The sequence below is a fragment of the Akebia trifoliata genome, chromosome 6, assembly GCF_017979445.1.
Source record: "Akebia trifoliata isolate Shusen 1 chromosome 6, ASM1797944v1, whole genome shotgun sequence".
Taxonomy (NCBI): Eukaryota; Viridiplantae; Streptophyta; class Magnoliopsida; order Ranunculales; family Lardizabalaceae; genus Akebia; species Akebia trifoliata.
Genome location: NC_141380.1, coordinates 7020879 through 7092967, shown reverse-complemented (window position 1 = coordinate 7092967; position 72089 = coordinate 7020879). Strand labels below are relative to the sequence as shown.

The following is a 72089-nucleotide window of genomic DNA, read 5'->3' as shown; positions in this document are numbered from 1 at the left end:
ACAACTATACAAGTTATGTCTTGCTACAACAAATATCTAAACCTTTAAAAACAAAGAGCAATAGAAATGGGCTTTTACTATTTAAAATTTTACGTATTTTTATTAAATTGAGGTTATCAATCGAAAGCTTGGATGAGAGTTAAAGTCAGTAATTACAGAATTGATTCACCTCTTAATCATGGTATATTAGATTCAAATATTTGTACAATGGAATCTTAATGCCATTTTAATTATTACTTTGTGATAAAGAAAACTATGTGTTTATTGGGTTCGTTTAATGTTCTACATATAGATTCCCACAACTACAAAGAAATACCTAGGAAAAATGTTGGTATCTCTAGGAAAAAAAATTTCAACCATATCTTGGAAAATTTTATTTTGAGGATAGAGGACTATGTGTAGTTCAAACTATAAGTATTAAATATAGTGCTCCCATTACAGACAACTATTAACAAAAATAGCGCCAAAAAGTAAAAATCTAATAGGAAAAGAGGAACACGGACCAAATCGGCATATAAAATGATGACTTGACTCACTCAATAGGGGAGTTGGCCCCTTTAGAACTGATTTATTTCATTAAATTGCTTAAACTTCTAGAGGCTAATTACAAATTTATATAATAATAAAGAAAAAGAAAATAAACTCCGAATAAGAAACAAGCTAATTCATAGTAAGATAGAATTCTTAATGGGAAAGAACCCTTATGAATAAAAAATAAAAACTACCTAAATGAGTAAAATAATTACGAAAGTATTCTATTCTAACCAAGAAGAACACACTGGACAGGCAAGAGTGAGTCCTTAATCGGCTCTAATCAATACTGAGAACTGAAAGCAATTCGATGTCCTCCACCTCAAACCAATTTCATCATTCTTATTGGGATTCCTCCGGTCGATGAAATATTCGCCCCAACCATTTGCAATGAAATAACCATTACTCATCTTTTTGAAGATTAAGTTGTAGCGATTATCGGTATCGATATCTTCTATGATGATCGATGTTTTCTCTCCATTAGCGAACTGCTTCCCTGCATTCAAATGGGGTAACATAAAGTAATGGACATGCTCCAAATCCAAATGGAGATATCATCGTTTCAACCAGTATCTTGTGGCTTGGCATAAAGTATATAAACCTAAGATAGTAGGTGCTCTAGGCATTAAAACACTTTCTGAGGTTCATAGAACGGGTTTAATGAAGACATGCTGGAGATTGATGAATGAGAAAGGGCTATGCAAAAAAAAATATGTGAAGGATGGTAATTGGTGGAACCCTTCAAAAATGAGAGGTTCGAAGCTTTGGAGAACTTTCCGGTGTTTTATTAAACCAACAATTAGGCTGACAAAGAACTTGATTGGAGATGGAGCAGAAACTTCTCTATTCTTACATAATTGGAGAGGGTCAAGTCCACTAATAAATCTCTATCCGAATGAAAACAAAAACATTATGTTGAAGGAGGTTTGGGATCAAGAGGGTTGGAATGTTTCAAAACTTAGAGCCTTGGTCATGAATAATTCAGCAGTGGAGGAGATTCTGGCATCAAATGTTCAGCAAGGAAATCATGATAGATCAATTTGGATGACCTCAAATTCAGGATTGTTTTCTTCTCAATCGGCATGAAAATCTTTGAGAGCTAGGGGAAATGTCTCTCTAATTTGCAAAGCAATTTGGAATGCAAAGGTGCCGACTAAGATGAAAACTCTAGTGTGGAAAATCTATCATAAAACGTGCCCGGTGGATAGTGTTTGGAAAAAATGGGGTATACCTATGGCTTCAAGATGTTCTTGTTGTAAAGGTAATGAAGAAACTATTGAGCACATTTTTTTCCAATGTTCGTTTACGATAGAGGTGTGGAACTACTTCAGCTGTCATTTGCTTGAGGAGACAACCAGAGTTATGACGCCTGGGTCTTTACTTAAATGGGGTTTTTCAAAAAAATCCCAATTTGGAAGTGTCAGTGGTATGGTTTCGTGGGTAATCTGTTGGAACATATGGCTAACTAGAAACAGATGTATCTTTGAAGACTTGAAACCTTCAGTTCAAGTAGTCATTAATAATTGTCTGAAATGGGTAAAAGAATTGGAGGAACATTTATTTAGCTTCCATCTTTAGATGAAGCTCTCCGAAAATTATCAGATATTGGAATTCATCGTAAGTAGATCCCTCGATGTTGTCTACTTAAAATCTGCTGGAAGAGACCGTCCCATGGTTGGTTTAAGTTAAACACTGATGGTTCAGCAATCTATAATCCAAGTTTATCAAGTGGTGGTGCTATTTTACGTGATGAACATGGTGATTAGGTCGAAGCAAGTCATTGGAACTTCGGAATGGCAACAAACAATAAGGCAGAAGTCCGTGCGTTAGTAGTTGCACTGGAGAGTTTTGATCTACAAGGTAAGAATATCATCGTTGAAATGGATTCAGCTATCATAGTCAAAGGTCTTGCACATCATGCGGTCTCGTGGAAATTGGATGAATGGGTATTTAAGGCAAGATCCTTGATTTCAAAAATAGATGCTCGAGTGTGCCATGTTAGGAGAGAAGTTAATGCAATGGCAGATGCACTTGCTACTGCTGCTATCCAAAACCTTCAGTTGTTGACATTCAAAAGAGTTTGCGATTTGCCTTTAAATGTAAAAATTGCTTATATGGGAGATAAGTTAGATCTTCCGCAATTTAGATATGTAACTCGTTAAGGTTCTATCTTTGTATATTTGTTTATAATCTAATACAATTTCTTCTTGCTTCCTTAGCAAAAAAAAAAATTTGATGGATATTCCATAGATTAAGAAAATCCAAGGTGGCACCAACATTATTATGGATTCCTCTGATCTTCATCGGCTCTCTACGGACTCCTTGCTCATTATCTTCTTTTTCATCTTTGGTAGGCATGAAGTGATAATAATCAGTCCACTCCATTGATTGAATAGATTGAAGGATCGAAGAGTAGAAGAATAAGAGTATTTGTTTAGTATAATATAATAATATAAATTAAAAAAAGAGGATAGTCCAGTTGGAAATCATAGGAGATTCACCAAGTTTTTTTTTTGAAGTTTGAAAAGCAATTGGATGGCTAGAGGTCTCACACCAATGGCTTTTGAAAATATTTGGAAATAATAGGGGATTCACACTAAAAAAATTTGAAAGTTTGAAAAGCAGTTGGATGCCTAGAGATCTCATACAAACGGTTTTTGAAAATATTTGAAAACCAAAGGGGATTCACACCAAAATTTTCAATAATTGACAGGTAGTTGGATGTCATAGAGGTCTCACACCAACAGTTTTGAAAATATTTGGAAACCATAGGGGATACACACTAAAATTTTCGAAAGTTTGAAAAGTGGTTGGATGCCTAAAGGTCTCACACCAACAAGTTTTAAAAATATTTGGAAACCATAGGTGATTCACACTAAAATTTTCAAAAAGTTGGACATCATAGAGGACTCATACCAATGAGTTTGGATTTAGAAAATAAATGGAAACCATAGAGGATTCATACCAAAATTTTTGAAAATTTTGAAAAACAGTTGGATGCCTAGAGGTCTTGATTTGATTTTCAATACGGTCTAAGTTGACTTGAATGCGCAAAAGGTATGTAATAAGTGTAGGGCGGTATTGGTGGTAAAATGATTGACTATAAAAGTGAGGAGACACACATTAACATAGGGAGACTGGCCCATTTTAAGACTTTGAGAGTCAACCTATAAAGGCAAATATATTTAGTCAAAATGCCATATTTCCTTCTCTTGCTCAATAAGATCAATTACACTTTATTTTTTCTAAACTGGACTTTTATATTGTTTAAGCAATGATTTAGTTTTTTCTTTTTTTTACTTTAAAATTTATTTCCTTATATAATATAAAATAACATATAAGAAAAAGATAATTTTTTGTCAATTTTTTTTTTTTTTTTATTGATAAGCTAGGGTAGACGGGGCCCCTCCCAAAACCATTACTATTGAGTGTAAATACACATTCAATCTTCCTCTACAATTCTCACAAGTTCTTGAGGAGCAGTAGTCGTGTCTTCCATAACATAAAAACCATCCGAAAAGGACCCTAACTTTGCAAGAAAATCAGTTGCCCTGATTGTTTCTCTCCACCGAAATTCAAAAGAGCATTCCTCAAACCATTGGCTTTGCTATGTAATTTCTGGTCATTTTTATTATTGCATGTGTTAGAAAGTTGGTATTTAGAAATTTAGATGTCTACGTAAATAAATATATATTTATTTATATTGCAAACCAATGTTTCCTATAGATGTAATATATAAATTCAAATCTTTATTATACATAAAAAGAAAAATTAAAATCCTAACGTCAATATCAATTAATTCCAGTAATATGTGTTGTAATAGAAGGTTTATAAGAATTGTTATAACATAGAGATTGAAAATCTATTTACAGTTTTTTTTTTTAATTACGAATTTCAATGCTTTATTCTAGAATGTAGAATATATTTATTTATTACTATCATAATGAGAGAAGGCAGAGTAGAAGTGATCAAGCACCAAAATTTGGATTTCAAAAATTCCGCTAACATTTAAACTTAATATAATCAGGGTTATTTTGGAAAAAAATAAAGAAAATTGCAATTGCACAATCCTAATATGACGTTGGTTAATTTCAAAATTACAAAAATATCCTATCTTAATACGTAATTTTCAAAACCCCCTTTAATTAATATTTTAATTTATAAATAAGCCCTTCAAACAGGGGCGGATTTACAGTGGGGGCAGTGGGGGCAATTGCCCCCACAAGAATTTCTAAACTTAATAGGGAGGTATTAATAATTTGAATTTTTTTTTTAACATTCTACTGCTTTGCCCCCACAGAAGTTTTGAAATTTTTTTTATTTGTAATTTGCCCCCACAAAAACTTTTAACATTCTACTGCTTTGCCCCATAGAAAATCAAAAAAAATTTCTATTTGTAATTTACCCCCACGAAAACAAAATCCTGGCTCCGCCCCTGCCTTCAAATATATGTCCCTTCGCACATGCCACCTTCTAGTTTAATTAAAAATTTTAATTATGAATTTTAGTGTTTCCATCTATTGTTCGATACAATTTAGTGATACTTTGATGTATTTATGAGTTTTGTTTCTTGCTATCGAAGGATTGAAACTTTGTGTGGGATAAACTACCATTTCGTGAGCTAAATATGACTAAATTTCGATTCCAAATCACTATTCATTTTAATTCCAAAAATGTGAAAGTGCGAGATCACAAGTTTTTCAAGTGACTATCTCACAGATTTAAAGTGATAATCTCGCTGATATTTTTTTCCAAAATAATAATCTTGTTGATTTATATAATAACGATCTAGTTAAAAGTAGCAAACCTATTGTAGATGTATGATTTTCAATTTCGAAGATGGCCTCTACAAGGATTTGGAGTCGCTACCATTCCTTTTTGTAAAGGGGTGTGAATGGTCATCCGAAAAATATTTTTAAAGAAAAATGTTGTTTTGGAATCTTAGTGACTTTAATTAGAACATTGATCCACCTAGGATCTAGGTACGTGGTTTGATTAGAGAGAGGGGAAAGTGTTAGGCACATCTCTCTCACCATCAAATGATAGTAACCTCGAAAGACGTGGTCGTTTTAGATAAATAAAAGAAAATAGAAAAATCCAGTTAAACAACGATTCTGTGCCCCTCGAATAAGGGGGCTTTTAATATCGGCTTAAACTAGGAGGGTCATCTCATTGAGAGAAGAGACCCTATCATATTTTGCCTTAGAAAATAAGTTTTGGAAAAGTGTCGACTTTGTGATCATGGGTCCATTCTCATAAAATGAAAATGACCCAACTTCCTTCAGCCTCAAAATGAATTTGGTGGTTTGTGCAACTAGTCATTAGTGATAGAGATGAGTTTCTTTTAAAGGTGGTTATAACCCCTATACTTTAGACCAAACAAAAATTCGATCTACTAGAGGTAGGGAAGGATGAACACTACATCTTGAGGGCTTTCTAAAAATAAAATTAAAGAAGTGAAAGAGAAGTAAAAGACGGAGATGGAGAGGAGAGAAAGGGGATTTTCACATGATTGTCCTTACTCTACCTTGTCTTTTGAGTCTTTCTTCTTTGAATTTTCTTACTCTTGATCTTCTAATGTATCTTCTTATTTGTGTATTTGAACTTGAGGATGATGGTGAAGGTATTTAGTGTAGGGATTATGAGTTGTGAGTTAAAAGAGTTTGAGAGTTGCAAGAGATGAGAAAGATTGGGAGTTGAGAAAGATGACTTGAGAGAGGTGTTCAAGCCTTGATTTCTTGGGGATTTTAGTATTGAGAAGGAGAAAATTTTATAAGATTTTAGAAGTAACTTTTAAGGATAAAATTAGATGAAATGGTGAAAATAGGTAAAATAGTGTGAGGTTTGTGAGAAGGGGTGTGTGTAAATTGAGGGTAGTGGAAGCGTATTTGTGAAAGAAAGTGTAAATGGGTTGTTTATGATCCAAATGGTTTGGATCTTTCCAACCATTTAGCAGGTTGAGTGTTAAGTGATTGTAAACTCAGTGCTAGATGAATGGATATTGATTAGAAGAATGGGAGTATAAGGGGGTGGTTGTAGATTGAATGTTAAATGAGTTGAAATGAGTAGATTTTGATTAGAAGAATGGGGTATGAGAGGGTGGTTGTAAATTTTTTGGGAAGGTAGAGGATGTGGTGACGTGTGTCCTCTTGTAATGATCTTTGGTGATTGATTGTGATTATTAGATTTGAATTGAGGCTTGAGCTTAGTATTATGGTTAGGTTTTGAGTTTTAATGGGCTTGGTGGTGAGTTGTGTACGTATAAGATTAGGTTTTAAGTTTATGGTTCATGTAAGAGGGGGTTCCTAAGCCATTTATTTGAAAAATAGATTAATTTTTGAGGATTTGGGCTTGGGGACCCATTCTAATTTTGACTTTTTGGGTACTTAGCATGGAAGGCCCATCCAAATTCGGGTGCCTACATGAGAGATTATCACTTTTATATTAGTGAGGTGTCTAAATAGTTTTAATTTTAGAAACCATGAAGAAATATAAAAAAACTTCATCATTTTATCGAGGTTATTTTGGAATGGAAGGATTTAGGAAATTGTGGTGGTAAAGAAGGAAGGAAAGCAAGCAGAAGCAATCACTGTATTTTGAAGTTCCAATTTCAAGTCACAAAGGAAGAAATTATAGTATTTTGTAGTTTGTGGGTTTGAGGATTTGACGATTTGCAAACTCACAAATAATTACCAAAGTTTGAAGTAACAAAGAATGTAGGATATTTCTAGATTAATACATTGAGCCAAGAAAGCAAAAAAAATCAAAAAAAAAATTATATAAAAAAAAAGAAGATATAACATCGATTTTTAGAAATAAAAAAAAATGACGTTATATAGGGGTGGTATTTTCGATATTTTTTATTTTGATTATAATGTCAATTTTTAGTAAAACCAACATTATATGGGGGTGGCATTTTTTATATTTAGGATTTTCATTGTAACGTCTGATTTTAGTAAAACTAACGTTATATTGAATGGCATTTTTGAAATTTTGGACATTCTATATAACATTTATTTGTATAAAACTGACGTTATATAAGTTTACAACGGTGATTTAAATAAAATTGACGTTATATAGCTTTTTAAAATTAAGACTTTTGCACCTCATTCTATCACTTTCTATCTGTTATCCTAAGCTCTCTCAAGTTCTCCTGCATCTCCTAAGATTTCGATATCTCTCATTCTCCCTTTATATTCTCCCTCTCAATCTCTCTTGTGCTCTTGGCCATTTAGGTCTCTTTCTCTTTTTGTATGTATGCCTCTTATAACATTTATCTAGTTTCAAGGCTTATATATCGAGTGACCGAAACTAAGTAAGTTTTCCTCTCTCCCTATTTATTGTTTCCTTGTTCATTTGTGTTTTTTGTTTGTTTCATGTATTTGTATTAAATCAAGGAAATGAATAGATAATTGATGATAACAGAAGCCCTAATTAGTTAAGCTTGCAGCTCTCTCTCTCTCTCTCTCATTTGTTCCAAGACCTAGCTTATAACTTTCATTTATTTTTGTTTCAAGGCTTATATATCAAGTGATCGAAGAAGGTAGGTAAGCTTCCCTCTTCCCCTATTTGTTGTTTCTTTGTTCATTTTTGTTTTTCGTTTGTTTCATGTATTTGTAATAAATCAAGAATTTAATGTTCTATAAAGTGGTTTGGGGAAAAGTATTGCTTGTTTGGATCTGGGATAGACTTAAAAACTTCATTGTTCTTGTTAAATTGTTCTTTAAATTCTCCAATTTTATATAAGATTAATGTATGTAGTTCCCTAGATAAACAGATAATACAAGTTTTTTTTTTTATCGGTAAGCTTAGGTTAAAGGGACCCTACCTTTTTTATTAAATTAACTCCAAGAATAATTACATATTACATTATCAATAATAATTCTCAAAAGATCACGAGTAATGGACTTAACGTCCTCAGCTACAAAATACTCCTCTACACTAGAACCAAGTTGAGCAAGAAAATCCGTCGCTCTATTAGTTTCCCTCCAGTAGAACTCAAGTAAACACGTGCTGAACTTTAGAATAAGTTGCTGAATTTTCGTCACCAATTCCTTGTATTTCCAAGCTACCTCTAATGATTAGTACACGTGTTTGAATTACCAATAATTCATAATACATATTTCAATTCAATAGTAATAAGAAGAAGACATAGTCAGGAAAACATTGATGAGGTCTAGAAAGAATACATCAAGAAAGTTAAGGAGGATTTCAGATATAAAGCCTCAGAACATCCTCTAGCCTAAGTAACTATGTTGCTAGAAGAGCTTTAGTAAGGCTGTTCAGACTTGGAGATTTGTCTTGCTATTCTACCATGCACCTTTTGCTCTTTCTTTTTTTTTTTTTTTTCTTTTTTTTGTCAAATTTTGTTGGCATGTTTTGATATGCGTTTTGCAATTGGTTGGAGCAATCCAAGATTTCACTACCTAGGTGGCTAGATCACACTCAGTTGCTTAAATTTTTCGCATAATGTGTTATAATGGTGTGGCATGGCTTCCTCCTTGACAAAAAGTGAGCTTTTGACATAAGAGCTCGAGCAATTAACGGGGTTGATTACATCATATCTGAATAAATGAATTTATTGATAACTTGGATGATTATTAAGTAAACTTTAATAGGATATTTATAGGGATCACGTCAACCATCATATAGAAAGTAAACAAAATATAAAGATTGTAACCAACCTAAATCCCTATATTAATTCAATTGAACTAGAGGCAATTATTCAAGTTCTTACTGCGGTACTTCAACATGGAGTTACAAGAGTGATGGTCAACTCGGATTCTCTATTTGTTTTTTTTTTTTTATTGATGAGTTGGAGTCAAAAGGGACCGCACCCTGAAAACACTACTAATGAGTGTAGTTACAAGTTAAATCTCCGTCTACAATTTTCAATAGCTCTTGAGAAACATTATACATATCTTCAATAATAATAATAAAAGTCTTTGAATAGGACCCCAATTTCGTTAAATAATTCGCAGCCCGATTTGTTTCTCTCCAAAAGAATTCAAAGGAACAAGATTCAAAGAATTGTACCTGTTCAGAAATCTCCAGCAATATTTCACAATATTTCCATGAAGGTTCAATTTCATGCTTGAGACATTTAATTGATTATAGAGAATCTGAAGAGATTAGAATGTGTTCCAAACACCTCAAACGTGCATATTTCAATGCCTCTAAAATTGCTTGAAGCTCAATCTTGATGATATCCTCTGCAAGTGTATTACTCCAGCCTGCAAATTGAATTTCACCAACGTTATTTCTTCCGTTAAATCCAAATCCCAAACCATGCAACGATCTATCCCCATCTGTATTATATGTTTGATAGATGGGTTTACAACTGAATAGCAGCATCTCCAATTTTTCAAAATCTGCACATTTACTTGCAGTGAATCAACTTCAATAACTATCCTTTCAAATCGATTCTTGATCACCTCTCCCATCTGTTTCTACACGATATTCTTTGGAGTTATATGGTCTGCAAATACTCTTTGATTTCATTCCTTCCAGCATAGGTAAATCACGGCACAGAACGTTGAAAATAACATTTGCATCATATGTTTACTCTAAAAACGCAAACTCTTGATCACCTGAATTTCATCCGCTACTGACCCCTATCCTTCTCTAATAACTCTAAATTTCTTCAAGCACTAGTTCCAGATCCATCGACTATATGGGCATCAAAAAAAACAAATGGTCGTTTTTCTCTTTGATGGTTACAGTACAAAGAGCAGCGTGATACCCATTGGAATCCCCGTTTATTCAATTTTGCAATTATAGATAATTTCCCTTGCTTAGAAAGCTAAGAAATGAATGAATATCTTGGAATACATTTCTTACTCCAAATAATGTTCCTCCAACCCACTGCATCTTGCCCTTCAAGTAGCCTGTTTCCAACTCCATAATTCCATTCTTTACAATATTCGTGGCCACTGAAGTATAAAAAAAATCTAGTATTTCTGTTCCCTTCCCAAAGTCACTGAATTCTCGATTTTTGTCTATAAAAACTTCCTTCACTATCTAAATCAGAGCTATAGACCTTCATTGCCTCCACCTCTTGAACTTGAAGATTAGTATCCATCGACTGCCTCCCAATCTGATTCTGTATTTGAAACAAATTCTCCTTAGCTTTCTATTTCCAACTGTAAAAGAAACGAAAACAATTCTTGTTCCACTCTCTAATGGAGTTTTTTACCGTTCTAATTTTTCTTTTGAGCTTAAACATAGGAGTACCCATAATTTCTTGGTTCCAAGCATTGAAAACCACTTCTTTTAATCTTGGTTTACCTATCCGCAGTGAAAAGAATTTAAGCACCTTCAGTCCACCAGAAGAATTACTTGGAAATACCCATTTAAGTGGGGTGTGATCTGACACTCCACAAGGCAAATAATTCACAATCATTTGCTAAAATTTAACCAATCAGGCCAGATTGATTAACACCCTATCCAACCTACATAAGATTCATCAAGACCCTATCACACAGGAGATTAAAACTCTCCTGCTCTATGAATATAATGGACATCACACAGGTAAAAGACTTTTGGGATTCAATCTCTAATTCACCCTTAGATTTAGGGGTGCATATGGTTTCATTGGTTCGGATTTTGGCAAAATTGGAATCGAACCAAATATGATCGGTTCTACAAATTTGGAATTGAACCAATCCAATTACCCTATAGAACCGAACCAATCCAAACCAACCTTGGTTCGGCTTGGTTCGGATCGGATCTCGGTTCTCATACTTATTATTTTTAGTAGTAAAATTAAAATTGTTAAAACTTAAAACTAAACAAAATAAATATTAAACAAAGCATCACGCATAAAAAAAGTATCAACATACTTATTATTTCAACATAAAAAAAGCATCACGCATAACACAAAAATAACAAATCCTTAGTCCAATCTTACATCAATCTACCTATGCACCAAAAATTATTGGAATTTATTTAAAAAAAATGAAAATTTCATGGATATTTCAAGTGGGGGAGTGATCCGATAAAGAAATTCTTATAATTCAAAGATCCGTAATTAATAAAAAGGAGAAAAAAAATATTAGAATCATATTCAGATATGGGTGTGACACAAAACACTCATAAAATGAAATAGAAAGGAAGTTGAAATTCATTAGGAGGAAAATCGTTATTTTTTTTAAATCTATTGTTAAAGCATATAAAAATTAGTACAATATCTCTCTCTCTCTCTCTTCTCTCTCTCTCTCTCTCTCTCTCTCTCTCTATATATATATATATATATATATATATATATATATATATAGTTCGGATTAGTTTGATTCTCGGATTGGTTTGGTTCTATTATACCCCTAATCCGGAATCGAACTAAATCAATCGGATTTTTTTTTTTTACAATCCGCACCTGAACCAAACCATGCTCAATCCGAACCAATCCAATCCAAAAGGCTTCGGATTGGTTTGGTTCTCGGATTTACCCAATCTAGTGTGCACCCCTACTTAGATCAGTCTAGCTAACTTGATCGTCAGGTCTAGATATGAAAGAAAGTCCTAGGTTTGAGACTTTTTTTTAGGAATGAGAGAGAGAGGTCATCATTGAGATTTGAATTTGAGGGTGACGTAATCTTTTTACCAATCTCAAATATTTCAAAGAAGGTTTTGTTATTGTATTTTAACACAATCTCATTGGAGATCAAATTATGTGGTTATTGAGTTCATCAAAAATCTATTTGAGTACCTTAGATTGGGCTTGGAGTAGACACTAAAGCCCAACATCATCTTGGACAATGTCGAGAAATTTAAAACTCGACTAGCGGGTCGGGCTGTTGCTCAACCGACCCACCCAAGTTCCATGACCTGAAACTTGTCATATCGCCCATAAATAGGCCACCCTCTCCTTCCCCGCCACTTTCCCTCACTTCTAAGGTGTAACTACCAAACATCCCAATTTCGAGACAAAACTCTCTCTCTCTCACGATGTCAGGTGTGTGGGTATTCAACAAGAAAGGTGTAGCTCGCCTCATCACGAACCCAACCAAGGAATCGTTCGAGCACAAAGAGCCAACTCAGTCCGGTTCCGCAACAGCACCTGGTGCTCGTCGCCGAGTCTTAGTTTACTTACCAGCTAACCAGGTGATCACTTCTTACGAAGAACTCGAACAGAGACTCCACGAACTCGGCTGGGAACGTTACAACAACAACAACAACGATTCAAAACCCGAACTCATTCAGTTTCATCGCTCTCCTAATTCTCTACATCTCATCTCTCTCCCCAAAAACTTCATCAACTTCAAGTCTCCTCACATGTACGACATCGTCGTCAAGAACAGCTCCTACTTCGAGGTCCGTGACCACCCGGCGTAAGATAGCTTCCCATAATAGACCCTTTTACGTGTAACACTAAGATGTTTATGTGCTGATGCTAAATTACGCCTATGGATTTGTGTTAATGGTTGAGTTTACTTGAGTTGGTAATTGGTGCTTTAATATCACATCTGTTATTGTTTGTTGTTCTATAGCTTTACTTTGTTGTTGTAGTTTAATTGGGGCTTCTAGTTCGTGCAACTTTATGTATTATTTGACTTTGTTCCTCTATTTATGCTGGGTTTGGTTCTGTTGTTGATGTCGTTGTCCATGGAGGGAGATGTGGAAAGAGAAGAGTCATGGATATTTAACGTACACCCCAACAGTGCATGTTAGCACACTGACAGAGTTAACTTTTAATAAACCATCAGTAGTACAGTACGCACAACTTGGTTAGATGCTGACCACTTTGAACAGTCCAGATTAAATGATTGGGTTGCCCCGGTGGTCGGTGGTCCACATATATTGATTAGGAAGTTTTTTTTGTGTTTTTTTCCGCTTTTTTAACTAAAAAATCAATTTAGGATTTCACAAATTTTCATTTTAATCAATCACAAAACAAAACATGAGCCTTTCATTAATGTGAGTATTTTTGTAAATTAGAGATACCTTTGATGCATGCTACGTCCAGAATTGTGGATTGGATCAATTGCAAAATGTCTCGAAAAAAGTCACTCGAAAACTCACTCACTGACGTGGCATATGCATAGAATCATAGATCTTTTTCCCTATGGTTACATACACACATCCTCATTGGCGAGTGAATTTCGAGTGACTTTTTTCAAGTCATTTTATCATTAGTCTTCCTCGTAAATAATTAACATTTTTCTTACTTAATAAGATTTTAAGTCTTATTAAGGATTGTTTTAGTCAAATGAATTATCACATTGGCTATCCAATAACATAACCCTTTAGATTTCATGAAAAAATTTAGATCCAAAAAAAAAAAATCTTTTGGACTTGATCCAAAGTTATTCAAAGTTCATGGAATTTTGTCCTCTACAACACTGAAGCATCGTATCATAGTTTTGGATGTCAAAAATTGACCCCTAAGACTCTTAATAAGGGTGAAATCCTTACTAACTTAGTAAGGTTAGTTGGACTTTTTCTAAATCGAGATGCCTAAGTTATAAGGGTATCAATGGGTACCCATTTAACTAGATTCAAAACTAAAAACCTTAATTTCGGGTCCTTATTTTTAATACCCAATTAGTGTCAACTCTAAAAGCAATCGAACCGAATAAGAATCGAGACCGATAAGTTTTACTCGATGGGTACTCCCAAGTATCCCAGAACCGATTTGTTTTGCACACTTTTTGCATATTCAAAAGTGTAATGATTTTCTAAGTCAACTCTGACAAACTAACTCAAAAACTCACTAGCGTGGCATGTGCAAGAACCATAATTTTTTCCTTCATGATATACAACTGCACATCCCCATAAAGTATGCACAATTTGTGTATCCCGAGAGAAAAAATCTATAATTCTTGCACATGCCATGTCAGGGAGTTTTTGAGTTATTCTATCATGGTTAAGTTAGAAAATCAACACTCTTCAAAATGGTTGAAGGTTTTCATGTCTTTTAAACTCAATAGATATTACATTTAAAAAACATAATTAATTTCCTATAAGTTTATTAATAGTAAAGAATATGATTTTTAGTGTTTGAAAAATGTTACCTTGTAAGTTTATTAATAGTAAGGAAGGTGAACATTTGTAATTTTGCTATTAATGTTTTTATGGACAATGTGTTGTTTTCTTGAAAGGAAATTTTTTTTTTTTTTTTTTTTTTTTTTGTATTTTATAATAAAACACACCTGCTTATACACAAAATAGAATGCAATTATTACTCAAGATTTTTTTGTCTAATCTATTTATCAAGAATCAGAACCAATGGGTACTCAGTGATTTTTTGCGGTTGCAATTCCGATTCCACTCACTTTAAAATTGAAACCGACAAGAACCAATTCCGATTCCACTCTAAAAACGAAATCAACAAGAACTGAAATCAAAGTAAGGGAATGGGAACCAACTCATTGACACCCCTACTTCATTACACACTAGGTTGATTGATGAATCGAGATTATATTAAATCTTGGATTGACTTTTTTGTGAGTTAATAAATTATCTAATGTTTGGAGTCTTTAATATCCAATGTATGGCTCAAATGGAAAGAGAAATATTGATTTTCTAGGGATTTGGTGTGATCACATCTCAGCTGTTTGACCCGGAGGCATAGTTTTCCTCAGATAAATTGACTCAGTCAAGTGCACGGAAATTGTGGTAGAAATGGAATCAGCTAGAAGAAATTAAGGGTATTTATATAATTTTAGAAGTTTTCTTGTCAGATTTGAATCATAAGAGTTATTATACTTCACAGAATTCCTCACCGTGATGATGCATTGAATTGAAAAGGGTTCTGTCTCATCGCTCACGAGTTATTGAAACCTTGCAAGTGCAAGGTACATCACAAATCATTTCTAAATGGGACTTTACTCTCCGTAAACATGACGGTTTGGATTTGAGGAAAAATACATATTTCCTCAAGATCAGTTCTTAAGTTTTTTAGCGATTAGTGCATTCTTTCCTATGGATGCTTTTTTCTTGGGAATCCCTACCATCCCAATGGTCATGTTGAAGGAGATTGTGTCAACTGGCGGTGAGGCTAGCATTTTCCTCGGCAAAAGTTACAAAATCTTAAAATATAGAGCTGTGCTACACTGACATTCTACGACACTTTCTATAGTGTTGTTTGTGCAGAGAACCATCGATATTCTCCGAGTATACTACTCATAGCTCGAGGAGAAGCATCTATGGTTTGGTGCAAACCTTCACGTCAATACAGTGCTCGGGGCAGTGTTGTAGGAAGTTAATTTAGCTTTTTTCTAAAATATAGTTTTAGTTGCATTTAAAGTTTGCATCTAAATTCTTTAAAAATAATCTAGAAAATGATTTGCACCACAAAATTATTACCAACAATTTGTAAATGCTATCCAACATCAATCTCTCTCTCTCTCTCTCTCTCTCTCTCTCTCTCTCTCTCTCTCTCTCTCTCTCTCTATACATGTATATATATATATATATATGGGGGAGCGGTTCGGCAGTCCTAAAGTTTGCCAAGTTTGGTACCAAACATTTTTTGTAAATCACTTTTGATGGGGTCAGAAGTTTTGGAATAGGTTGATTTTTTGTGAGGATGGTCTCTATGGTGAAGAGATCATCCTCACCAAAAATCAGCCCATTCCAAAACCTCTAACCCATGTTTTGAAAAATGTTTTGCCAAAATGTTTGTTGCTAAACGGGACCCTATATATATATATATATATATATATATATTCCCGTTCAACACCAAACATTTTGGCCAACATTTTAACCAACCATTTTTGTCTTACATGGATTAGGGTGAGGATGATCTCTACGGTGAGGAAATCATCCTCACCAAAAATCAGTCCATTCCAAAACTTCTAGCCCCATGTTCATGTTTACAAAATCAGCCCATTTCGTCCATATTTTGTAAACCATTTTTTATGGGGTTAGAAGTTTTGGAATGGGCTAATTTTTGGTGATAATGATCTCCTCACCGTAGAGATCATCCTCACCAAACATCAGCTCATTCCAAAACTTCTAACCCATGTTTTGAAAAATGTTTGGTGCCAAACATTTCCATATATAGGTCTCATTCAACACCAAACATTTTAGCCAACCATTTTTGTCCTACATGGGTTAAGTTTTGGCATGGGTTGATTTTTGGTGAGGATGATCTCTACGGTGAGGAGATCATCCTCACCAAAAATCATCCCATTCCAAAACTTCTAGCCCCATGTTTACAACTTGAAAAATTGTGGATCGTCCATTTTTTGTAAACCATTTTGGATGGGGTTTGAAGTTTTGGAATTGGCTGATTTTTGATGATGATGATCTCCTCACAGTATAGATCATCCTCACCAAAAATCAGCCAATTCCAAAACTTTAAACCCATGTTTTGAAAAATGTTTGGTGCCAAACATTTCCATATATATATATATATATATATATATATATATATATATATATATATTATATATATATATATATATATATGATTATAAACATCAAACTTAATTAAATGATTATAATCATTTAATTATAATTTTGTAAGGGTGGGATGTAGAATCCCGTGTCCTTGTATTATTAGACAGTATAGATATATCATATAACCAATTAATCTCGGAAGGGGTTTTCCTTGTATATTATATAGGGCCAAATGGAAGGTCCGGATTCATAATATAACATCTCGGGTGCAATCCCTTATTGAGAAAAACATGTCAATGCCTATGAAAATTGAAAGTGGAATTATTAACAACCCATAAATGTGTATATGGTTATTATCCTAGTAACATGAAGATAACTCCAAATCTCGCACAATAAAGAAGTTAATTCCTGGTAAGAAACTTATAATTAAGGGTAAATTTAGATTGAAAATTTCGAATTCAACAGGAATCTTGATAGATATTTGTTAAGGGGGCTTAACAGAAAACAAAAGATATGCAATATCTGATACGTAAAGTGTTATTTTGTCAAATTGTAAATTGATTTTATCGTCAAAATGTATTCATACGAACCCCGAGAGAGCATCAACTAAAAATTATAGAATGGAGGGTTGAAGATTCTCAATAAACATAAACCTACAATTTAAAACAAAATTTGAAAATCATCTTAACTATTTTGGTAATTTAGACATATCCTTTGGCCATGTTTTTACTTAGAACCTAGTAGAAAATGACCTAATTTAAACAAAAATCTTTATTTCTTCTTTTAAAACCTCATCAATTTCAATATGTAGGGTAGATATTTTTATTCTCACCTTCAATATCCAATCTATAATTGCTTGAACATTCATACCTCAAAAACAAGATAGTGTAAATTGAAGAAAATGAATTTTTGACGAGAATAAGTAAAATATAAAATGAAAGAAATAAATCATATTTTACGTAAATAAGAAATCAATGCGATATTCTAGCATTTTAAAATCTACCAATCACATAAATGATTTTGATGGAGGTTCCAAGTGGTCACCGAAGGTTGGTGTAACTGGCTCTAAAATCTAAATACATGATGTGAGACCGTAAGGGTTGGGCTATAAAAATTCAGTAGTTTCTTTTTAATACTGATTTGATCCTAAATTAAAGTATATAATTGAATAAAAAGTCGTGGAGTGACTTCAAGATTGTACTTCATATCGCACATCTTGACATGAAAAAGCATTCATGATTCTTATACACTTTCACGTCAAAATGTGCAATGTGAGGTACAATCTTAAGCTCATAAACAACATGATTTTTCAAGGGACCTTTAAAGATATCATGTGACATTTTTTGAATAATTACTTGACATGAAAAAGCATTCATGATTCTTATACACTTTCACATCAAGATGTGTAATGTGAGGTACAATCTTGAGCTCATAAACAACATGATTTTTTAAGGGACCTTTAAAGATATCATGTGACATTTTTTGAATAATTATTATAACTAGTGAGAAGTTGAATAAGATACAATCTTACTTTCAATAGCATATGATACATGTAAAATAGAAGGGAAAAATAATTAAATGACTTCTTTCTAAATAGTCCCTAAGTTTTCAGTGGTTGTTTGGTAGGCCATTTAATAAACTTTTTCTTTCTAGATGATTCCTAGACCTCATCTCCCACATTTCTCACAATTAAATGTCCTAATTGTTCAAACTCATCGTTTTCATCCAAATTTTGGATTTTTGACATCTCAATCAAATTTCGAAAAAAAATCATTTCTGTTATAAAGGATTTAAGAAAGAATAAGTCATTTTCAAAAAAATTATTTTGAAGGAAAATCGAACAAGAATGATATTTTTGGGTTGAAATCACTTAAAAAAATTATTATCTCAAGTTTTTAGTCGATCTTTCTATGTATGTTAGTCGAAAAAATTCTAAAATTGAAAATGAATGGATTTTACCAGAGTTGAATTTGATAGTAAAAATTATGAACTCATCAACTGTACAAGAAATCATTAAAAAAGAAAAAAATGATTAAATGTTCTACCAAGTTAACACTCAAAACTTAGGGATTATTTAGAGAGAAACTCTTCCAGGAAGGTCCTTTAAGTAATTTTTTCAAAATTTAATAAAAGTACAAAATGATCTCGCCAACACCAAATCATTGTCACGAGGCTATATACAATGATGTTTTTGTCTTATTCACTCATATCCAATTAAAGAGAGGATATGGGCGTAGTTAGTGAGAACATTGAAGGGTAATTTGGACAATTTAAGACAATAAGGTACGATTCTGAAGATGGTCGTGATTAGACGTATGAGCGGTTCATGATATGTGTCAGAATGCAGTCTTCAGAAATTAACTGGTCAACCATTGACCTACTCACCCTACCCTACTTTGGCTACACTGCTTTGGGTTGTTATCTTTGTCCTTCTAACCTTAATTCGCCTCTGTGAAATGGCAAAAAAGCCCTCTATTTCAATAAAGAGACCGCCATGCCTCACATCGCACATGCATGGCTGTCGAACAGGAACTAACCCTTTATTGATTAGTGAAAAGACTCTTCTAACCTCAAACAAGATTAGATACTCGATTTCTGAATTCGGATTTGGAAGGAAAGATACGCTAGTGTCTTACACATCGGTAGTTAAAACCAATATATTTGGACTCGGGCGTCGTGTCGGCCAATCCATCGAATTCATGTAACATCTGATGTAATTAAATTAATAATTCCGATATACAAGATTTTTAACTCGTCCGAGTTAACTCGGTATTAGAGTTGAACGAGATCAATTCGTATTTTGAGACGATCGTGTATCGTGAGATAAACAAGTCATCTCATATGATATTTTTTAATATCTCAGGCGATACAAGTAAGACAGTGCAGAAAATAATTAACTCACAAGTTAAATGAGATGAATCGAATGAGATTTTTAAAATCTCGTCCGAGTTAACCGCGACAAACGAGTTAAAGCCTCAATCATCTATTCTTTCACCTCCAAATCGATTTTTTTTAATTTTATATATTTTTTTTGGGTTCATTTTTTAATGGGAATCATTCTTGAATTTTTTCAGATTTTTTTAAATGGTTAAAACCATTGTCTCAATGTCGAACGAGACGAGACGTATCGTCCGAATCAACTCGATATCAGAGTTGAACGAGACGAGACATGATATCGAGTTTAAAAATCATGCCGATATATGACTATCATGTGTAAATCATTTTTTTACAAAATTTAAAAAATGTCACATATTTTAATTTATGATTATTATTAAAAAAACAAAAATATAAAGCCATCTAAATTTTTAAAAAATTTATAAACAAAATATTAGACAAAAACAAAATTGTACAATTGAATTTAGAAAAGCTTCGTAATTTTTTTAAATTTTTTACAGATTTAATCTTTGGAGTACAATTCCAAGAATCACGTAATTGAAATATGAGGGTCAATGAGCAGTTATTGGAAAAAAATTTGTTACATTCATGTTCAATCAATGTCCTTAATTAGTACGACTAGGATGATTAACCTTTTTTCCATCGTCTCTTTCCATTCAGGGGCAGAGCCAGGATGTTCTTGTAGTGGGGGCAAACTATGGTTTGTTGTATAGTTGAAGAACTTGAATGGTGGGAAAATTATTTGTACTGGAAAATACAATTGGAAGGAGGTGAGGATGTGGGGCAAATGGGGAGAGAGGTGAGGGAGTGGGGATAAATAGGGCATGTAATTAGTTAAAAATATAGGGGTGTCTCAAAGTTCTGTGGGGGCAATTGCCCCCACCAGCTCCTTACTAACTCCGCCCCTATTTCCATTCCTATCAACTCTGATTCTCAAATTAATGGAACCAAAATCAAAGTCAAAATCTTCAACAACAACAAAAATCTTCTTACTAGTTCCAGGTTCTTATCGGTTTGGTTCCACTGGCCCAATTGTAATTGATTCCAATAAAAAGAGATCGAAAACTTGTGTTTTTGGTTTGGAGTCACATTAAATGGATACCCATTGTCTCTCCTTGATGATTCCCATTTTTTTCCCAAGCACCTTTCAAATGTTAATGTTGTTCCTTCAATCATTTTCAAACTAGGCAACGTAAAGATGACAATGGGATTGGCTCAGCCCAACCTAAAAGCTGACCCAAATGTAAGTGGGTTGGGTTTAGGGTTTTGCGTTTAGGGTTTAAGGTAAAACTTTGTTTAGAATAATGTGATAGAAAACAACGGGACTTGAAAGACACGATCAATGGTGGATTCTTACATCCACCATTTTCTCAAATCATCATAGGAAATAGATCGGAAAGAAAGGGATTCAAACCCTTGGTATGATAACTCGTACGACATATTAGCAATCCGCAACTTTAGTCCACTTTTCTTTTACGACCTAAAGAAAAAAATTTATTTTTTATTTAAAATTTTTTTGAATTAGAAAACATTTATTTTTAACTTTTATAATTTGCTAAAGGCCCATCATAATTCAGCCTGTTAATTAATGGATGGCTTGGATTAGAATTTGAGGCCCAACTGACCAGTAATTATTTTAGAGAAAATTACTTAATGGACCCTACTAGAGGGGTTTCTTTCTAAATAGTCTCTAAGTTTTGAGCAATGTCTTAATAGCTCATTTAGTAAATTTTTCTTTTCTTAATAGTCTTCAACCTCATCTCATGTTATAATGTTTTGAAATACCAAAACTGCACTTTTTCTCATCTTCTTCACATAGATTTTCCAACAATGATTACGATCATGTTCGACAACTTTTGATCATGAATGATAAAGGAAGAATGATATACTCTTAGGTTTGAACATTTAGATGCATTTTTTTCTATTTATTTCGACAATTTATAAGTAAAAATGAAACACAAAGTTGAGATTCTAAACTTTTTGACAATTACGTCATAATTTTAGGGACAATGATTGTAAAGGACTCTCTATTGAGAATATGTACCGAATTGTCCCCTGGTAAAGAATACGCACTATTTAAATCCAACTTAATAAAATATTAACCTATTAAGTATCTTTTGAAGGTATTTTTTTTTTTAAATACTTAAAATACCCTTTATCAACTTTAAAAATTGGTTTGATATAAAAATATACCGAGTCAAATAAAAAAACTTGACAAATTTATTTGGTTATTAATATTTATGTGAAAAATAAAAATAGATTTTTATTTATTAAAAACTATTAATTTATTTGATTATTAATATTTATAACATGAGATGAGGTTTAGTAACTGTTAAGAAAATTTTTTTACGACATAGACTATTAAGACACGGCCCAAAACTTAGGGATTATTTAGAAAGAAACCTCTCCACCAGAGATTTTTTAAGTAATTTTCCCATCATTTTATGGAATCCCCCCCGCGCGACGTTCTTTAAGATAAAAGTAAGAAAATAAACAAGGCAGAGATTGAAGATTTTCCCCATTATTACCCATAACAATTTTTGGTAGGTCCCAAAATTTGGGGCGTAACAGAAAACAGAAGTTGTCCATACTCCATACTAGCTCCCTGTTACAAATTTTTGGAACGGTAGAACTCTTGTTTCTCTAGTTAAGAACTGATATACCTTTTAAAATATCTCTAAGAGGTTAAATAAACCTTTTACAAGGATTACTAAAATATTCAAAGAAATTATTCCCAATGATTGCCCCCCTTAAACACTCTAACCAAAGTGCCAATGGGCGAATGCGTTTCCATTGAAAGTTGTGGTTGGGGTGCCCCAAAAAATTTGAGAAAATGAACATTCATGGAAGATATCAAGCTTCATTTATTAAAGATGATCAAATTGGTACACACATTACCCAAAGGGTTGGTGAGATGATCAAGATCTCTATCAGGAAACCACGGTCTTGAGTTTGAATTGTTGTGTATGTGAACACCTTTATAAAGTTTACTTAGTAATTTAATCAAACACCTATTGAGAACTTCACAAAATGCTTTATATGTTACATCTTTCAAGATTTTTTTTTATAATGATAATAAAGAAAAACCCAATTAGTAATAACAAATATAAAGAAGATAAACAATCACATAAAGAAAGAATAAGAACACAATACCTATAACACGAGATTTTACGTAGTTCACTTAAATATTACGTTCACAAAGGTATAAGTATTGGAATTTGATTTCACTATAAAGAAAATAAAACAAATCAATATAATAAGTTATCTCTATCATTTAGCTTCTAGATCTCAATTTTCCCAAACCTTTCCTTTCTAGATTTTCTTTTTTTCTCTACTCTCTCGTCTAGAAAAAACTTAGACTTTGGATGTGCTTGAATTGAGAGAAATAGAGTAGAAGTGAACAGAAAATAAATAAGTTTATTTCCATTTAAATAGAGGGAGAAGAGAAAATAATTGGAGAGAAGAGAAGAGAAAAAAATATGAAATTTTTTTTCTCTCTAAAAGTAGAGAGTAAATGAGAAAAATGAAGAGAAACCCTTTTAAAATATTTTATAATTCAACTGTGGCACTAGATCACTTTTAAGATATTTTAAATTCCAAAGTTCTCACCTATCAATCCAAATATGGTGAAAAGAAATTGAGTTTTTCTTCTCTTCTCTTCTTTCTATTTTTTTCATTCCAAACATAATTTTAAAATTACAATAAAAGAAAATAAAAATCCTTTTAGAATCACCACATAAGTGGGGCACTTAAATAAGTTGCACCCTCAACATAAATCCCTCTTTAGGGACCACCCTCAAGGATTTATTCAAGAACTTACACCGTATATGAACAGGTGACTTAGCCTTTATAATTAAGTGAAAATCAACTATTGTTGGTGGACGATTGTGTCAAATCAAGATCACTCTACTGAAAATAAGGCCTAAGTACAGATTCAACGTCAAATGGTTGACTTTGATTTGGTATAAATGTATCAAGAACAACAACCTATTTTATGAAGTTCCAATTTCTATCCAGTTCAATTCTTATTATACAAAAAATAAATAAATAAAGGTTGACCCTAAACCAATTCTAATTCGTGATGATGATGAAGTTGAAAAACAGAAAAAGAATGACCCATTCACCTCACTTACTGAAGGAAAACATTACACGTTTTCCAGATTTAATTAAATCTCTAGATTCATGACTTGAAAAAATCATTTTTTTAAAGTTAAGTGTGTTTGGTAACACTTACGAAATCTAAATAGAAGTGGTCTACCTTTAAAATTCAGACTTTAGAAGTTTTATTTCCATTTGTTTTGGTTCAAATTTCAGACTTTAGATTTAAAATTCAGAAGTTTTGAACTAACGATGAAAGGATGTTAGATGAAACTTCTGAAATTTGATTTTTTTTTTTTTATTTCTAAAATACCCTCCTCAAAATTCTGATTTCTATCACTTATCTTTTCTTTATACGAATCTTAAAACCCTTATTTTTAACTTTTCTACCTCTCCTTCTACAATCATATTATCAAGATCTCTCCCCTTTTCTCTCGTTTCGTGTTCGAAAACCCAATATTTTTACATGAACCCTAAAATCCTATATTTTTCAATTATAAAATGAATGATTATTTATTGTTTGAGTATTACCTTGTTGGAATATAATTTCTCAAGTATGAATTCAATTTGAAAACAATACTTTTAGGATGTTTGATTTGTTAGAAATCGAAATTAAATGTGTGGATAATTTCATTATGCATAACATATTATGTTTTTCAATTAATAATTTATTAAAATTACAAAAGGGTAATATTGTCAAAATGACCATTATGTTTTAAAATTCTATTTATAACCAGAAACTTTTAAAAATGATAAACAAACAACTTTTTCAAAATAAGATTTCAGATTTCAAATTTCAAATATCTCAAAACAGACTTCAAACTTCAAAAGTGTTACCAAACATACCCTAAGAACCCTTCTTTTTATTTTCCTTTTTTAAGAAAAAAGAAATACGTGCACTCTTTGGGATGGGACCAGATCCTAGTGTCGAATGCCCTAACCCCACGGAAGTTTCCCAATGTGTGGCAGAATAAATCAAGAGACCACCCACTTTTGTCGTAATTTTTAACTAGTTTAAGATTTTCAAATATAAAGTGATTTTAATTTTTTTATTTATAAAGTAGGTTACTCTTAACTTTTATCTATTTTGATATTATCAAACACAAAAATAACTTTTTACTCGTTTAACTATATTGGATATATATCCAACACACAAGTAATGAGTATTTAATTTGTTCTCTAAAATATTTAGTCCCACATCGATTATGAAAAAGACTAGCTATATCTTTATATATTATCTTACTTTACTTGTATGATAAGATTAAAAAAGATAAGAGGCCCACGCGCACACGGGGACCTAAGAGAAAAACCAAAGTTCCAAATTGAAATTTTGAGGTCCGTTGATCCGAAAACCTTAATGTTCCAATATCCGATCCATTTGTTTTAATTAATTTAACCATTGTGCTAATTAACAATTAGAATGTTTTAATCTAATTGTTATAAAAATGAATTTTTCTAACCCAGTGGCTAAGGTATTCCGTTATATCAATTGCACCGGACACTATCTTTGTGGGACACGATATACTCTTTAAGGGCAGTAATTTATCACATGACCATAACAAGCAAACCTCTGTAACTAGTTTAACCGCTGAGCAAACCACCTAGGGTATTTCTCCTTTTTTTTTTTTTTTTTTTTCCTTTTTTTTATTTGCTAAGCCTGGAAGACCGGAATGAATTTAGCAACCATAATAAACCACACACACCACCCTTCCTCACCATTTTTTTACTTTTCTGCTACTGTGACAACCCATGTTTTCACTAAATTTAGATCACGTCGAAAAAAAAGAAAAAATCATAAAAAATAAAAATAAATAAAAACTCAATTTCATTCAATTAATAGTAGCAAAGTATCACGGATAACACGGAAAGGTTAGAAACCAAAACAAACCAAAAAAGATGGAAGTAAAACTAACATCAGAGTTTGCAGAAGCATCCATTCGCTTCCTTCTTCCAGACAAATATAATTCCTCATTCTCCACACTGTTTTTACGTGTTACAAAGTCGTAGGTATCATACAAAGTATTGTAAACTAGACCCCAATTTATATAATCTAAGCACAAGCAGAGAACATGTCGACAAAAAGGTCGATTTTAATAGATAAAAACAAGAACTGTACAGCAAATGAACAAATATAAGTCCACAGTAAAGCTTTGATGATAGAAAGACTTGCGTCTCTATTCACTTCTGCTCCCTCGTGTTATGTTTAAAGAGGGGATGTAGATGGCCTGGGGTAAGAACCTGCCTTTCCATTACGAACATTGTCTCCGCTTCTGTGGTCTTTGGATCCATAGCTGGAATGACTTCGATGGTTTGGGCAGTTGTGTTCATTTTGAGTGGTTATTGTCTCCTTGGATTCCTGAAGTTGTTCCAATGCCACTACAACCTGATCCATGTTCGGTCTGAAATTACCTTCCACGGATAGGCATTGGAGGGAGAGGTTAGCTACCATCTGGGCTACTTCCGATGAGAACTGGCCCTCAATTCGGGTGTCTAGAACGTGAAAAAGTTTACGTTTGTTGGTCAGGTAAGGCCTAGCCCATTCCACTAGTTTGTGTTCTCCAACTGGTCGGTTCTTGTCAAATGCTCGTCGACCAGATAACATTTCAAGAAGAACAACTCCAAAGCCGTATACATCGCTTTTGGAAGATAGATGACCTTTGTAAAGCATGTAGAGAAACCTTAGAAAGGTGATTTATTCTTGGTTTCACTAGAAATTAAAATTTCAGAGGTAATTGCAACGAGAGAGGATTCGTCGAGTTAATGGTATTTCTTTGAAGCAAGTTAGATAAACAAGTACATAACCAACTTATTGTACAATGAAACATGATTTGAAAGAAAGGAATTAAGATTTTAAAAAAAAAAGGGGGGGGGAAGATGTGTGATCCAGAATTCCAGATTACCCACACCCAACATCACCGGAAACAGTTGTATCTTTGTCAAAAACACTGGCAATTAAAATGTTACATCGATTGAAGCCCAAATAGAGGAAGATGAAGAAATGAAGGATAAAAAAAACTTTCCTTCTAACTTAGTAAGATTTTAACTCTTAGTCTCTTATTAAGGGTCCTTGAGCTCAAATGGATTACCACATTGGCAATCCAACACCACAACCCTCTAGATTTCATGGGAAAACTCTGACCCCAAAAAAAAAAAATCAATTTTTTTTAACTTGATCTAAGGTTTTGAAAATATGACTACCAAACTTCCATATGACATAGATAGGCTTGCCAACTTATCTCAATGCCTATGATCGAGTTAAGATGCGTCGAAGAAATCAGTAACATTGACTGGGTCAAATCAGTCAAAAACAAGTCAATTTAGGTTGACCAACTGAGTCAACTCATTTCGATCTTTGACTAGTCCACAAGACCTGGTCCAACTTCTCTTAGGACTCTTTCTTTTATTGAGTTTCTATTTTTTAGGTTGCTTAAGTAGTCCTAGTTAGTTTCTATTTCAACTTTAGGAAGTTTCTATTCTATCTAGTTCCTAATTTGTTTTATATTTCTATTCTTTTCTAAATTTGTTTTGATTCTTTAAGTTATAATTAGAAGTGTTTTTAGGCATCTAAATTCCAATAGGATTTGAAGGTTAGTAATATGTTATAGATAGACTAGAAAATTACTTTTTAGTATTTTAGAAGGTTTCTAATTTATAATGAGGGAATTATCTATATATGGAGCTCTAATAAACAATTTCAATAGTTAATTTTTTTGGAGATTAATTAATAAAAGAAAAAGAAGAGATTTTTTCTCCTATTTCTTTATTTTTTTTAGCATAAGAACCCGATATTGGTTCTTAATTTTAGTGTTTGTGATTAATTTCCATCAATCTTAAACCTAGATTGAAGTTTTTAATCTATTTTGCACGACATAGAGATTCTTCATTACCCCTAGTTTTTGGGATTTCACCCTAAAACCTTATTTTTAACATAAACTCTAAGTTTGTGTGTTCTACTCTACATCACCATGGAACTTAAAAAAAAAAAATAATAATGGTGAAAAATACTTTAAAAAAAAAAAAATTAATGGTGAAAAATATATATATTTTTTTTTTTATTTAAAAATTTTCAAAGTTCATAGAATTTGTCCTCGACAACCCCGTGGCATCAGATCATGTTTTTGTATGCCACAAAGTGAGTGCAATCACCCTTGGTAAGTGTTGAACTCTTACTACGTTAGTAAGGCTAGTCAAACTCATAAAGGGTCTGTGGAGCCATTGTTTGCAAGAATTTTCACATTCAAATACAGAGGTTAAAAAGAAGCATGTGATCAATGAGATATACCTGTGGCCAGATACTCAGGAGCAGCATATCCATAGGTACCCAAGACCCTAGTAGAGACATGGCTCTTATCACCTGTTGGACCATCCTTGGCCAACCCAAAATCGGAAAGCTTAGCATTGTAGTTCTGTGATTTTAAAATTTAAAGATTATGAGAGATCAGGAAATAAATAATAAATGAGACAGAATTGATGAGCAAAATATACTTCACAAGTCACATACAGAATCAAGGAGGATATTAGAAGTCTTGAAGTCCCGATATATAACTTTCCTTTCGGAACTGTGAAGGAAAGCAAGTCCCTTTGCAGCCCCAAGAGCAACCTTCATGCGGAGACTCCATGAGAGTGGTTGGAAGTAGGACCCCCCTGAATAAGCAACTCCAACTTGTCAAACACAAAAGGAAAACAATGAGCCTATACAGATCATATAACATGTTTCTGTAAAGAACTTACTCCTGAAGAGATGATTGTCCAAGCTTCCTCGAGCCATGAACTCATACACTAGTAAACGATGATCATCCTCTAAGCAAAACCCAACCAATTTCACCAGATTAGGATGGTATAACTGCCCCAAATAATTAATTTCCGCCTACACAGATACAACAAATATTACGCAATCTTAGCATCAGAACGTCCTTGTAAATGAATAGAAGCTTGGAATGCTTTAGTGTTGTAAAAACTATTATGTGTTAGAATAATTACAGAAACATGGAAATAATGTCGGTCTGGGTGATCAACCCGCCAAATCCAAGATGAGCAAAGCTGATAACTAGCTATATCTTTGGGCTTAGATCCATAGCTCAGTTGGTTTGACATGTTGCAAAGCAACTTTGGGGTCATGGGTTCGAGTCCAGCTTACCCATAAATAATATATATAAAAACTATATCTTTGTTGAGTATATATTTTCCCCCTCTCCAACAGATTGATCTTTTGGAGTAGTTGGTTGGTTAACATGGTATCAGAGCGCAAGGTTCGTATAGGTCACAGGTTCAATTCTTTACAACCTAATGGGTGAGGGGGACTATTGAGTGTAAATTTTCCTCCACTCTCGAGTGTGTCATACCCCAGTTAAGCCCCGTGAACCTCTTATATTCATAGTTCTCCCCCTTTCCAATAGATCGGTCTTTTGGAGCATTTGATTGGTTAACAAGGTATCAGAGTGTTAGGTTCGTATAGGTCACAAGTTCAACTCTTTCCACCCTTATGGGTGAGGGGGGAGTGTTGAGTGTATATTTTCCTCCACTCTCAAGTATTTCATACCCCATTTAAGCCCTGTGACCCTCTTATATTCATAGTTCTCCCCCTCTCCAACAGATCGGTCTTTTGGAGTAGTTGGTTAGTTAACAATCTTTACATCCACAACACTGAATGCATAACGCAATTGAAAGTGTGAAGATAAGTTATATTTATGAAACAACATAGGAGTTTATAGACGAGCAAGATGGTACTCACCAACCACTCTCTGTGACCCTGTAATCCTTCTTGGTTGAGTCTTTTTACGGCTATTACTATGCCTGTTCCTGGCTTGGTTGCTTTCAATGAATGCTCATCAATCCACCCTTTAAAGACCGAACCGAAACCACCTTCTCCCAGTACACTATCAGGGCGGAAGTTCCTCGTAGCAGTTTTAAGTTCACTAAAGTTGAAGCTCTTTAAGTTCGAGGACTGTAATATTTCATCCACGCTCCGCATGGAAACAGAGGAGACTTTGGTAATTGAATCACTACTAAGATCATTTCCATCATTACTAACGTATTTCGGAGTCGTCCCACTAACGTATTTCGAATTTGTCCCTACATAAGTCAAAATGACATCTTCATGTAAATAAAATACAAGATTATTTATAAACATGAAACAAAATCTCAGATTTGCCCACACTGAAATTTTTTTCTTTTTAAAAAAAATACCTATCACAACAGATTCTACAAAACAAACACAAAATACTTAGAATCCGCAAGATACAAACTTGTACCGAAATCAAAGTCAAATTATCGTGTATTTGTGTAATCTATGTATAAACTAGAAAAAACCCCAAATTTCAAACAAAAACAACTCCAAAACCAACCAATTAAGTGATTAACGACTTCACTCAGTCAAAACTCATCAGAAAATCGCATTTCATGCAATAACGTAGTTCAATCGAACATTAAAATAAAATAAAATAATAATAAAAAAGAGAGAGAGTGTGTGTGTGTGCAAAAACTACATACCTGTATGATTTGGGCTCTCCGCCTTTATTCGAGTGCCCCAGCAATTCCCCATGGAAGCTAAAAACCTACAAAAGAACTCTCCTTTGCCTTCCTTCCCCAATTTCTCGGTCTAAAATCACGAAAATTACAGTTTCAGAAGCAAAGAACTAAGAAAAGTGAATCAGATCCGCTACAAGACCAGATCTGCTGTGAAAATTAGGTTTTTTTTTTTTTTTTTTTTTTTTTTTTTTTAAGTTAGGGGAGTAATCCATGGATTAATCAATTAAACAAAAAAAAAATCCATTTAATAAAAGAAAGAAATACTGACAACTAAGGAAATAAAATTACCTCCTTATGTGCCGATGGAGATACGGATTCCATCAAATTAATGAGAATTTTTGGAGTTTTGGGTTGAATTAAGAGAGACGAGAGAAGAGAAACAAAGGAGGGTAAAAGAGTCTCATTTTGGGAGGGTTTTTGGTCAGGGTTTCTCCAAATCTCTTTAAGACCTTCGCGAAGGCGAGACGGTTGACTTGGCCTTTTGTTATTGCTTCGCTACTTCGCTTTTTTTGTTCTTTTTTTTTTTTTTAATTTTCCTGCAACTTGATAGAGGAAGACAGCACACTAATTTGAGAGCTGGAGCTTACCGCTCTATACGTCAATAAGTCAACGTGGCAAGGTTTGGTTGGAGATTAAAATTCATTGGGCTTCTAACCAAGCTCTTTTCTGTATGACACGCACACGCTGTATTTAATATCCAACCAAAACGTGCCACGTAAACAATAAATGTTGCAATATGGGCTGATGAAGTTTCTTCGGTGCTCCTCAGCCGTTGGATCCTTATCATTAAATTTCAAACAATTTAAACAGGCTCGAGTTAGTTTACTGCTTTTTATTACAAAAACTCCCTTCAACAATTTTGTTGCAGAACAAACCTTACTTTATGAAATCAGGCTAGCATGACTAGCTTGGTAAGATTTCAAATCTTACTAAAGTCATAGAGCAACTAGATTTCAAGGAAAAGCTCAGAATTAAAAGAAAAAAAATATATTTTTTGAACTTGACCGAAAGTGTTGACGATGCACGACTACCAAACTCTCAAATTAAAACTAAAATTCAACAATGAAAATTAACTATTTTTTCAAAAAATTTAGAATTTTTTCCTTTATTCCCTTATAGCATTATATCATGTTTTTGGATGTCAAGTATGTTAAGTAACAAATAAACTATTAAAATTTTAATTTTATGACGTGGATCCCACTACAAGGTTTGCTGGGTAACAAACTTGAAAAAGTAGGTTTGTTCGATGATAAACTTCATAAGGAGAATTTGTAATAAAAATTCAACAGTTAGGTCTACTGGATAAATCTCTCTTTCCAGATAGTTGTGAGCTCAAAATTGAAGTAACACAAAACCCTCTTTCCCTTTTATGTAATTCTTTTCTTTCCTACCAAATCCTTTTTTCTCTCTCAAAGTCAAAGCTCTCTCTCTCTCTCAAAATCCCTATTCTGCTAATACTACTAACGAGGTCATCTATTAATTAGAGACGTTCAATCTAAAATGCGCCATACCCCATCTTTCAATCTATTAATTAGAGAATTTCTAGTGGAGCTCGTTGAAATCAAATTGAAAACAAATTTATATTTTTTTTTTATATAAATCCTTTTTTCTCTCTCAAAGTCAAAGCTCTCTCTCTCTCTCTCTCAAAATCCCTATTCTGCTAGTATTACTAACGAGGTCATCTATTAATTAGAGACGTTCAATCTAAAATGCGCCATACCCCATCTTTCAATCTATTAATTAGAGAATTTCTATTGGAGCTCGTTGAAATCAAATTGAAAACAAATTTTATATTCTTTTTTTTTATATAAATGAAAATGAAGCATAAAAATACAATTATTGTGATTGTTGGCCAACCTTTGTTTGTGGTGACAAAGCAAAGTTGACATTGAAAGAAATTATGACTATCAATCAACCACCATCTACACTTAGCCCCTACTGACCAAAAATCATGACTTCGCCCCTGCCAATAAGTCACAACAACATATTTGATTGCTCACTCCTTGAGATTCGTATCGATGAAATCATCAAATTCTCCTCTACCTCTTTGGTAGATCGTCTTCTTTTTGGTGAAACGATGACACTTAGACATAGTAGTTCTCATGAACATATTTCGACAAACAAGTCAATTGAGAAAGTCAAAATGAATTGCAAAACTATATATTTCAAGTATTATTCAGTAATTAAATTCTTGTTCAAGGCCGAGGTGCTTGAATAATATGTACAGACCCCACATAGATTGTTGATAAGGAGTTTAAGTACTTGATTGGTATTTCTAGCTATGAGATTTGAGAATTTTACTAGATTGGGTTTCAATTCCTAATTTCTTTATTGGAAAAGGTTGCATGAACACAAGAAGTACCATATAGAGCCCGGACTAAGCTCCTCAATTCAATCGTGTGGACTCTTACATGTCCAAATGAGATATATGCCGTATATATTTATGATCTAAATTGAATATGAAAAAATTTCAAATATTTTTATCTTTTTTTGATCAAATATTGATTTTGAAAATGGACGGCCATTGAACACCTAGATTCGAAAATTAAATTCAAAAGTGAAAAATATGTTCTTTTTTCAATTCTCTTAAAAAAATTCATAAAATTATATGCTTTACATCCATGTGGCATGCAACATGTCAGGTAGTCCATTGAGTATGCCACGTGGGGTAGTTAGATTATCACGACTCTTTATGAAATGGATGGCATCCAAGTGGTGTTAAAATTGTTGTATGTTTAATAGTGTATATGGGGAATGCTATCGTCCAATGCTTCATTCACATGTTAGCAAGTGGACGCCATTCATTTTTACCACTCACACTCTTAGTTGTAAGATAAGGATGTTTTTATAAAAGTGTTTAAAAACAGTTAAATTAGAAAGTAAATTATCTAAGGGACTAACTAGTTGCACACCACCCATTATCAATTGCATTCCATCACTTAGAAATTCTCCTTTGCACTCAAAATTAATTAAAAATGTTGCACTCTTTTCTGTTTCCTTTCTTTTTGGAATTTTTTCTTCTTTCTTAATCATGTTCGTAGAAGTTTTTGCTAGTTCAATAAGTTTTACGAGGAATACTTGGTTATTTCTAAATCATATTTACAAAGTTACACGTATCAAAACATTTTGCAAGAAATACCTTGGTTCCAAAAAGAACATGAGCGAAATCAATCATATGAGAAAATAGAGCAGGAGTAGAAAATACAGAGTTGCAAGAAGATGAATAAACGTTAAACCCTTAAATTAGACATATTGAAGTGCAATCAATAAGTTAAAAAAGTGGTTAAAAAAAATTAAAAAAAAGTAAGGATTTTTTAGGTTGGTGTGCAACCAACAATTAGTGATGTGCAACCAGTCGATCCCATGATTTAAATGTTATGGGTTTAGTTGATCCAATTAAAATTGCGGCACGACACTCTTGAAAATAGTGAATTCCCCAAATGAGTCAGCTTTGTATAAGTTTCTTTATCAAAAAAGATAAAAGAAATTTAGAGAGCTCCTATTACTACACCAAGTTTTACTTATAGCACACCAATTTATATGCAAAATTTTGGACTAAAATAGGTTTAAGACTCACAAACATACAACACCACCAAAAAAATATATGCAAAAATTTCGGAAGGATTTGTGTGTTGTAAAGAAAAGTCGGTGTGCCAATAGAATCCCTCTAGTTTTAATGGATTTTTCTTCACACGTGATCCTCATACGTCATTTTTCATTGAATGGTCGTTGGGATCCGTTGACTCTTAAGAATGACTCATGAAGAAAAAAAAACACGTCATCCCAACTCTTTTAAATAAAATATCTAATGGTTGAGATTTATGAGTATCTTGAAAATACAAATCTTGAAAATGTTTAACTTGAGAATAAATCACAACCATTGAATTTTTCATTTAAAGGCTTGGGATCATGTGTTTTTTTCATGAGTCATTCTTAGGAGTCAAGGGACCCTAACCCTTTATATATTCTCCGTCAGACAAAAAATTATTTAACAGTCCATGGTGTTAACTTTTCTTTCAATTTAGTCCTTGACTTTAGTAGGTTATCAAAATAGTCTATTTAGTAAATCCCTTTTTTCAAAACAATCCATGAATCTCACTCTAGACATGTCTCATGATTGAAATGTGGAAATTGTCCTAATAATTCAAACTCACCAATTTTGTTCAAAAGAATTAGATTTCTGACATCTGATCAGGTTTTGGAGACTCTATTCCAAAGAAAAGGATTTGAGAAGGAAGAAGAAGTCATTTTCAAGCGTCTTTTTCAAACATTTTGAAGATATATGTAAAAAAATCTAGGATTTTTCAATTATTTTGCTTTTTTTTTTTTAATAAAAATCGATCAAGGATGGTTCTTTTGGTTTGAAATCATCTACACAAGTTGTTATGTCAAATTTTAAGTTGATCTCTCCATATATTTTAGTTGGAAAAACTTGAAAATACGAAAAACATGTGGGTTTTACAACACCGATGTCAACAAATTTTATTTTTTATTTCAATATCTTTATTGTCGAGATCTACAATAATTATTGTTGAGTTCAACAATAATTTTAAAAAAAATATATCAACCTCAACTTTGTAAAATCCACCCATTTTAATTTTTTCAATTAAATACATGGAAAGATCAACTTAAACTTGACATAACTACTTGTGTAAATTATCTCAAACCAAAAGAACCACCCTTGATCGATTTTCATCCAAAAAGGAAGTAAAACAATTGAAAAAACCCTTGAAAATGGCTTCTTCTTCCTTCTCAAATCCTTCTTCTTCAAAATGAAATCTCCAAAACTTGATCGTAACGCTGGAAATCCAATTTTTTTGAAAAAAAATAATGAGTTCGAATGGTTAGGAAAATTTCGACATTTCAATCATGAGAAATGTTTAGAGTGGGGTTCAGGGACTGTTTTGAAAATAGGGATTTACTAAATGAACTATTTTGGTCATCCACAAAAAAGTCAGTGATTAAATTGAAAGAAAAGTTAACGCCAAGGACTATTAAATAATTTTCTCCAAAAGTTACATTTTAAAATTTCGTTATAAATTATTCATTGATAAAATTAAATTGTTTATTTTTAATTGATTATAATTCTAGGTTCAACACATGAAAAATGTCCAGCATTAATAAAATATTATTTATTTTAAAAATAAAAATATTCTTCATTCTCTATTGAATCATTAAGATGACATATTGTAAACAAAATCATTATGGGTTTTCTAACTTATTTTGTTCTCATCTTTTCTTACTCTTTTTTTAAACTGTGTGTTGTAAAACAACACAAAAGGGAGTAACTAGTTCATATTTAATCACATAATTTTATTTATTTTTATCATATTTTGTTAAGAATTGTATTGATCAAAAGTATCAAAATCTCTTTTTTGCAATTTTCTTTAGTATTTTTCTTTCTATTACTTTAGTACTCACATTGTTTAAGAAAAAAAAAACTTTTATTTATGTTTTTTAATATAGAAGTGCAAATATTGATGGAGCTATGATTATCTTTTTCTTAATTATTTATACTCAATTCTTGACAATAGTGTAATCTCATCTTTGAAAATAAATGTTTTCGAGAGGAGAGAATTTGTAAATTAGTTTTTTTTTTAAGTAAGATTTGGATACATTTGTTCAAGGACATTTAGCATAAAAATTTCATAGGTTTATGACAATGGTTAAAAGGGCCACTTTTTTTAAATATTCAAAATAGGATTATTTGTTATAATAACTCATGTTTTTTGATAGAAATACTCTCACTTACAATTTCTCTAATGAATTCTTAAAAATAATCTTCTAAATTGTAATTTTTTCCCTCTCAACATTTTATACTATCAAAATAGAGAGAGAAATGTTCTTTCTACCAAAAAGTCATTGGAGTTCACTAAAGAGGTTATAGATTTGAGAAAAAACAATGAACCTTGTAGCTATCTTTTATTTTATATTTTCATTTTTTTTAAATCATATATTTTTATAATCTGGATATATTTCTCGTCCATAGTTATAAAAATAAAAAATAGTAGCAAAAAAAAAATGTCATGAAATTTTTACAATTTTGTTCATAATTGTTATCATTTTATGAACAAAACCTTAAAATATTCGTGAAATAAAAAAATTTATTATTTTCCATTTAGATAACTATGGACAAGAAATAAGTCAAGATTATAAGAATATATAAATAATTTTAAAAAATGATAACAATAGAAGAGAAATTGATTGTCTTTAGTGTAAATCTTCGATAGATCAAAAATCAAACACAAGAGTGCCTAAACCTACAAGGTTTACTATAGTTCCTCAAATCTAGAGCCTATTTGATAGCGAATCTGTGTGTACAGTGTGTATATCAAATGATGAGAGGGAGGAAATTACAATTTAGAAAATTATTTTTCATGGATTTATTAGAGAAATTATAAATTGAGATATATATATATATATATATATATATATATATATATATATATATATATATATATATATTATATATATATATATTTACTTACTGTAGTGAATAACCTTCTTTTGAGTATTAAAATAATTAAAAAAATGTCATTTTTGCATTATCATAAACCTATGGAATTTTTATGTTAAATGGCATTCCTTCAACTTTAAAAAATTATATAAATAGTACAATAGAATTGAGGTTTGACCAGTAGAAGATTCAAATGATAAAACAATAGTTCTACTTATGTTACAAATTATTACCAAATTGCCCAGATGGTTCATTGTCCATCACCTTAAGATGAAACTGATGCAAAGAGACAATTAATTTCTAAATCTATTACTTATTTGAATAATTCAAACATGCAAGCAGACATTGAGTTTTTCTGCCCGAATGAAAAAATAAACAAATAAAATAAGGAAAAATTACTTAAAGGACTCTAACAGTGGGATTATTTTCTAAATAGTCCATTTAATAAAAAAAAAATTCTTAATGATCCCTCATTATTGGCGAACTCACAACTTTTTATTTATCGTCGAGGTCAACATTTTCATTACAGAACTCACCAATTTTTATTTATTGTTGAGCTTGCCAATTTTTATTGTTGAATTCGACAATTTTAAAAAATGTCGAACTTGACAACAAAAAGTGGTGAACTCGACGTTAGTAAAACTCACTCATCTTCATTTTTCAAAATTTTTTAACTAATATATATATATATATATTATATATATATATATATATATATATATATATATATATATATATATATCGACTAAATACTCAAGTTTCCTACTTGTCTTAAGATGATTTCAAATCAAAAGAGCCATCCTTGATTAATTTTCATCTGAAAACAAAGAAAAAAAATATTGAAAAAAAAAAAAAACCCTAATTTCTTACATGTCTTTAAAAAGTTTTGTTCAGAAAGTAAACAATACGTTTGTGATTTGTTGCAATCCACAAAAACAAAATGAATCATATCACAACCACGTTCATGGCCAAGAATGAATTTTGGTAACTTAAGTTTGAACCATCTAATTTAGCTTAGGGTTGACCCTTAATTTGATCTATAATTATTCTCACCAAATTGCACACAAATGATGGAATCCAATCCTTTATTTTTAGAAGTGTTTTAGGACTTTTAATAATTAAAATTATTGAATTTGTATATGTCTTGTTTTATAAATATAAAACTCTGTATTTAGGGCAAGAGTCAAAACTGGTGGGGATCTGTCACCAAACCTACTTCTCTCACACTTTAAATCTATTTCTACACCCAATTTTAAAATTATTGTCATACGGAGTTGATGGAAATTGTTGAAATCCCTATTATTTCCATCTCAGCTGCAAAACTCGTTTGAGCCAGGTTGGCCTCCATGTAGGTGACAGTAGAAGGTCCCTTGACCGTTGACTTTAGATTCTCAAATTAGGTAGGAAAGAGGCATTATATTCCGTAACGCATTAGACTGTTGCTAATAGGGCTTTGTTAGGCAATCTTTGACTCTGGTACTTTTTATTTATTTATTTATTTATTTTTCTCTACTCCCTGTGAAGTTTGAAAAATAAATAAAAAATTACCAACAGATCTCATTGTTGCATTTTTATAAAAATAAACCCCTTGGAAATTTATCTAATTTGATACCCAACAAACCTTGGAATAGACCCCATATCATTTTACCGGGTAGACTTATTTGTTGCATTTTTATCACAAAAAACTCCTTGCTTTTTCAAGTTTGTTACTTAACAAATCTTTTTGGATATCTTAGTAAGATTTCAAATTATACTAAGACTCTATAGGCCCACATGGATTATCATATTGGTAATCCAACACTACAATCTTCTAACTTTCATGGAAAAATTGAGATTAAAAGAAACAAAATTCAAGAAAAAAAAATTTATTTTGAACTTAACCTCATGTTGTTAAAATGGATTGCTATTGAATTCTCAATTTTAAAATTAAAATTTAATGGTCAAAATTAATCTTTTTAAAAATAAAAAATAATTCAAAGTTATTAGAATTTTGTCCTCTACAACCCCTTGGCATCAAATCATGTTTTTAGATGTCAAAAATTACTGCGGTCAGGAAATTTTCCTAACTAACTTAGTAAGGTAAGTGTTTTTCTTTCTTAACAAAATATGGATAGGATTCACATCTTTTATAAATCAACATCATAAATTTTTTCTGTTTATTTTTTTTATTTAAAAATCAAAATAAGTCCATAGTAGTGGATATTGCCGTCACTACATACCTTATGTATTAGAAAAAATCATAAATTTTATAAAGGAGATATAAAAATAATATTTTAAAAAATAAATAGAAAAAAGACTATAACAATTAGTATTAAATACCCATGTTTCTAGTCAGTCTACCTCAATATTGAATGATCTTTGAATGACTTGTATTTTAAAGTTCAACTCGTAAAAAATCCATTATTTTGCAATAAACAAGGATGAGTCTAACATTGACAATTTGACATACACAAAATCCAAGATTATCGATCAACTATCATTAGCATTTAGTCCCCATTGATAGAAAATCTTGACTACGCCCCTGTTAACATGATTATGGAAGATCGTGGGATTGAAATTCTAATCTTTTGAGGAAAATGACTTCATAATAGTGAGGTTAAATGTAAAAAATGGGAGTATTTTTAATCTTCCAAATTTTGATGTAAACAAAATCTATTTGGGCTTCCCTTGTTATAATAATATTTAATATCCACAAAAGAAATATTTTAAAACATCACTACTAATCATTCTATCAATAAACGGCCAATCTCAAGTTCATTGTGGATTCTAAATCATGTTGTCCAACTTCTCGACTACAGAGTGCTTCAATTGATGCTTGATTGGATGGTGAGCATCAAAATATCCGAAATGAATGTATGAAAGGCAGAAAAAAAATATTTAAAAAAAAAAATACACTTGATTAAGGTAGAATAATTGATGCTATAGATCTTCAAAAGTTACATCTTAATCAAGTTTAGGTTAGATTTCACCGCTTCACCACAAACACAACGAACGCACACACAAAAAGAGTTAATTTGTTACTTGATTTGGAAAAAAAAAAAAAAAAAGCCATTGTTTATTAAGGGCAACAAATTCTCTGTCTTCCTCAATGCTAAGAGGTGAATTTGATGTTTTTTCTTTTTGTTACAAAATGTTGAATTCGTGTTTTTTTTTTTTTTTTTAATAATGAAATCCAACTCCGATATTAATTCAACCAAAACATTTGATATGAGTGTCCATTTTGCTAGTTGTATGGGTATTTTGGATTTTTGATAAGATCTATCCAGTGATGAGCCTTCTAATCATAAAAAGAACTTGATTTGTTATTTTTTTTCTAAGTGGCGAGTTCACAGTTTTTGAAAAGTAACGAGATTGTTATTCAATTTTAAAGAGGCAAGTTCGCTATTTTTCAAAGTGGTGAGTTTTGAAAGTTGCTTGTTTGTCACTAAATAAATATCCCAAGTGCATGTATGATAATGTTGAAATAAAAACTCAGATAAAAAAATACATCTAATTCTTTAAAATTAAATGTCATTAATTTTTTGTTCATCATTCACCATTATGAATATTGTCAAAATGAGTAAGAATCGTGATAATCTGATTATCCCACATGACAAACTCAATCGATTACCTTGACATGACAAGTTCGACAACCATAGACCTGTGCACCTTGAAATACTTGGCCGCACTTCCTCATAAAAATGTGTATCTCATGGGAATCGTGTTTCCCGGGAAGTGTAGATCTACAATTATTGAACTTGTCACATCAGATAGTCAATTGAGTATGCCACGTGAGTAATCAGATTATTACAACTCAATGAGTAATAGTGAGTTAGTGACCATTGAAAAACTAAGATAAGATTTTCTTTATAAAAAAAATAACTAAATAAAATAAGATAAGAAAGGAAATTTTGAATATTAATTTTTTTATTTTTTTCTTAAAGTGAGGAATATTAGTAGAAAAAAATTAACTGACATTATTATAAATAAAAAATCTTATATTAGGGATTATCAAGTAATAGTAGATATGAACTAAGATATCCTGGTCAAGTGGCCATGGCAATTTGTAGATCGAAGTTTTGAAAAACAGTTCTTGAATATTTTATCTTTATTTATTAAGAAAGTGAGGAATTGTGGCATATAACATCCACCAGACTTTTATTTGTATATAGAAAAGCGCACATGCCATAAATGGTGGGTGTCATGCTACGACAAATTACAAGTCCAAATTTCAAACCACGCCCACATGGCAACATTGCAGCCTTATATTTATAAAAAGAAAAAATACTTAAATTTTGGATAGCCTCTTGTATAGTCCGTATGGGCCACCTCTCCTTTATAATGTATTTGAAATATTCAAATTATCATTTTCTCATATTCTTCACTTAGTTTCGATTTCCACTGACGACTACGATAATTTTTGATGATCTTTGACCATGAATGACAAATGGAGAATGATATTATCTTAATTTTGAATATTTAAAAAAAAAATTTCTTTTTTTGATGTTTCAATAAAAAAAAATGAAGAACGAAATTAAGATTCTAATTTTTTTATTAGTTATGATTATGTTGTAAATTTTGATTTGCAACTATGATTTTCGCATTTTTGATATTTTGAAGAGATTTATTTAGTATTAAATTTAAAAAAAAATAATAATAATAATAAAAATAAAATGAAAAATCTTGATCACATTTATAATGTTGAGTTCACCACTTTTTATCTTTTATTTCAACATTTTCATTGTCAAACTCACCACTTAGTGTCGAATTCACCACTTTTTGATTGTCTAGTTTCACCATTTAATAATTATCGAATTCGAAAAAAAAATTTATGAAAATATTGTCAAACTCGACAATAATTAAATGTTGAACTAGATAGTAAAAGATGGTGGACTCGACACTACAATGTGAATTGAATTTTTCAAAAAAAAAAATCATTTTTTTTTTTACTTTGATGCTTGATAAATATTCTCGAAATATTCAAAATGCATATATCATAATTGCAAATGAAAAATTACGATGTAATCATCAAAAAAATTTGAATCTCAATTTCGTTCTTCATTCTTTTTTTATCAAACATCGAAATAAATAAAAAATATATATAAATATTCAAAATTAAAATAATATCATTCTCCATTCGTCATTCATTATCAAAGATCATTGAAAATGATCATAATCACCATTGAAAACTCTAACTAAGTAAAAAAGATGAGAAAATGTAGTTTAAGTATTTCAAATACATTATAAATGCGAATGAGGTCTGGTGGACTATTAAGAAAAGAAAATTTTACTAAATAGATTATTAAGAGATCGCCCAAAACTTAGGGACTATTTAGAAAAAAGATCTCACCGTCAAGTACTTTAAGTAATTTTCCCTTTATAAAAAGAGAGATTCTATTGCCACATCAATTTTTACTAAACGTACTCCAAAATGGTGTTAAATTACCATTCGACAACACATGAATTGGGTTGCCCATAGTAAAAGTTGATGTGGCAATAGAATTACAACTTCTAGAAGACTTAGTTCAAAGTCAAATAAAGGACTCAAAACAATAATGGCTTTTCTTTCCATTTAATCATCAAGGATTTTTCAATGCAAGTAGCAGTGTCACGAGTCACGAGGTTATGTAGAACATGAGTTGAGCTTAGATTATAGTAACTCAACTTAAAACCTTTATATGGGTTGAGCTTGAAAAGAGGATTCGGGCAATCCAACTCTACTTGAGGATATATGATAATATATAAATATTTTCATATTAATGATATTTTTATTTTTATTTTTAAAGTATTTTTAATAAAGAGAAATTATAAATAAAAAATATAATTAAACAATTATTTTAAATTAATATTTAAAAAAAAAATTTCTAGCATTTGAAGTGCTGCAATCCTGAGCTTACCTTACTTTATGAATTTGTCTACCATGACTAACTTGATAAGATTGTAAATCTTACTAAAGGTCATTAGGCTAACATGTATTATTAAATTAACAATCCAACAACAATGACTTCTAGATTTCACGGACAAACTCATATTCGAAAAAAAAAAATTTCAAAAAACAAATCTTTTTTAGCTTTATTGTAGATGTTGAAAATGGATGGCTATCGAACTCCTAAATTCATAACTAAAATTCTATGATGAAAATTAATTATTTTTTTAAAAAAATCATTGTTTTAAAACACAAAAATTCTAAGAGATTTAAAATAAGAATTTAACAAAAAATAATTAGTTTTCACGTTAAATTTTAGTTTTGAATTTGGGAGTTCAATAGCCATTCTTTTTCAAAAATCTATGATCTAGCTCAAAAAAATATATATATATTTCTTTCGACTATGAGTTTGTCCATGAAATCTAGAAGTATGTGTTGTTAGATTACTAATTTAATAATACATGTGAACCCAAAGGCTCTTAGTAAGATTTGCAATCTTATCAAGTTAGTCATTGAAGTCAAATTCATAAAATAAAGTAAGGTGAGCTCAAGATTGCTGCACTTCAAGTGCCAGATTTCTTAAATAAATAAAAAAAATGTTGAGGCACTTCAAGTGCCGATTTTAATTTCTTTTTACAATTTTACAAAAAAATAGAAAATTGTTAATCAAACGAAAATTAGGTTTGTTCAACAAGCCCTAATCGGGCTAACCCAAGTTTAGAAGCACTAGTTTGGATTGACGACTGCTTCTTAGAGTTGAGCATGGTTTTAGCCTCCAACCTGCCCAGGTGGTATTCCAATGAAAAATAGGTGAAAATTTGGAATTCCATATCATTTTCCCACCTAACCCAATTGGTAAAATGAATTCCAACCTACTGAACCAACCACAACATTTTCAAGGTGCAATCACATTTTATTATAAATTTTTGTTTTTGTGTTTTCTTATTGTGGATATCACCACCCCATGGTCACGCGCACCACCCCCTCGGAGGCTTGCACAGTCCTACATGCAACTAATTGATTAGAGAATCAGCCAGACCTTGTAGGATGGCCCCAAGGAATTCATTGCTTCGTGGGGCATGGGGCCTAACCCTTCTTGAGGAGCTTGTAAAGGCTCGGCTTGCCACTAGGTGAACCTATAGATTTCAAATTCCCCATTCCCTAAAAATTAATGTTCAAGGCAATCCAGCAGACCCTAAATTTATTTTGTGAGTGCTTCACATACATTTTTCATTCTTTTCCTAGCACTCCTGTCTTGATAAACAAATGAATATTTGATCTTAAAGAAAAAAGGTGTTTTTAGGAGGGAGAGGAGGAGGGGGAGGGGGTGTTGTCCTATGTTTTAAAAAACCCCCATCACTTCTATCATCCGTTCTTTCTTTTTTTCCTCCATTTAATACATCCGTATGAGGTTTGCACGAACAAAAGCTTTCCTTCCTAAAAGATTGAAAAATAATAGTAATAATAATAAATAAATAAGGAAAAAAAAAAAGAGAGGCGGAAGTGACTTCAAACTCCACTAACTTGAACTAAATTTTATTTCAAGATTTAACATATCCTCGAGAGAGAAGTCGATGGTATGCAACTTCCAACAAAAACATGTTGGCCAATGAAGGAAAATAAGAAAAAGCTGGAAGAACCAAGACCAATGAAGGTTACCAAAGCTCCTCATAAGGATCGCTATTATGGCAACAGAGGGGGAAGTATTCTTAGTCTTATTCATACTTGGAGTCTACCACTGGCTAACTTCCAGTTCCAAGCATTCAACCATACTGCAAAAGCAGTACTCAAATCTCTCTTAAAATTACAAAAAAAAGCTGCATAAATTAGGTAATATTCTTCCAAAGTAAAATTTCCGATTGAACCACCCATTCCAATTTTCCGATTTACCACTCATTCCATTTTCCGATTTACCACCCATTCCATTTTCCGATTCAACCACTCCTTCCATACCAGAGTCCGAATTCTTACACTTAAGCATTCTTCACGGTGGCAGACTTGATAATGTCCACGAATTCAGCCTGATAAAAGTTAGGCAAGATGATACAAGTCAGCCACCAAATGTAAAGACAAAATAACAAATACAAATTAGGGAAAGAAAGTAAATGAAAACAAGGTGTCACCTTTAGAGATGCACCACCGACCAGAAATCCATCAACATCGGGCTTTGCTGCCAACTCTTTGCAGTTACCACCATTCACAGAACCTGCAATGAGAATGTAAGTTTGGGAGTGAATGGAAGGAAAATGAGGGAGGAGAAATAAATTTTGAAAACGTGGAACTTGATTTTTATAATAACTCTCCTATGTATGTGACTTGCATGTTAACACTAATGTATGGACGTGAGAGATACTAAGTATAAGCATCGACAAAATATAGTAAAAGCAACAATTCAGGTAATAACGGTATTGGGGTCTTGGGCTAAATCATAGCTTAGTATTAATAAATAAGTAAATTTAAGTATTAATGGCATCATGAGAAATGTAGTTGAACCCTAAGCACCAGTGGGTGGAAAATTAATATCTTTTCATGTAAATGACAGACGATGGAAAAGGAAATAATGATGTCATAAAAAGGACCATGTTGACACACACACACACACACACAGATCAGGTTTAAGTTGTCGATGGTTTGAAGGGTGAGTGAGCTTGCCAGGTAGGCTTTAAAGTTTCTTTTTTTTTTTTATTCTATGTATGGATTGAGGTGGTCCATCACACCAGGTCTACATCCTAGCATCTAATATTTTAAATAATCTCCGGTTTATCATACATACATTGTTCTCTACTTTTGAGTGAAACAAATCCATCTCCAGGAAACCTTAGAAGTGAAACGAGAATAAGAGAGATTAAAATGGTGATGAGGGAGGATGTGTTTACACTTTCTCTCACATTTTCAGATTAATAAAGGAGAATCAATTTGACCAATTTTTCTTATCTCGGGATAATGAATTTATGACAATACAGTTTTTGCAGGGCAGGTCGAGGATGAAGGAAACATGAAACAATTACCTCCATAGATAATCCTGGTTGCGGCAGCAACTTCATCACCTACGTTCTCTTTGAGCCATTTCCTCAATTCGAAATGCACCTATTATACACAATATTTAGTGTGAGAAAACGACATGGTGGAAAAGCAGATGTCATCAATAACAGAAAAGTTGGGCTATCCCATACAAAAGGGTTCCCACGATAGTCAACACAAGCTTCACTGGTGCAACTGATAGAACATAGAACTAATGTATTTAGAACGTAAACATATAGGTCAGCATCAGATGCATTCAAAGTATTATGCATGGTAGGCCCAAAAAAACGATAAAGCAAGCATGCTGGTACAAATACAAAAAAACATGCACTCAGGTGTGTTGGCATTGATCATTTACTGCAAACAAGACAACCAAAGACTAAAATGCCTTTAGCATTTGTAATGTAAAAGATAAGCATTTCATATGTAAAAGACAAACATACCTTTTTTTCACTAAAAAACAAAATAGACAGGGATATTATTGGAAAGTAAATGTGATGAAGAATGCTAACGTCCCCATTAGGTCTTGGGCGTTAGCATTCCCCTATATATACACGATTAATGATAACAACAATATATGTGATGTGATATTCTATGATACCCCTAATTAATGTTGTAGTTGCTTCACAGAATATTTCAATTGGCAAGGGTTAAACTCGTAATCTCTAATAAATGCTAATTAGTATTCTAGAATGAGGGAAGACAAAAAAGTAAGTGTCACCCAAGAATCCGTCTCTTGTTGGAATCTTAGTCCAACACTAGTACTTCAACATTTCACAAGAAACCAAGTAACATAGGTCCTCTACAATGAGAAATACAGCAACAACTCTTAGGTTTCAAGCAGGAAACATAAAACATAATTGCACATACTAGGATTTTTTGGGATAAAACATTGAATTTGACCAATAAGATTAAGAACCCAACTTACTTCCTGAGCCTGAGCAGGAGTTGCAACCTTTCCAGTTCCAATAGCCCACACAGGTTCATAGGCCACAACAACGTCAGCCCAGTTTGAAACCAAATCTGCAGGAAAAAAAAAAAAAAAAAGAGAATTATCACTAAAATCATAACATGGAAATAAACAAGACTAAAATGTACATCAAGAGTCTCCCCAACACAGGCAATCACCTTCAATACTAAGGGCCTTACCTGCAATCGCTTTTGTTTGTGCAGCAACAACTGCCATGGTCGAACCTGACTCTCGCTCTTCAAGAGTCTCCCCAACACAGGCAATTACCTTCAATCCTTTCGAAAGCGCATATGCAACTTTTTCTCCGACAAACTGCAATGACACATTAGAAAGCATGCATTATTCAATTTAGAAAACGAGAAGAATTTTTATGCAGTAGTAGATGATGCATTACATAGCATATATACAAAATAAAGAGTTATGCCTAAAGTCCATGCAGCATGGTTTACCTCATTTGATTCATTGAGCAATTGCCTTCTTTCAGAATGGCCGAGAATGACCCAAGGAATGCCCAAATTGACAAGCATCTCCCCACTGTTAACAAGGACGACAACTTTATCAATTTGCATGAAAAAATTGCAAATTCTACTGCTTTTGTTTTGGTTGGCAAATGCTTATCACCGACTTGGTTATCAATTCATGAAAAATCAGCTTTGAGTGTGAACCAAAGGAAGTAAACAAAAAGAAACAAGAACAGTAAGGATTTATCTCCAGAAATAAATAACCGGATCATGCTGATAGGTAAGACATCGAAAACTTTTCAAATTACTGATTATTTAACATTATTGTCTATATCATAATTTCCAAGACTAAAATTTCAAGTTATATTACATTGTAAACGTTTCAAGATTTGCAATCTGAAAGCAACATGTGCTAATCTTCCACCTTGTGGACAAAGCAGATGCTACATATTATAGAGATAGCTACACTGACTCCTATATAAAATAACATACACACATTAATACATTCTAAATATTGCAAAGAGCCTTTTTATATTAATTAGGTCTACAATATCTTCTTGACATGCAAGGCGGTTAGTGGTTACTATTCAGTTTACGAAGTGGAAAATTTTGTTCATGATATCTATTGGAGAGGGGATCAAATAGTGACTTTCTATATTAATCAACATAATTAATAATCACAACTACATTTTAAAGAGAAACCTTGATAAGACTGTTATTCAAGGCAGTTTAGTGAATTTGAGGGCAACTTTGTAGTATCTTTTAGATTTTTGTGTCAAATAGACAACCCAAACCATCCCTTCAAGTTTCCTAAGTTAAAAAAATTGTCAATCTACTTAATTGCAACCATAGTCACCAAGTCGGCTCAAGCATAAGTAGGAAAGGTGGAAAATTAGAAAAGAAAAAAAAAGAGGAGTGGGGGGGAGGGATGGGGCTATGGTTAGGGCCATGTAATGGTGGTCATACAAAGTTATGTTCTCATATTATATCATCAAATCTAATATTAAACTACAATAATAAATCACCAAATCTCTTATAAATTCATCGATATATCCACAAAAAGTAATAACATGTCTACAACACATTTAAGATTTATATTGTTCAAACTTCAAAATAAAAAAATAAAAATTACAATCATTGATCCAAGGTACGATCTTTCTACCGATCAGAGACCATCAAATTCAACGTCATCCTCTGCATCCTCATTCTATGGTGCTCCATCGTAAAAAGGTCACCATCATCTTATAAATATCATCTCCTCTAAAGCTCTTACTAGTGCATCATAGGGGACTGGATATAAGAAGGGTGAAATTTTATCCAAGTTGACATATCCCAAATTACTAAAACAATACCAAAACACCCCTTTTTTCATTTTTTCCCTGATTTAATTGCAAAGTTTGTAAAAGTCGCAACTTATTGAACAAGTCGTGATTTTAAATCATGATTTAATCAATGAAGGAAACGAGACTTTTTTAATAGGTTGCGGAATTTAATGACTATGATTGTAACCAAAATCATATCAACTAAAATGTCACCCTCTCTTAAAATTTAGTTTATTTTGTATGGAATTTATAAAATGTCTTAACTTCAAATCCATAAGTTGTTTTATTTTAAAAATAGTACTCTAAGAAAGCTATCGCTGAGATCTCTACAAGGATGTCTATTACTAGATATTTTGTTTAAATAAAATTAAATGTTGATTGCATGTTTCCTATAATATCCACAATAACCTATAATATGATGTATATATTTATTTTCTTATTCAAAAAACACTATTATTCTTTTTTTTTAAAGATTTTGTTAACATGTGCCATAACAGAAAACGTTAAAGTGCATTAAATACACCTTGGCAATTGATTTCCGTACCAAAATCACCCTCAAAAAAGAACTTCTTACCAAAAATACCCTCAGATGTTTATTTCCAAGGTGTATTTAATGCACTTTAACGTGTGCATAAAACCAAAAACAAAAAGGCTTTTACTTAAGTAACATGTACATCACATGCACATTTCCCCTACTTGACTGTAAACTAAGTAGCGTTTAATATGACCAACAACCACACTCAGTATAAGCAGTACAAATATACAATATTCACACATCACAATATTTTCATGGATAAAGGTGATTATTATCAATAAAAAAATAAAAAAATAAATAACTGCAAAAGGGAAATGATTACAGGTACACCAAGACATACCTAATCTCACCAGTAAATGCACCCCCTTTCTTCACCCAACAATTTTGTGCGGCAACATGAAAATCAGGCCTCAGTAAATTTTTTACCAATGGAAGGAACACAAATGGTGGGCTTACCACAACCTCTGCAAGAAGAACACATTTGCACCATATCAACTCAGAGATCCATAAGTATAAAGATTTTTCGATATAAGAAGATATGCACCCACTCACCTACAACATTTTCGGAGGGAACTTCAGCTTCATTCAGTGTGGAAACGATCTTTTTAACCTCTTCAGTAGTTCCATTCTGGTAAAAAAAAGGAAATTGTTTAAAGATGAAACAAAAATATGCAACATATTTGATCATTTAAACATAATTCAACATCTAAGCATTCATTTGTTTTGAGATACAACCCCGAAACTTGATTGCCTCTATCATCGTCCTTCAATCAATAAAAGGTCTCCAATTTCACGATTCCATCAATGGATGGTGATGAAGACACTACAGTCCTTGTGAGGTGATGTACAAAATACTTCACCACTAATTAAGTTTTTATGTGAAATTGAGATAAAATCAGAGTCCAAGTCAAAATTTTGGAGGAACCCTACTAGTGTTTATTTAAAGCCCCTACTTTTGCGTTAATATTTGGGATACCTCCTTGGATATACCGGGCACTTCAAATTATAGATCAAGACGTTGGATAATATCACTTAATAGAGATTGATTCATTAACACAAACTATATAAATTCTCCATTAAATCAATTTTCAGAAAATCTATAGATTGAGACCGTTGAGCGCGATTAGTAATAACTAGTAGAGAGATTTCAGGAATATAGACTACATAAATAGTCCATTACATACATTGACATTTCATGACAAAAAATCAATGAAAGAAAAGCACAAAAAACTAGAGATTATGATTATTGATCGATCCAAAAACAACTAAAGATTATTGACAACAAAAAGAGAAAAAAAAAAAAAAACTAACAGATTAGATCGATCAGATTACAGATAAGAAAGCTGATACTTACACATTTCACCACAAAAATTGACAATTAACGATATAAATTCTACAATGAATCAACTTTTAGAAAACCTATACATCAAGAGCATCGATTATGATTATTGATCAAGACTAGAGAGATTTCAGAAATATAGACAAAATAAATACTCCATTAAAATTGAAATTTCAGGTCAAAAATCGCAACAACAAAAAAAATAGAGAAAAATTGACTGACAAGATCGATCAGATTTCAGAAATATAGACAAAATAAATACTCCATTAAAATTGAAATTTCAGGTCAAAAATCGTAACAACAAAAAAAAAATTAAGAGAAAAATTGACTGATAAGATCGATCAGATCTACAAATAGGAAAGTTGACACTTACACATTTCAGAACAAATATTGACTATAAGCGATACACACTAGAGATCGGTTCAGTAAAATAAACTATATCATTTCGCCATTAAATCGATTTTTATGTAAATCTATACATCAAGATTGTTGATTTAGATTACTGATCAATACAAGAGAGATTTCAGTAATATAGACAAAATAATACTCCATTAAATTGAAATCTCAGTACAAAAAATGGATTAAAAATCGCAAAAAAAAAAAAAGAAGGAGAAAAATTGACTGATTAGATCGATCAGATCTACGTATAAGAAAACTGATTCTTACGCATTTCCAGTTACCACCGACGAAGAATTTTCTGCCCATTTCGAACAATAACTTAAAACCTAGAAGACAGACCAGACAGACTGACAGAGATGAGGAGGGAGCCGGCTTGGCTCGGTGGAGGATGATGAGTTTTATAGATAAAATAGTGGGATTCTAGTGCCACACCTACTTTTACTAAGAGCAGCCCGAGATGTGTGATAATGGTTGGGCGTGATCACCTAAGCTTGCGATTGAATTGACCTTAATACCCCTAAATGTCTTTGATGTGAGATATCTCATTATTAAAACAAAAACACCTTCCTTATTAACCTAGTAAGTAAAATAAGGCCTTCCAAGGATCATCCGCCATTCAAACCAATCCTCGTGATTTGTTACGAATGTCAATATGTTTTTTTGACCGTGGATTAGCTTTAATGAGTCTTTTTTCCCTTACTAATTTAGTCTAGCTAGTCCTAACTACTTAAAAAGGGTCCAACTAAACTCACTAAGTTAGTAAGGATTTCACTCTTACTAAATGTCCTTGGGCTCACCTTATGACATCAAAAACATGTTCTAAGGCTTCAGAGTGGTAGAAGACAAAAAAGCTTATGAACTTTGATTTTTTTTTTTTGAAAAATATTATCTTTAACGGCTGAATTTCAATTTGAAGTTTAGGAGTTATGTGAAAGTTCGATAATCGTCTATTTTCAAAGTCTTAGATCAAACTTAAAAATAATTGTTTTTTGAATTTTTTATATCTTGAATCTGAGTTTTTCGATGAAACTTAAAGGGTTATGTTCTTGGATTGATGTTGTTTTAATCCATTTGACCAAAACCAACCTTAGATATGTTCAAAATCTTACTATGCTAGTAAAAAAAGTTTTACCTACTTTAAAAACCACCAGATGCATCATGCGCTCCCAGCTACAAAGTTCAGTGAGAAAAGGTTTTTTAAGCGACAAACATTTTCCTTACTAGCTTAGTAAGATTTTAAGTTTTACTAATGATCATTTTACTCAAATGGATCACCACATCAGAAATTGACACCACAGCCCCTTAAATTTCTTTTAAAAATTAAGATTAAAAAAAAAAAAAAAATTTATTTTTTAACTCTATCCTATGTTTTGAAAATGAACAACTATCGAACTTTCACATAATTCTTAAACTTAAAATTGAAATTCAACAATGAAAAATAATATATTTTGGATTTTCTTTTTCAAAATTCATAGAATTTTTTCCTCTGCAACCCTGCATCATTGGATCATATTTTTTAATACAACAAGGTGAGCCCAACGACCCTTAATGAGGGTGAAATTCTTACTAGCTTAGTAAGACTAGCCGGACTCAGATAAGGCAAAATGAATGTTGGGCTACTTTTGGTCTAGATTTTATAATCTATGAATCACTTTTGCGGTGCTGGATAAGGATAAGTCTATGGTATCCATCACCATGTGATTAATCCTACTTTTCAGAAATTAGATTATATGCCCCTCGGCCTCGCTCTACTTTGAAAGACTGATAAAATGACCTAAACGCCCTCATATTCAAAGTCTAACAAAACCCTTGATTTTTATCCCCTAAAACCAGTCATCTCCAATTTCAAAGATATATTTCCCTCATCATCAACCTTAAGATTGAAAACTATCTCCTTCAACACTAAAACATCAACAACCTCAAAGATTTTGGGAAGTAGAAGATGATAGATTTTTAGAGAGAAATGAAGATTTTTCTAAAAATAATTTGATTGAAGGTAAGGTAGAATAATTAAAAATAAATTATTTAAGAGGTTGAAGTCGACATATATTTTGGAGAAAATGAAAAGCTTTTGACTAGACGTTGAAAATGACAGTTTTTAAATGACTTTGTGTTTAATTTCTCGGTGAAAATCATGACGTGTTAGCTAGTTTATTAGAATAGGGATGGGTATGGGTTGGATTGTGTCATGTCAAGGTAAGGGTACTATGAAAATTTATCAAATTCAAATCCGACCCATTTAATAATCATGTCAAAAACTTAAATTCAAATCCATCACATTTATTAAATAAATAACCTAACCCGGCCCATGTAATATGTTTAATAAAATTCCAACTTTAATTGAAAAAAATAAGATTCATTTCCACCGTCAAAAATAAAATATCATTATTAAGAATAAAGTCACACAACCATAAACCAATATCTACCAATATAAATTAAGTTTCATTACCCACATAGATCACCATATTGGGATTCAAGCACTACAAGCCTCTAGATTTCAATGAAAAACTCACATTAATATTAATAAAATATAAATATAACTAAGGAGGCGGTTCATGGGACATACGTAAAAACAATGGTTTTTCAAAATATGGTTTAGAGGTTTTGGATTGAGCTGATTTTTTGCGAGGATGGTCACTATGATGAGAAGATCATCCTCACAAAAAATCGGTTCAATCTGAAACTTTTAACCCATATTTTGAAATTTTATTAATTTTACATTATTTTTACATATGTTTTTTCATATGTCCCTTGATCCGTTCCATATAACTAATAAACAACTTAATAAGGAAAATATTTTTTTTTTCCTCAAATTAAAAGTTTAACTATTAATTATTTGAAAAATATCTTAAAACGTACTTTATATTTTATCAAAAATTTTAAAATATGTATTATGAAAAAGTTCCACAAAATTCTAGCAAAGAATGGGTGATTAAAAAAATCTTTAAATAATAATTGATATTTGAGATACCTTTTATGTTTCAATATTTATGACACATTAATGACATAATAATTATATCGACGTGATTTTCGACTAGGAAAATCTCATTATTTATTGGTTTAAAATTGTCACAATTCTTTTTTAAAAATGAGTGTGAATAGACACCTGAAATAATTTTTCTTTTTTTATATCAATTTTCATGTCATTATAATGATTTTCATTTATGGAAAATGATTGTCTACTTAGAGTTCGAGTCTAGATAAAAAGGTCTGATTAGAGAGTAGAAAAAGTGTTATGTATCTTATTCTCTCCACCTTAAGGTATCACCTTTTAACTTTATCATTTTTTAATATTTTAAATTAAAAGAATAACAATATGAAAAATAAAATGCATGAGAGATGAGATTATGTATGTTATATATATGTCCATAAGGAATTTATTATGGACTTGAAGGGACAGATTATCTCACATTGAGGGATTAATTTCTAACCACCCTTGTCATTCAATAATGCTTATACTACATGATGCATGCAAAGCTTGAAAGCAACTTAAAAATGAACTTATAGATGGTGAGGATCTTCTGTCAAATTGATTAACTCCCAATTCATACTTACCAATGATAAGAGAAATTACATTACATGATTGCAATTGAATAAATTATATTTGGATGCACATCACTCTTACTACATGACTTGAAAAACTTTATTTGAAGAAAGAGAAGTATAGAAACTTTATACGATGGACTATCTCTATATTACTTATGTCATTTGTGCATATGTCAAACATCTTTGGGTTGTGAGTCAAATATCACTCTACGAAGGCATGTTGATGTGATGTAATACCTGCCACCTCTTATTTCATGTGTTATAATTAGAACTTAAATTCTTGCAATGGAGAGAGACTCCCAATTCAAGTAACTGGGAGTTTATAAGCAAATGCAATAGAAAAAATGCTTATAATCTTTGTCCAGGGATGTACGTTCGGGTTGAACCGAATCTTTGGGTTCGGTATGAGTAGGGCTGAAATCGAAACCAAACCAAAAATTTCGATTTTTGTTTCAAAGGTAGGACCCAAAATCGAATCGAATTGAAAATTTCGGATTCAGTTTCGATTCTGGATCAGTTCGGATAAACCAAATTTACAATAACTTATATAGTTTACTTTATATATTTTAAAATATATTATTATCATAAAATAGTTATTTTGTTGTTGCCAATTGTATAATGTATAAAATATAAAAATAGAAACAAATTTTTTTTATTCTATTGTCTATTGTATATACATAGTATAAAATATAAAGATAGAACCTTTTATTTTCTATTTGGTAACTATTTATTACAATTAAATTGTTACTTTGCTTTTAGTGGTACAAATCATATATATAGAAAGAAAAATGGTTATTGGATTGTTACCTATTGTATAAAGTATAAAACATAAAGATAGAAACAAATTTTTTGATTGGTAATTATTTATTACCATAAAATAACTATTTTGTTGCCTAGTGTATGAAATATGAAAGATATAACGTTTTTTTTTTCCTATTTGGTAACTAGTTAAATATTTACTTTGCTATCCATTGTACAAATCCTATATATAAAGAAACTTTTTTTGGATTGGTAACTGACTATTATAAAATAGTTATTTTGTTGCCATTTGTTTAACTACAAAGATAGAAGGTGGGGGTGGGGGGAATTTTTTTGAATTCTTTGGGTTTTGATGGGTTCAATCCAGTTTTCAGGGGTGGAAACCAAACCCATACTAAAATAGTTTGGTTCGATTTAGATTCGACTTGCGTGGGTTTCGGTCTGGGTTCTATTTTCGGGTAATGGGTAGTTTGTACATCCTTATACTTCAGATTTTTTTTGAATTTTTCGGATTTTGATTGGTTCAGTCCGATTTTCAGGGGTGGAAACCAAACCCATACCAAAATAGTTTGGTTTAATTTATATTCGACCTGAATGGGTTTCGGTCTAGGTTCGATTTTCAAGTAATGGGTAGTTTGTACATCCCTAATCTTTGATGATGTTGTAGATCAACGTAGGACAATCATTGTAGCACTTGTGACTTGACTAACATTGTGCGGCAAACCCGTTAATACTTTTTTGTGCTATTTTGTTTTGTGTTTATTTATTTCTATATTTATTAGTATTAGTGTTCTTTAAATTAGAATTTAGGTTCAACCCACTTGACACCAATACTTTTATTTGAGCATTTCTCAACATAATCTTCACGATCTCATGAGATTAAAATGAAAGAGAGAAAAATAAAAATACTCAAGAATCTATTATTGATAAGGCAGGTACTTTGCTAAGTAGAGCTTTTGAAACCTTAAAAAAAATTTACTATTTTTATAATTAAATGCAAATGTACTTTTCATGACTTTTTAAACATTTTTAGCAATTTAGAATATGTCAAAACTTAGGCAGTGTTTGTTTGCACTATTTTTCAACGCTTATTGCTAAAAAAAATTAAATTCAGCATTTTTTGTCAAAATAACACGTTTGTTTATTCTATATTTTCAGCGCTTACTGCTGAAAATAAGTGAAAAAAATTCAGCACTATTTTGATGTTGAAAAAAAGTGCTGAAGCGGTAAACACTTCGTTTTTTTCGACACGGACAAGTATGCCCTTCGTTTTTTTGAGCGTGGACAAGTATGCCCTTATTCTTAAAAGGATATTACCTCTTATATCCCATGGATCAGTATATAAGCACCCCCCAAATTAATAAACCCACACCATGGCTAAATTATTTTGTCTTATATGGGTTAAAATTTTTGGAATGAGTTGATTTTTTATGAGGATGATCTCCTCATTAGTATATAAACACCCCACAAATTAGTAAACCACACCATGGCTAAATTATTGTCTTATATGGGTTAAAAATTTTGGAATAAGTTGATTTTTGATGAGAATGATTTCTACAATGAGGAAACCATTCTCACTAAAATTCAGCACATCCTGAAACTTCTAACCCTATCAAAACAAGTTCATGAACCGTAAATCGTCTATTCTTTTTTTTGAAAACTATTTTTGACGAGTTAGAAGTTTCAAAGTGGACTGATTTGGTGATGATGATCTCTAGACCATATAGACCATCCTCACTAAAAACTTGCTCATTCTAAAAACTTTAACATATATAAAACAAAACAAAATTTGGCTATGGTGTGGGTTGCCCTTATTAATTCATAGGGTACTTTTTTAATTACACATTCTTCATTTCCATAAAAAATTATTCATCCAAAATTAAGTTATTTTAATGTTGATTTCAAATTTTGGTAACTTGTATGACATTATTATTTTTAATTTGAAATTTGTGGGCTTTTATAAATAGAAATTATTATTTATAAATTAAAGATTTGAGTACTATTTATTATTTAAAAATGAATTGTATTTTAATTTTATAAGAAATAATATATTTTATTATGTTTGATGATAAATAAGCATTTGAAACATGCAAACAATGTATAATATGATTGTAAGGATAACAAAGACAATTTACTAGCTTTAGCAATGTGTAACAAATATGATTCAGCATCTAAACAAATAACTTTTTCAGCACTTAAATTCAGCGCTTAATGCTATTCAACACTTATTTTTTTCAGTTTAACAAATAGCACCTTAGTCTATGAATAAGCCGGATCCTGGTGTGTGAACTCTAAACACAGATAGTGCATTCTCTTCCATTAGAGGTGGTTTGGTGCTATTGTTCGAGACCACGAGGGCCGCTATTGCTGGATGCGATCACCCTAGATCTATTATTCACCGTGAACATCAAGGTATATTCGAAGGGCTCCGTTGGGCAATTGTACACAATTGTATAAGGGTTTAGGTTCAATCCAACTCCATTATTGCTATCAACATCCGCAATGATAGTTGGAATATTCATTGGCATGTTCATTATATAGTTCTTTCGATTAGAAGACTCCTTAGCCTTCAAGAAGTTTCGTTTCTCTCACATTTTTAAAGAAGCCAACAGGACAACTGATTTGATTGTTTCTACTCAAGCAAAATGTGGGATGCCAAGGGCTTGATTGTAATTCTTTCTCTAGAGATCTGTTGTCTACTCTTGATCAAGATAGTAAGGATATGCTTTTCCTAAGGTTGTAGCTGGTTTGGGTCTGTCTTAACCCTGATTACTTTTCCACAAAAAAAAAAAAAAAAAAGTATAAGAATAACAAAAAATTATTTAAAAATTAACTAATATTTATAAAAAAAGATAATAATTTTTTGGAATTGTGAAAAGGTAAGAAAATCGATGTTGAACCGTTGTTTCATGTTAAATGGCAATTCAACGTCCATTTTACAAAATTATAATGTTTGTTGGACCAAAATACCTATCATGAAAAATTAGGAGAAATTTCATTTTCACTTTCCTTGAGTTGAAAAATGCTCCTCCAAGCGCCATTTTGATCCCTTGATCAAATGCCAAATTTTTTTACTTTTTTAATTTTTTATTTTATTTAAATATTTATATTTTTTTATTATAAAGAAGATTAATACCTTTCACACAATCTTAGTTTTCATAGATCACAAACATTTAAATTATTAAAAATTAATAATTTTATATAAAGCAAGTAGGTGGCATGTGCAAATACAAGTGTATTACAAAAATAAAAAATTAGGATTTAATTTTTTTTATAATTAAGAAAATTTATATGCATTTTTTTGTTTGAAGATATTCTATTGGAACCCCAACTTTTACTTATTGCACCCCAATAAAATGAAAAATGTGAAGTGAATGATGTCAGAATATAATAATTCAATTTAGGAGAAGAATGATGATATCAATTTTTTTTCTCTGAAATTGTGATAAATCAAAGAACTTGTAAATCAATGTTGAAGTGGTCCAAAGAGGCAAACAATATCGACGATACATATAATCACATTTTCCATTCTTTCTATCATTCATTAGGGTTGTATCATTTGTGAGAAAATTTTGGTGTAGAAATATATAGTAGTAGTTCTCTTCCTTTATTCAGAAAGTGTTACAAGGATTGACTAACTTATTACATATTGTTGATACTTAGCTAGAAAATGATTTGTCAACACATGTAATACTTTTGGTATTTTTAAATGCTTTAGTAATTATTTGATAAATTTCCCTTATAATCATTTTTAAAAACCTAAATAAACAGTCTAATTTTGAATCATATTTTTATCATTTAATATAGAATAAGTTTTTTTTTTAATAATTTTAAATATAAATTAAGGTGCTTTTATAAATAAAATAATATTTTATAATAATGATTTGAAAAATCTAGAAACTAATGTGGTTATAAGTAAGGCTGGCAACAAATCGGATTGATACCAGATCAGTACCACTCCAATATCGATTTGAATCTTTTTAACATGTACTCATGGTTTTAAAAGTTGGTTTCACATCTCGTCTCATCCATGTCAGATATCGAGTTTTCTTGGATGAGTTTTTTGATACGTTAAGACGACTCATTCAAAAATAAAAAAAATGAACCTAGGGTTATAAATCTCGTCCAAAAAGTTGATTTAGCCGTCCATCTCGTCCGTGCCTGATACCAAGACGTCTTAAACAAGTTTTGAAACTAGACATGTACCCGACCCAATCTGATCCTATTAATAAATGTTCGAATCGAATTTGATCCGTTTCATTCCAGCCTTAATCTAAAATCGATCTGATCCAGTCATATGCCTTATTTTCAAATTATCAATGTTTAAAAAAAAAAAATTTAATATAAAATCACATAAAATTTTAAAATATATATATATATATATATATATATATATTATATATATATATATATATAGATATATATATATTTTTCAACTACAAATATAGAGGGAAACCAAAAAGACTAAAATATTTTATCTATATATATTTCTATGAAATTAAGAATAAAAAAAAATATTAAAATATGTTCGGATTGTTTTTTTTTTTGTTTTTGGGAACGGATTGGGGTACATCCGAATCTGATCTAAGAATCCAATTTTTCAATGCCTACTTGGGATGAGCGTCCTCTGATCTAAGTACGAGCTCCTGCTTGCTTTCTGGCAATGAACTAGCTTAACCCTGATTGCTTAAGGCTTAATAAAGTCACGATGGTCTCCTATTCGTACTACTACCAGTAAGAGGACCAGTTCAAACATTGGGGATATTGAATTTTATTCTTTTGGTAAAAATAACATTAATAATCATGAGATTAAATTCAAGACTGGGGGTATTTTTTTATCTTCTAAAATTTGGTGTAAATAAACACCTATTTGGCATTCTCCCATGATAATAGTAAATAAAATCTAAAATTGATAGACTCGATAAAGTTCTTATGAACTTGGTTAACTTGATCAACTTTTCATAAACTCGATAGACTCGCCCAAGATTTTACAAATATTGGGTATATATCAACACATGAGTTATTGAATTGACATGATTCTACAAATATTCAATTAAAATTTAAATAACTATTGGATGAGTAAATTGGTGAAAAACAACGGTCCAACTGCCCTTTTTAAATAATCGTTTATAGTTGTTGGAATTGAACATTGGATAAATTCACAAGAAACGACCGTTCAATTGCCATATTTTGAAAAAACGACATTTGGACCGTTGTTTTTGACTAGGGGTACGATGATCTATTGTTAAATGCCGGTTCAACCACCATTTTATTACAATTTTTTTACCATTTCAACAAATTTATTGTTTTTTAATAAATATTAATTAATTAATTAATTGTTTTTCAATAACTTCCTATAGGAATAATGTGGCTCTAGGTCATATTTGATATTTAATTTTTTTACGAAAAAAATGGAGAATATTTAAATATGACATTAAAATAGTTTGATTACATTTTAAATACTCATTCAAAAAATTAATCAACTAATTTTTATTCTCAAATGCATAAGATTGCTATTATAATTACTTAACCAAGTATACAATTAAAGGTGTCAACTTGCTAAGTTAGTTGAAGTCTTGGAGTGTTTTCCAAATATATTTTATCCTTTTTTTTTTTTTTAATAACCTTGAACTTCTTATTTTGATCAATTGTCTTCTTCTTTATTGGATAAAATCAAGATTGTCTATATATATATATAAAAGAATTAATAATACTCACTCTTCTCTCAAAATAATATTCAGCTATTGGGTTAGGTTTAAGTATGGAATTAGAAACTCATATGTCTCTCATAATTTCCATGGTGTGAATGTGAAATCTAACGGTTGAGATAAAAAAGTATATCTCGATAATACATCACATATTTCTAAGATAAATTTTAATTGTTGGACTTCTCATTTTCACGATTTAGACTACATGATTGCATTGCGTGAACATATGAATTCATTCGCATAACTCCATAGATCCCAACCCTAAACTATTAATAAATGGAGCAAGCAAATCAATGAATCTGGATTGTCCATCGTATGGGCAAACTTTAGATTACTTTCCTTTTTCTCTTTTGAACAGTCCAAACCTTTTTAGCAATTCAGAATACGGTAAAAATTTGATTCGTGAAAATTTTGAGTTCTATTCAATTTTGAATTGCACAAATCCGGTCAAATTCGATAAATGAAAAATATGAAGCATATGTTTCATATGTGTATCATCCATTTCATTTCAAAAATTCGAAAACAAAAAATCCAACCATAAGATAGTGATAGTGATGATGAAATTGGTGATGATAATAACAATAGTAGTGATAATGAGGACATTGAGATTATTATTCCAAATAGACTTAGAGAGTCATGTCATTATTTTTTAAAAATAAAAATGACATTTGTCAAGTAAAAATGTGAATTTTTTTTAAAATTTTAAAGCATAATCACTTCAAAGTAAATTTGTGTTACACGTCATAACTTACAAATTTACACTTTGCAACATATAATAAGTTATAGTAGCATTGTTTTTCCACCGAGTTTTATAAAAATTTGTAAAAATGTGTTTTAGTATTTTCAAATTTAAAATTCATGAATTATTCAAAATAATTCATTAATTCGGAGAATAATACTTTTATAGAAAAAAAATGAAAAATTCATTAATTTTACACGTGTTAAAAGGGTGATTGCTAACAAGGGTCCCAACTACTATTCATAGCTGGGAGAATCTTTGCTATCCTAACCAAGTAGAAATATATGATCTACGAATGCGATTTCATAATTGTGGCCACACAAATGTGGGCCCACTAAACAGACGGTTGGGTCAACCATTTTTTTCCAGATGTAAATAAATTGAACGCAGGTTGCACTAAAGATTGGTGAATCTTATCGTACAGGATCCATTTCTAACCGCTTTTTCTGAATGACCATGCTTTGCCGTCCAGGTTCAAAATTTCTTATCCATTTTACCCAGAATTTCGGGAAGTCAAATAGCCATTAAGATAAGTATAAGGGTATTATAGTCATTTCACGCTTCCTCGGTTCTTATATATATATATATGTTCATATTCGTTGCGTCTCCTTGTGTCCTTGGGTTGCCGACTGCAGAGCAACTCTTCCTTCCTTTCTTTATCAAATAAACGCTTGAACGTAAAAGAGAGAAAATTAGGGTTTGTGTTTGTTTCCTAGCTCTTCAAAATTCGAAGTTAGGGTTCACGAAATTCTAGTCGGGTTCAGTTTCGAATCAGTTTGAAGAAACTCTATTGGTTTGTTTATAGAATTCTTCTCGAAATGAGCTAGGGTTTAACAGAATTGATATAGCGTCTCGAATTTAGTATTTCTTTGATTTGAAGGAATAGCTTCATTTGATTCTTTCTTTAACGTTGCTGAAGCAGATTGTGGGTCAATTTTCTGTTTTTTATTATGAATTTTCCATTTATTTTTTGTTTAATGTATTAGAGGAATTAGGGTTTGGTTAATATGGGTATCCAGGGTTTTGAACCCAAGGACGTTGAAGTTGGTGGGGTTGATTGCCGCATCTGTGCCACTGCTGGAGATTTGTGGTTCAGAGTGGCTGCTGGTGGTGGGAAGTTCGATGGTCAGATGGGTGGTTTCAGCCATGAAAGCGAGCATGACTTAGCTGTTATGGTGAGAGATTTCTTGGAGAATGAGAGCGGTGGGACAGATTCATGGTGCAGCAGTGATAGCGACTCTGGAATCTGTGATGTTGCTCATCTCTCTGAGAAGATTTCGGTTAGTTTATCTTTCAATGGTTCTTTTTGTTTATGTGAAATTTAGACTTAAATTATGTCTTTTTCTTCTATATTTGGCTTATTTGGTAGTGATCTTGCTTTAAGTTAAGTTAAACGATAATTATTTCTTAATGTGATAAGGTGATAAAATGTAACCTATAAGATTTTTATGGAAATAAAATAAAACAATAATCAACAACTACTTGAAATAATAAGACAAATACTGATATAAGCCAGTCCAATATTGTTTAATTTAGTGATTGAGGGCTAAACACATTGGAAAGCAACTTTGAGGTTGCGGGTTCAAGTCCAGCTCCTTGTTAGCAATTTGGAATTCGGTAAAATTTCGATTTGTGAAAAACTCGAGTTCTATTTGATTTTTTTTTTTTGTTTTTTTGATAAGTGTAATATAGTTCTATTTGATTTTGGATTGCAAAAATCCAGTCTAAAATTCAATAAATGGAAAATATGTGGCATATGCTTCATACGTGTATTGCCCTTCTCATTTAAAAAAATTCGGTAATATGATAGTGTTGTTAATAGTGATGGTGATGATGAAATTGGTGATGGTGATAGTGAAGGTAATGATATATTGGTAATGGTAATAATGACGGTGGTGATAAGGAGGGCATTGAGGTTATTGTTCTATTGGGTTATAAAAGAAGACCAAAAGTCAAGGGACAAATCATCAATTTGGAAAATTAAGGTGTCTTCTCAAATAAATGTAGAGGATAAAAGGGACATTTGTCACGTAAAAAGGTGGATTCCTCCAAAATTTTGAAGCATGGCCTCTTTCAAAGTCGACTTGTGTTACATGTCACAACTTACAAGTTTACACTTTGCAACATATAACAAGTTACAATAGCATGCTTTTCCCACCGAGTTTTATTCTTTTTAAACTTAAAATGCATGAATTATTCATAATAGTTCAATAATCCGGAGTTGAAAAAAATGAAAAATTCGTGAATTTTTCAAGAATTAAACAGGAGATTGCTAACAAGGTTCTAGCTTACCCATTAAAAAAAGGGTGATCGAGGAAAAGGTGTTACCTTGGATAGGTTTGGTAGAAGTCGTCAAAGGTGGGGTTCTTTTGCAAGATTTCAGTTGTCAGTTACTTCTAACATGGTTCATGTTTGTAGTTAGAAAAGTTGAATTAGTATATGTCCATAGGCCCCTAATACCTGGTTGAAAGTTGAAACTGTTTCAAAGTGAGGAAGGATGTATTCCAAGCCATCTGTAATTCTCTTTCTGCCATGTGTCAAGCCTTGAGAAAACTGTCCTGTCTAGCTCTGCTTGTAGTTTTCCCTAATGGGTGTTTTGGTTTGCAATAGCTTATGTAGCTTGCAACTCAAGAAGGAAATCAAGATTTTAATGATCATTAGACTGGGTAATGGTGCCCTTCTGTTCCCTTCATATAGAGTAGCATAATTCCTTTCATTCCTCTTATTCCCCCTAATGGATGTTTCAGTCCTTTTCGCCCTAATTTTGCTCTAGTTATTATTTTTCCTAATGGATATTTGGTCTGCTTTATAATCATTTGTATTTAGCAATTGAAAAAGGAAATCCAATTTGGTGCTTCATGTGGCTTTCAGGAACATAGGCATTTAGAAAGTGTATCCACTCCCTTAGGTAGGAGATTAGTGTGGCTAAATGGCGGACAGATTGTAAAAGCTTAGACTGTAGTTTATTAATTATCATCATCAGACCATAGGCATAAATTCATTAAAATTCCTTACCATGCATATTTTTCCATGCAATTGGATAGTGAGAGAAACTGTTTTAATATTCAAGTAATCATTCAATTCTTGTTTGAGAATATAGAAAATGTATCCAATTCTGTTGGTTTGAGATTTGGACAGATGAATGACGGAAAGATTGTAAAATCATTGATCGTTGACTATTTATTATCATCATCATATTCACCAAATCCCTTCCCTTATTCTTTAGGTTTGCTATATGAAACCTTAGGGCTTATCTTCTAATGGAGCAAAGTGTTCGAGGATTTTAGAGGGGCTTGCTTCAAGGATTTTGTCTTTAGATGAGAGCTTTTGTGTGTTGCTGTTTTTTATTTTTGTTCTTGTTTCCTTTTTACCCTTCATTGTCTTGGGCTCCTTGTTCTTGGGTGGCTATCTTAGCCTCCCTCTTTATTCTTTTACTAGTAAAATTTTTCTTTGCCTATGAAAAAATTTATTCCATTTTATCAGTGGCCTTTGTCACACTTGACCGAGCAATCTCAAATGCCTGTCCTTTATTTCATTGCAGTTGCCTTTATACTCTCATTTTGTATTCCGTTGTTCCTAATCTTGCGACTTGTTCATCTCAGTGTCCTCATGCCTGTCCTTTATTTCATTGCAGTTGCCTTTATACTCTCATTTTGTATTCCGTTGTTCCTAATCTTGCGACTTGTTCATCTCAGTATCCTCATGCCTGTCCTTTATTTCATTGCAGTTGCCTTTATACTCTCATTTTGTATTCCGTTGTTCCTAATCTTGCGACTTGTTCATCTCAGTATCCTCCTGCCCAACATTATGCTCCATAAATCCTGGATACAATGTAATCTGGTTTATGTGACTGTAAGGTGGGGTTAATCCAAAAATGTGTCTGGGAACATATATGGGATGAGCCTGCATGTTCCATTGATTCATGAATATGTTATTCTTCTGCCTCTAAGTTATATAGTTTGTGGACCAGCTAATTAGTTATGACACTCATATTGTGGAGTGATGCAACCATTTCGTGAGTGTTGGGATCATGTATACCTCCTGACATAGTTTAATTGTGTTGTGTATCCTGTTGTCTGTCAAGTACATTGAATGCAATACATGTGATTCTAGGAAAATGCTATGTTTTGTGGATTGTTAGCTGCCTTACATAATTATCAGTGAACCTGATCTTCATCTAATTGTAGTTTTTGATAGCTAATTAGCCTGATTTGCCAATGGCATGTTATTCTGTAGTCATACAAGCACAAAGTGGATCAATATGAGAGCGAATTGTTGTCGACAGTGCATTCTCTATTACTTTCTATCAATGAGACGAAACTTCATTTTGTGAAATCAAGTTCGTGCAATGCCAGCTGCATCAGGTTTTCTCTGGCAAAGCTTTTGAGATCATCCAGTTATGATGCAGCTGTATGTGTATCCAAATGGCAGAATTATGGGAAGATCCCAAGAGGTACAGCTGATAAATCTATTAACTCCAATCTACCATCCCTTGATTGTTTTATTGCTTCTTGTGGTTTGACCAACCATGTGTTAGGTCATGATGGGACAGTTAGGGTCATCCGTTCGGTCATTTTTATCTCACATTTATAATTTTTTTTGTATTGCTTGTTATTTAAGGTGATTATGAATATATTGATGTGCTCATTCATCGTGGTAATGGGAGTTCTGAACGTTTGATCATCGATATTGATTTCCGAAGCCACTTTGAAATTGCAAGAGCAGTCAAATTTTATGATGGAATATTGAGTTCTCTTCCAGTAGTTTATGTTGGTTCTCTTTCCAAGCTGAAACAGTTTCTTCAAGTTATGGTAGAAGCTGCGAGATACTCTCTCAAGCAGAACTCCATGCCTCTACCTCCATGGAGGTCCTTTGCATATTTGGAAGCTAAGTGGTATTCCACTTATCAAAGAAAGCTCTGTCCAGATGAAGAAACTAACCATGACGCCCATTTTTCTGATCATCAGCAGTGCATTGGACATTTGAAGAGCTTAAAAACTTCTCTCCAATCTGAAATCGAAGCGGAACAATTGTTGAAACCCATAAACAGTGATAATAACCGGAGACTGAAGCTGGGAAGGCGAAGACACTCGTTCAGAGAGCCCCATGAAGAGGTACAGATTGCTGTTGGGTGAAACAAAATTGATTTTGTCAGATTAAATACTATACCGGGAATTGATCAAAAAAAAAAAAATACTATACTGGGAGGCTTCTCTTCTAGAAGAATCAAATAAAATAGAACCATAAAATGGGTGGTTCACATAGCTAACATCAATAACTATAACACTCCATACATGGTGGTGGGGGAACAATTTTCATTTTGCATCCTGTACAGCTTGGATGCTTGGTGGAGCAACCGTACTTCGCAAATATATTTTTTGAAGTTTAAGCCACTACTTGGTACATGCTTGATCCTGGTGCACCACTTTGCAGATTATATTTGTTCTTTTTTGCTATTTTTTTTTTATAGAATAAATTCCTTGCCTTTTATTTTACCGGGCATTGAAAATTCTATTTTTTTTTTTTCCCTTTCTTTTCTCTATATATACGGTGTTTCCTCTTCCCATAAATTCCAATTTGAATATATTTACCAGCAGCCCTTGTCTGATTCATTGGTTTGAATTGGTTTTTATTTTATTTTTATAGTTGTTAATATAATAATGCCTGTTGCTTTTATTGAATTTTTTACTGCAATCTGTTTTTCTTTAGGTCTCAGTGCTTCTCAGCTTAACTTTTAGGAAAGCATTCAAAAATTAGTGTATCTTCTTTACTTTTTTAACCTGGCAAGTATGATTACTGGTCAGTAATTAGTCGTTGGAGGCATACTTTTGGTTAGAAAATGAACCGAAAAAAAAAAACAAACAAACGCAAGATGCAATCACACAAAGAAACATGGAGATTTTATGTGGTTCCCTCTAGATTGAGGTACGTCCATGGATCATACCGATTTTACTATGAAGAGAAAACTTGCAATTATAGATTACACCCTTTTACCAAACAAGAAATATAAATACCTTAGGAAATTTAATTAGGATTTTACATAATATTAGTGAAATTACGAAAATACCCTTGGAAAATTTTCTTTCCCCAGTGAGCTCACCGTCGAGCTCAACCAGCGTGAAGGCCTGGGTTGATTTACAATACCTCCTTGTTGACCCATAACATCAGGCTCCACAAACCACAACGGTTTTAAACCCAGGCCTTGGCATCATCAGCAGTGCAGACTTCAACAATATCTTTAGAAATTTCATCTTTTTTAATTTATATGTTATGGGTTTAGACAGGAAGCAATATGCTAGCAGTTCTCTTTATTATCAAGTAGTAATTTTGATTGTCATGAAGGATGTGATTAATCAGGTGGTTAAGATCGACCATCACTCCTTTTGTTTTGAACTGAGGTACTTGGGCCTCTTAGAGCACCTGATTAATTGTCGGGCACATGCGGCCCCCCACCAGGGATAAATCCTTGAGGCGTGGACTTGGCCATCTCACCAACCCGAAGATGGTTACCTCCAACACTCTGTCGTGGTGAAGATCTAGATCATCAAACATAATGTCTTCCTGGTAGTCACCAGTCAGGATCTTATGTAGCTGGGTAGCGGCCCAACTCCAAGTCTCCTTTGGTTAAGAAGTAGCACTTCTATCAGGTCTAATGACACGAACTTTATAGCTAGCGATACCTGATTATTCTACAGAAAGTAAGGGTATCAATAGCAGGCCAATGGAGCCTGCAAACGTAGGGCCAGGCTCAATAATTTTCAGCCCGTCAAATCCACTGTGCTAGGGCTTTATAGTGCTCAACCCGGCCCAGCTTGATCCGCTACTAAATCAAATATTCAAAATATATTTATATTTATATTTAGTTATATAAAAGTAAATGTATGGTCTACTTAAACTTTAACCAGCATCTATAAACTTTATAGGTTAATAAGAGATAACACACACACACACACACAAAAATTATTTATTTATTTATTTGAAAAATACAAATTTTGTTTTTTCATTAGAAATATTGAATTTTAGTCATTTTATTCTCTATCTAAATCCAGTAGTCAAGACCGAGCCACTAAGGCCACGCTAGGGTTCAGTAGAGTTAGTCCAGGGCTAGTCTAGTTAGAGCCCACCTCTTTAGGGCATCCATTGATACCCCTTACCGAAATCCCATTGCTTCAATCTCATGCCAAAAAGGTTGAAGAGATTTCAAAGCGTAGAGGATGAAGCAGTATGTTCTTGGGAGAAAAATCGATGTGGTTCTTGGCATGAGGTTGGAGATGAAGGCATTAACTTAACGTCATTTTGTTAAACATACGGCTGTGATGAGTGGAAAAACAAATGTTTCCTAGGGATCTCTATGTCACGCCTTTGGAAAATCTCTTAAGAATATCTTCCTATCTCAGCGCCGTTTGTTTGATAGAGAGCCTGTATGTATGATATTCTCGGGCTTGTAGCACCACACCACAATCATACTTAAATTTCTATGTTTGATTGGATCAAAGGGAACATGTTCAATGGCAAATGTGGATGGAGACGATTATGTCTAGCCATTTAATATTTTCCATCCGATATTATATTATCACTTCCCCTGTATGTTTGAGTTTCCCTATGAATGATTTACATGCAATATTTTGGATTTAGAATTTTTTTTTATTATTTTAAGGTGCAATTTAGTTAATGTACTTTATTAAAGATATTTCCTATTTAAAATTTTTTTTTTTTAAAAAAACAAGGTTTTGTTATTTTAATATTGATACAGGTGAAGTCGTGTTGGAGTGATCTCAAGATGGGATCTCACATAGCACACCCCATCCACTCTCACGTCAAGATGTGCTATGTGAGGTCTTAGGTCACTCAACATTATTCTATTAGGTTTAGATTGGGAAGCCCTGGCCACTATACCCAACAACAACATGCTTTGGGGTGGTTTAGTTTGGTTTGATTCCAATGGCATTTTTGTTCGGTTTGATATCGATCTCAATTTGACCTGAAATAGGATCAAACCTAATCAAGTTGCACCCCCAATGACTTATTATCTGACATTGGAGATCTCAGGCCAAATTCCCTCTATGGGGCGTTTTTTTTATTTATTTTTATCCATCGGACTCGTAACATGGCAGGTACGATCGTGCGGTCCAACATGACTCCCACTGTTTCCAGGAACTTGTTTTGGACGAATCTGATTTTGGCATATGTTATTTGTCTAGAATAGCGACACGTGGATGATCTATCTCTATCTTTTATTTTATATTTGAGTTGAATGGTCCCTGGCACTGGCAGTATCCCTTTCAGCACCAAATTGGGGATGGGATGAGCGTGACAACTCAATGTATTGAAGAGTGAGAGTTTTAGAGACTCTTGACCCCCTCACCAATCCCCATATTATTCTCTGCAGGATTCGTCTCGGAACACTCTTTTATTTGAGGATGGTAGAATTTTTTCTATTTTTTCAAAAAAAAAAAAAAAAAAATTTTTGTTTTTTTGGTAGAATGTTTATTAAATAATTGAAGATAAATTAATTTTTTAGATATAAAACAACAATTGAGCCCGTTAATCTTAAAATATTTTTAGGGACATTTTTTTGTTTTTTGTTTTTTTTTTTTGAGAAAGTGAGAGAAAAGTGACTGATTCTTTGATAACAAATTATTACTTGTGTTTATGTAAATTATTATTTTTCGGTTTATGAATTATACAAATAATCAAATGTCATTAATATCCTTATAATTAATTATGAAATTAAAAATTAATTATCAACCTCATAATCTAATGGGAATGATCATCATTCGATCCATATGAAAATTAACCAAAATGCCTTATTTTAAACCTCATCTCAAACACTCATATTATGTGTAAAAAAATTTGAGATTCGCCATGAACATCAAGGTTCTCTCTTTTTTTTATAAGAAAAATTACTTAAAAGACCTTAGTGGAGGGATTTATTTCTAAACAATCCCTAAGTTTTGGACGATAGCTAGATAGGACATTTATTAATCTTTTTTATTTGTTAATGGTCTCTCAGTATTGGCCAACTTACCACTTTTTTTATTTATTGTTGAGTTCACAATTTTTATTGTCGAACTCACCACTGGTAAAATCCACCCCATTTTTTTATTTTTGAGCTTTTTCAACTACAATACATGGAAAGGTTAACTAACAACTTGAGATAACAACTTGTTTAGATGATTTCCAACTAAAAGAATCATTCTTGATTGGTTTTCATTTAAAAACTAAGAAAAAAAAAAGTTAGAAGATTCTAATCTTTTATAATTAAAAAATGTTTGAAAAACCTTTAGAAAATTGTTTCTTCTTCTTCCTTCTTAAATTCTTTTAGACAGAATGAGGTTTTCAAAACTCGACTGAAATATCAAAAATCCAATTTTTTTGGATGAAAACAATGAGATCGAATGGTTATGACATTCAATTATGAGAAATGTGGTAGATGAGGTCTAATTGAAAAAAGAAAAATTTACTAAATAGACTATTAAGAGATCATATAAAATTTAGGGATTATTTAGAAAAAAAATTCCTCCGCTAAGGTCCTTTAAATAATTTTTTTTCTTTTTTAAATGAGCTCAAGGTTCTCCCTCTTTCAACTTTCAAACCGATTAAAATTTATTTTTAGAGAAATTTAAGATATTTGATTTTTTTTTTAAAAAAAATTAAAAGACTTTTAACATAAAAGATTGAAGAGTTCAAAAACAAAGAGTTTTTAAAGAAATCAAAGGATTTTGGTGTAAAGAATTGAGGAAAGGGTATTTAGATAATCCGTATTGGTCTTTCATTGAAGACCTGCTCAAGAGATATGTGTCTTCACTAGAAGACCCAAGATATTATAAAAAAAACCAAAACTGGTAATGTCCAAATTACCCTCCCAGTTTTGTCCTAAAAGAGCCTCATCATGGAGTTTACACTGTGAGATTATCCTTCCTAGATTCCATCGTTGGACATCTCGAGGATTAGAAGGGGTCAATGGTACCCCTAGTCCGATGGCAGCAACTCTAGAAGAAAAAATGATGGAGAGAAGCACTAAAGGGAGGCAACCAGTCCTACTTTTCAGCAGAGAATGGACAGACCCCCGGATCTCCTCAATTTTACTGTGTGATACGTCTCACTCACACTTTCTCTCCCCAAAGTACCCACCCACATTTATTTAATTTCCAAAAAAGAATTAATAGAGGCCAAACGGCCACTACTCCCTAAAGTTATTTGAGGGTTTTTTTTCTTGTTTGAAAGGGTAAAAAAAACTTGATAGTAGGACACTAGTCTTAATAAATGTTATAAAATTATATTTATAAATTAAATTCAGTTCCATTTGAATTTTTTTTTTTTTTTTTTGAACTTTCTATAATAGAAGCATTTAATTAGAATGATAAATAAGTGACGATGGATTTACTGTATTTCCATTGATTTGACTTGGAATGATCTCCAGATTGTACTACATATTGCACATCTTGATGTGAAATTGTGTAGAAACCATATATGCTTTTTATTCGTATCTCGATGAAAGTATCTATCATTTTTACACACTTACACGTCAA

The 72089-nt window shown here is 32.0% G+C and overlaps 4 protein-coding genes and 1 pseudogene across 4 annotated transcripts; 2 read left to right on the top strand and 3 right to left on the bottom strand.

Annotated features, from left to right (window-relative positions):
- Nucleotides 1-800: 800 nt before the first annotated feature.
- Nucleotides 801-1817, bottom strand: LOC147399980 (B3 domain-containing protein At2g33720-like). Its single transcript, XM_086446570.1, has 2 exons — nt 1763-1817; nt 801-1027 (listed from the first exon to the last, which is right to left on the bottom strand). The coding sequence occupies exons 1-2, from the start codon at nt 1815-1817 to the stop codon at nt 801-803; spliced, it is 282 nt and encodes a 93-aa protein (XP_086302696.1).
- Nucleotides 1818-12477: 10660 nt separating this feature from the next.
- LOC147399979 (flowering-promoting factor 1 pseudogene) lies at nt 12478-12864 on the top strand (annotated as a pseudogene).
- Nucleotides 12865-25663: 12799 nt separating this feature from the next.
- On the bottom strand, nt 25664-30927 carry LOC147399978 (receptor-like cytoplasmic kinase 176). The gene is made up of 7 exons (XM_086445564.1): nt 30685-30927; nt 30358-30466; nt 29600-29940; nt 28600-28735; nt 28370-28512; nt 28151-28274; nt 25664-26523 (listed from the first exon to the last, which is right to left on the bottom strand). The coding sequence occupies exons 1-7, from the start codon at nt 30715-30717 to the stop codon at nt 26072-26074; spliced, it is 1338 nt and encodes a 445-aa protein (XP_086301690.1). The 5' UTR covers nt 30718-30927; the 3' UTR covers nt 25664-26071.
- Nucleotides 30928-44262: 13335 nt separating this feature from the next.
- Nucleotides 44263-51233, bottom strand: LOC147399977 (triosephosphate isomerase, cytosolic-like). The gene is made up of 9 exons (XM_086445563.1): nt 51073-51233; nt 49620-49695; nt 49408-49531; nt 47199-47283; nt 46929-47061; nt 46708-46802; nt 45767-45845; nt 44882-44964; nt 44263-44779 (listed from the first exon to the last, which is right to left on the bottom strand). The coding sequence occupies exons 1-9, from the start codon at nt 51109-51111 to the stop codon at nt 44732-44734; spliced, it is 762 nt and encodes a 253-aa protein (XP_086301689.1). The 5' UTR covers nt 51112-51233; the 3' UTR covers nt 44263-44731.
- Nucleotides 51234-62163: 10930 nt separating this feature from the next.
- On the top strand, nt 62164-67153 carry LOC147399976 (uncharacterized). Its single transcript, XM_086445562.1, has 3 exons — nt 62164-62837; nt 65794-66010; nt 66178-67153. Exons 1-3 carry the CDS (start codon nt 62565-62567, stop codon nt 66690-66692), a joined length of 1005 nt encoding a protein of 334 aa, XP_086301688.1. The 5' UTR covers nt 62164-62564; the 3' UTR covers nt 66693-67153.
- The last annotated feature ends 4936 nt before the right edge of the window (nt 67154-72089 follow it).

Coding starts and splice junctions, on each gene's coding strand:
- LOC147399980 (XM_086446570.1), bottom strand. CDS start 1,817: ATGTGCTCAATAGTTTCTTCATTACCTTTACAACAAGAACATCTTGAA. Junction 1,028..1,762: donor AGAACATCTTGAAGCCATAG/GTATACCCCATT, acceptor ATTTGAATGCAG/GGAAGCAGTTCGCTAATGGA.
- LOC147399978 (XM_086445564.1), bottom strand. CDS start 30,717: ATGGAATCCGTATCTCCATCGGCACATAAGGAG. Junction 30,467..30,684: donor CTCCATCGGCACATAAGGAG/GTAATTTTATTT, acceptor TCGTGATTTTAG/ACCGAGAAATTGGGGAAGGA. Junction 29,941..30,357: donor GGAGAGCCCAAATCATACAG/GTATGTAGTTTT, acceptor TGACTTATGTAG/GGACAAATTCGAAATACGTT.
- LOC147399977 (XM_086445563.1), bottom strand. CDS start 51,111: ATGGGCAGAAAATTCTTCGTCGGTGGTAACTGGAAATGC. Junction 49,532..49,619: donor TCCCTCCGAAAATGTTGTAG/GTGAGTGGGTGC, acceptor TTCTTCTTGCAG/AGGTTGTGGTAAGCCCACCA. Junction 47,284..49,407: donor GCATTTACTGGTGAGATTAG/GTATGTCTTGGT, acceptor CCTTGTTAACAG/TGGGGAGATGCTTGTCAATT.
- LOC147399976 (XM_086445562.1), top strand. CDS start 62,565: ATGGGTATCCAGGGTTTTGAACCCAAGGACGTTGAAGTTGGTGGGGTT. Junction 62,838..65,793: donor ATCTCTCTGAGAAGATTTCG/GTTAGTTTATCT, acceptor GTTATTCTGTAG/TCATACAAGCACAAAGTGGA. Junction 66,011..66,177: donor TTATGGGAAGATCCCAAGAG/GTACAGCTGATA, acceptor TTGTTATTTAAG/GTGATTATGAATATATTGAT.